General features: G+C 47.8%; 1 protein-coding gene and 1 pseudogene across 3 annotated transcripts; one reads left to right on the plus strand and one right to left on the minus strand.

The window, feature by feature from the left end:
• The first annotated feature begins 371 nt into the window (after positions 1-371).
• Positions 372-38,670, plus strand: LOC129020766 (C-type lectin domain family 4 member M-like). Of its 3 annotated transcripts, none has more exons than XR_008495898.2 (8): positions 16,876-17,106; positions 25,615-25,716; positions 26,059-26,190; positions 26,295-26,335; positions 26,536-26,626; positions 26,929-27,363; positions 27,474-27,584; positions 38,262-38,670. XR_008495898.2 is itself a non-coding variant. In XM_054465547.1 (5 exons), the coding sequence occupies exons 1-5, from the start codon at positions 372-374 to the stop codon at positions 3,480-3,482; spliced, it is 540 nt and encodes a 179-aa protein (XP_054321522.1). In that variant the 3' UTR covers positions 3,483-3,602. The 3 variants fall into 3 exon arrangements, 1 of the variants encoding a protein (XP_054321522.1); XR_010124970.1 differs by lacking the exon at positions 38,262-38,670 and adding an exon at positions 28,203-28,668; XM_054465547.1 differs by lacking the exons at positions 16,876-17,106; positions 25,615-25,716; positions 26,059-26,190; ... (3 more) ...; positions 27,474-27,584; positions 38,262-38,670 and adding exons at positions 372-417; positions 498-581; positions 2,253-2,336; positions 2,709-3,002; positions 3,451-3,602.
• Positions 38,671-55,656: 16,986 nt separating this feature from the next.
• On the minus strand, positions 55,657-58,938 carry LOC129020332 (exosome complex component RRP40-like; annotated as a pseudogene).
• Between the last annotated feature and the right edge of the window lie 12,146 nt (positions 58,939-71,084).

Consider the following 71,084-nt stretch of genomic DNA (forward strand, 5'->3'; position numbering starts at 1 on the left):
TGGTGGTTCCAGGAAATAGGGGGTACTGCCTGCCCACCCCTACCCTACGTGGGGAGGCATAACAAAGTCGCTTTCCATTAGAATGAATTGGATTTTATTAAAAGCATCCCATCGCTCAGCCATGTCATGAGTGGAGGAGTCCTTCTCCCTGTCAACCCTAGACCATCCCCCAACACCTCCCTGAAATTCCTGCAAGGTCAGGCCGATCTCAGGCTCTGACTCCTTTCACTAGCCTTTCTGGTGATGTGACCTTACCCAGCTTCCTGTTTGTCTTCCTGAGGGACAGTAGATTTAGGGAGTGAGGATCAGAGGGTGGAAAATAAAAGCTGTGGTCCCCAGGAGTCCTGAACATCTGGGGACAGCGGGAAAACATGAGTGACTCCAAGGAACCAAGGGTGCAGCAGCTGGACCTCCTAGGTAAGGCTGAGTTGGAACTCTGGGATCCTGGGTAAGGGGAAGGGATGGCCCAGGCTCTGAGCTGATGTCTGTCAATTCAGAAGAAGATCCAACAACCAGTGGCATCAGACTTTTTCCAAGAGACTTTCAATTCCAGCAGATACATGGCCACAAGAGCTCTACAGGTAGGCAAGAGTTAGGGGGCAGATAGTGGAAGACAAAGCCTCCCAGACCCCTGGGTCCTGGGGAAGTAGGTGTTGGGGTCTGGAATCCTGGGTCCTGGGGAAGGAAGTTCTGAGACCTGGGTTCCTGGGTCCTGAAGAGGAGGGGGCAGGGATCTGAACTCCTCACACCTGGGGAAGTGGGGGTTGGGGCTTGGGTTCCTGGGGCCTGGGGAGGTGGGAAAGGGGGCCTGGACTCCTGGGACCTAGAGAGGTGGGGATTGGAAGCTGGACAGCTGGGTCCATGGGAGGTAGGGACTGGAGCCTGGACTCCTGGAACCAGAGGAGGTGGGAGAAGGGGCCTGGATTCCTGGGTCCTGGGGCAGGTAGGAGCTGGGACCGGATTACTGGGTCCTGGGGAAGGTGAGAACTGGGGCCTGAATTCGTGGGTCCTGGGGAGGTGGAAGCAGGTATCTGGGTTCCTGGGACCTGGGGAGGTGGGAACTTGGGCCTGGGTTCCTCCTGGGACATGGGGATGTGGAGGCTGGGGCCTGGATTCCTGAGTCCTGGTGTTGCAGGATAATTTAGGAATCACAGAGATCGAGGGGTTGAGGAAGATTTATTATTATTATTATTTAGGTGCACCAGCCCAGTCAGATTAATATCCAAAAAGACTGAGCCCCAAACAAAGAGTCAAGTTGCCTTTTAAGCATTTCATGGCGTAGGGGGAGATCTGTGCAGGGGGAAGCATATTACAGAAGCGAGAAACAAAGATAGTTATTCAATTGAGACATGGATTACATCATTTCTTACTTTTCAAGGAAAAACATGTTTTACAACTTGAGTTTATCTGCCTAGTGACCTTGCAGCTGCACAGCTAGAGAAACAGGGTCTTCACAATGCCTGGGAAAGGGAGAGATAAGGCTTACTAGCCACAGACAGAAAAACAGGCAGTTAATTCTTTTTTATTTTATTTATTTAGTTAGTTTTTATTTTTATTTATTTTATTTTTTTTTTTTGAGACGGAGTCTTGCTCTGTCGCCCAGGCTGGAGTGCAGTGGCGCCATCTTGGCTCACTGCAAGATCTGCCTCTCAGGTTCATGCCATTCTCTTGCCTCACCCTCCCGAGTAGCTGGGACTACAGGTGCCCGCCACCACGCCCGGCTAATTTTTTGTATTTTTAGTAGAGATAGGGTTTCACTGTGTTAGCCAGGATGGTCTTGATCTCCTGACCTTGTGATTCGTCCGCTTCAGCCTCCCAAAGTGCTGGGATTGCAAGTGTGAGCCACCATGCCCGGCCAAACAGGCAGTTAATTTTTAAAGGATTCCACCTCTTTCTCTTCCTCAGGGGGAATTCGGTTTTCTTACATACAACTGAGTTTTTGCTTACAAGTTCTTTAATTGCTTTTAATTCCTGTTCCACTGGGGAGGTGGAAGCAGGTACCTGGGTTCCTGGGACCTGGGGAGGTGGGGGCTGGGACCTAAACTCCTGGGACTTGGGGAGGGAGAGGCTGGGGATGGGGTTCCTGGGTCCTGGGGAGGTTAGAGCTAGGGCCTGGATTCCCAGGTGTTGGAGTGGAGGGGGCTGGGGCTGGGGTTCCTGGGTCCTGGGGTGCTGAGGGATTTAGGCCAGGCTCTCCCTGGGCCAGGCTCAGGTGGGGACACTGGCAGGCTGACGCATGTATCCTCTCTCAGGGTGTCTTGGCCATGGTGCCCTGGTGCTGCAACTCCTCTCCTTCACGCTCTTGGCTGGGGTCCTGGTGGCCATCCTTGTCCAAGGTCAGGGGCAGGTTCTGAGGGTCTGGGGTCCCCAGGCCTGGCCTTTTGGCTATGAACAGAGCCTGGAGTGGCCAGGTCTGGGAGGGAGGTGGGACTGAGAGCCAAGATGTTGTCCCTGGGGGTTTGTAGAGGCCTCTCCCACAGCTCCTCCCCACTCTAGGGCAGGACAGGAGAGGGACGAGGAGGAGGAGGGGAAGAACCTGGCTCTCCTTGGCCTTCTGTGCTGCCTTCTCCAGGGGTCAGTTTTCCTCATCTTCAAAGGGGATTAACCGAGACCTTGGCTCTCACAAATGATGTGCCTACGGGGCTCAGTTCAGGGCTTGGCACACAGTAGGTGTTTAATAATTGCAGTTCCTTTTCTTCTTGACCCAGTGTACAAGGTCCCCAGCTCCCTAAGTCAGGAACAATCCGAGCAAGACACAATCTACCAGAATCTGACCCAGATTAAAGCTGCAGTGGGTGAGCTCTCAGAGAAATCCAAGCTGCAGGAGATCTACCAAGAGCTGACCCAGCTGAAGGCTGCAGTGGGTGAGTTGCCAGAGAAATCCAAGCTGCAGGAGATCTACCAGGAGCTGACCCAGCTGAAGGCTGCACTTGGTGAATTGCCAGACCAGTCCAAGCAGCAGCAAATCTATCAAGAACTGACCGATTTGAAGACTGCATTTGGTGAGTTCCTGTACATTGGGGGTCCTCGGGCCTGAGATGGTCTCTGTGTGATGTGACTTTACTTGAGTTACCAACACTGGCTGAGCCTCAGTTTCCTCCCCTGTGAAATGAGAACAAAGGGTAACTGCGATCATTGCACTTGGTGTTCACAGTGGGCCAGGCACACAGTAGGCACTCAGTTCAACCAATCCGCTGCCTTCTGTTCTGAGCTCTAAAGCTGCTACTTCTCCCAGTCTGGAGGAGATGGAGCCAGGACTCCTGGGTTCTCCTGGGGATCAGGGAGAGTCTTGGGAAGTAGGGAGAGGAATGGTCTCTCCCCATTCCAAACCATCCACCCGACATGGACAGTCAAGGAAGGGCTCTGATTTTCAAGGGCTTGAAGGCTGGGCAGATACGGGAATATGGACAACCTAATCTGAGCCCAGCCCTGATCAGCCTCCCCCAACAGAACGCCTGTGCTGCCACTGTCCCAAGGACTAGACATTCTTCCAAGGAAACTGTTACTTCATGTCTAACTCCCAGAGGAACTGGCACGACTCTGTCACCGCCTGCCAGGAAGTGAGGGCCCAGCTCGTCATAATCAAAAGTGCTGAGGAGCAGGTACACCTGGTGGGGTCCTCATCCTGGCCTGGGGCATGGCTTCTGGCCAACTAGGGAGGAGGTGCTCAGAGAGGATTTTGCAGAAGAGGGGCTTTGCTCTATTAGGAAAGATAAGAAGAGAAGGATATGAATGAAGGGGTCCCAGGTACCCTTCAAGCAAATACAAACCAGATCTGAACACATGTGAATATTTTGGGGGAAACGTCAAATGTAAGCAAACCACCGTGGCGTGCTGCAAGTGTTTAACAACCAGCTCTCCGGAGGGAAAATTCCTGATGTGTTGTGTTTGCCAATTCCCCCGGTGTAAATATTCCCACCGCGGCTGATTTCAAGCTGTCGATGTGCTGTCACTCAGTGCGGAGCTGAAAGGAGATGTGCTGGGCCAGCAGTTAGTAATGGGTCCAGTCTGGCTCCAGTACATGAAACCCGGTCAGGAGTAAATTCCTGTGGACATGCACAGCACATGCAAAATAGATAAACATGCAGCATTCACAGGAGCGTGTGAGGAGAGGCCAGCTGTGCATGCATGCCTGCATGTCAGGACACACATGCCATGGGGATACAGATGTGAGAGGGGCTCAGACATGAGGAGGCTCAGGACCTGGTATATCAGAAAACTGCAGGTTAACTTGAAAGCAGAACTTTCTGCCAAGAGACGGGGAGGTGGAACCTGGAAAATGGGAAGCAGAGCTCCCTCCTGACTCCTCCTCTACCCTCCAGAACTTCCTACAGCTGCAGACTTTGAGGAGTAACCGCTTCTCCTGGATGGGACTTTCAGACCTAAATCAGGAAGGCACGTGGCAATGGGTGGATGGCTCACCTCTGTCACCCAGGTAGATTCTGGGAGAAAGGGACACTGTATCCAATGGGGCTGGGTTCCTGCAACTCTGACTTGAGCTTTCCCTGGGGGTCCCCCCCAACCTCCCTGACCCCATAGGACTAAGAGTCTGGGGTTTTCACTGAATTGAGGAAGGTGGTCTTCATACCCACCTCCAGACAGGATGAAAGGTGCCTAGAATTCCACCAGCAGAGCTGCAGGAGGAGCTTGCCCTGTGGGTGGGTGTGTTAAAATACAGTGTATTAATAGGAAGTCTGAAGTCTAGTAAGGCCACCAGCTCAGGAGACAATTGCCATTTACACAAAGTGAGTAGCTTATCCTACCCACAGGTTCCTAGAGGGTGCACATTTCACAGCAGGGGGCCACCTGGGGAAGCACCAGGGTCTGTCATGAGGGAAAGTCTTGGAGGGGACTGTGAGCCAGAGCCTTTATTACGGTTTGTATGGGAAGAAAAGGGCAAGGCCAGGCAAGCAGGCTTAAGATGGGCAGATATGAAGCATTCTGTGGGCTCTGGGGCATAGAGGCTGCCTAGCTGCCTGACACCTGGCCTTGGGGTGATTAGGGCAGAAGGATAGTGGCTTGGAGTGCAAAAGCCCGATAAGGCAGGTGGTTGGCAGTACAGACCCCAGACTGGTTGGTTTTAAAATCACACTCTCGGCCAGGCGCGGTGGCTCATGCCTATAATTCCGGCACTTTGGGAGGTCAAGGAGGGTGGATCACGAGGTCAAGAGATCAAAATTATGCTGGCCAACACGGTGAAACCCCGTCTCTACTACAAATACAAAAATTAGCTGGGTGTGGTGGCGTGCACCTGTAGTCCCAGCTACTCAGAAGCCTGAGGCAGGAGAATCACTTGAGCCCAGGAGGCGGAGGTTGCAGTGAGCCAAGATCATGCCACTGCACTCCAGCCTGGCAACAGAGCGAGACTCTGTCTCAAAAAAAAAAAAAAGAGAAAAGAAAGAAAGAAAATCACAGCCTCAGTAGGAGTCCTCCCAAGGCTGGGGTGCAGCAAGAGAGGCAGGAACTGAAGGCAACATGACTCAGGCATATTATGAGGTGTGGAGAGCAATGCATGTCCAGCATACACACGTAGGGCAGATGTTAAAGCATCAATATTACAGAAGGTAGGAATGTGGCTCATCTACTGGGCAGCGCAGAGGCTCACATTCTGCATGGGATTTGCAGCTTCCAGCGGTACTGGAACAGTGGAGAACCCAACAATAGCGGGAATGAAGACTGTGCGGAATTTAGTGGCAGTGGCTGGAACGACAATCGATGTAACGTTGACAATTACTGGATCTGCAAAAAGCCCGCAGCCTGCTTCAGAGATGAATAGTTGTTTCCCTGCTAGCCTCAGCCTCCATTGTAGTGTAGCAGAACTTCACCCACTTGTAAGCCAGGGTTCCTTCTCTCCATCCTTGGACCTTCACAAATGCCCTGAGACGGTTCTCTGTTCGATTTTTCGTCCCCTATGAACCTGGGTCTTATTCTGTCCTTCTGATGCCTCCAAGTTTCCCTGGTGTAGAGCTTGTGTTCCTGGCCCATCCTTGGAGCTTTATAAGTGACCTGGGTGGGATGCATTTAGGGGGCGGGCTTGGTATGTTGTATGAATCCACTCTCTGTTCCTTTTGGAGATTAGACTATTTGGATTGCCATGTGTATCTGCCCTGTCCCCTGGGGCTTTATCTCATCCATGAAAACTACCATCTGCTCAACTTCCAGCTACACCCCGTGCACCCTTTTGGCTGGGGACTTGCTGGTTGAAGGAGCTCATCTTGCAGGCTGGAAGCACCAGGGAATTAATTCCTGCAGTCAACCAATGGCACCCAGAGAGGGCATGGAGGCGCCATACAACCTTTTCCATCCCCACATCTTTCTTTGTCCTATACATGTCTTCCATTTGGCTGTTTCTGAGTTGTAGCCTTTATAATAAATGGTAAATGTTGTAACTGCAGATCCAGCCTCATCTGATTCAACTTTGTGTAATAAAATGGCGAGTTGCTTTTCAGTTGCCACAGGCCCCCAGGTTGCAAGTTATGTATGCTGGTCATGCCCAGATGAACCAAGCAGGCAACCATGGGCAGAACCTATGTGCTTAGACTAAGGAAGGGGGACTGAGTTAAGAAGTGAACACCACATGGCATGATCCATGATCCAATCAGATTGCGTCCTGGCATCACTCCCCGACATGATCCAATTAGGCCAAGCCTCCCACATCACCTCATTCCATGATCCAATCAGGTTACACCTCACTACCCTCTGTGTATAAAATCTTCCTCAGCCTCCAGCTCAGAGAGACAGGTTTGAACCAGATTCCTGTCTCCTTGCTTGGCTGTCTTGCATAAACTTTTCTCTCTATAAAAACCTGGTGTTGGGCCAGGCATGGTAGCTCATGCCTGTAATGCCAGCACTTTGGGAGGCCGAGGCAGGTGGATCACCTGAGGTCAGGAGTTTGAGACCAGCCTGGCCAACATGGTGAAACCCCATCTCTACTAAAAATACAAAAAATTAGCTGGGCATGGTGGGCAGTGCCTGTAAGCCCAGCTACTTTGGAGGCTGAGGCAGGAGAATCACTTGAACCTGGGAGGCGGAGGTTGCAGTGAGCCAAGACCGCACCACTGCACCACTTCAGCCAAGGTGACAGAGCAAAACTCCGTCTCAAAAACAACAACAACAATGACACACACACACAAAAAAACCCCACACAGACTTCACCTCCCTTCTACCGCGTTGACATCAAGGACATTCCTTAATAAACAGCTTGCATGCTAAATCCCATCTCACTTAGAGTCGACCTACAACTGGCAGGAGAAATGTGAGGCTTGTTTTTCTTGTTTTTTTTTGTTTGTTTGTTTTTGCTTTTCGAGACGGAGTTTTGCCCTTGTTACCCAGGCTGGAGTGCAATGGCACGATCTCAGCTCACTGCAACCTTCACCTCCCAGGTTCAAGCCATTCTGCCTCAGCCTCCCAAATAGCTGGAATTACAGGCATGTGCCACCACGCCCAGGTAATTTTTTTTTTTTTGTATTTTTAGTCGAGACAGGGTTTCACCATGTTGACCAGGCTGGTCTCGAACTCCTGACCTCAGGTGATCCACCTGCCTCGGCCTCCCAAAGTGCTGGGATTACAGGCTTGAGCCACCGCACCTGGCTGCGGCTTATTTGATATCAGTGGTCCGCAACTTATTTGGCACCAGGGACCAGTTTCATGGAAGACAATTTTTCCACGGACCAGGGGCGGGGGATCATTTCAGGATGATTCAAGCACATTACATTTATTGTATACTTTATTTGTATTATTATTGCATTGTAATATATAATGACATAATTATACAGCTCACCATCATGTAGAATCAGTGGGAGCCCTGAGCTTGTTTTCTTGCAAATAGATGGTCCCATCTGGGGGTGATGAGAGACAGCGACAGATCACCAGGCATTAGATTCTCATAAAGAGTGTGCAAGCTAGATCCCTCACGTGTACAGTGCACAATAGGGTTCCCACTCCTATGAGAATCTAATGCCACCACTGATCCAACAGGAGGCAGCGTTCAGGCAGTAATGCAAGCAATGGGGAGTGGCTGTAAATACAGATGAAGCTTCACTCACTCGCCCTCTGTTCACCTCCTGCTGTGCAGCCTGGTTCCTAAGATGCCACCGACTAGTACTGGTGGCCCAGGGGACAGGGACCCCCATTCTACATCATCTCCCAGAGGCTCCTGGAGAAACTGAGCCCCAGTTGCCTACATGGGTCATAAGCTCATCCATGCCTGTAATTGGCTTCCTTCCTTTTCCTACCTGCCTCTCTTCACTTTCCCCCTTGTCTTCTGGTACTTCTTGGAATCTCCCCCCAGATAAACAACTTGTATCAAAATCCTTGTCACAGGCTTTGTCCCTGGTGAAACTCAAGCCAAACTTATAGTATGTTTTGACAACTGTCAGTCATGGTTCTTCTCCATCAAAATGTTCTCAGAGATTCTTGTGCAATTTCTTTTTTTAGATGATTTTTACATGACTGTAGCTTTGAGGGTCTTACTTTACTTTTTGAATAAGTCATGTGTGCACCTGGAACCAAAACCCAACAATCTCTACAGTGATAATGAAAGCTGGCTCCTGGCCAGGCGCGGTGGCTCACACCTGTAATCCCAGCACCTTGGGAGGCCGAGGTGGGTAAATCACCTGAGGTCAGGAGTTCGAGACCATCCTGGCCAACATGGTGAAACCCCGTCTCTACTAAAAATACAAAAATTTGCTGGGCGTGGTGGCGCATGCCTGTAATCCCAGCTACTCAGGTGGCTGAGGCAGGAGAATCGCTTGAGCCTGGGAGGCGGAGGTTGCAGTGAGGTGAGATCACACCATTGCACTCCAGCCTGGGCGACAAGAGGGAAACTTGGTCTCAAAAAAAAAAAGAAAAGAAAGAAAGCTGGCTCCCTCCCCATTCTCTGATCTGAAGAAGTTACTCTTCCTAGCTGCAACCTCTTTCTCATATTCCAGATAATCCACTTGTCAAATTTGTTTTAAAATCTGTTTGGCAATCCTTCAAAAGAATTTTGAAAATCTATCTGTGAGTAGGTGGAGCACAGAGGATTTTTAGGGCAGGGAAACTACTGTATGATACTGCAACATCATTACACATTTGTTCAAATCACAGAGTGTACAACACCAAGAGTAAGCCCTGATGTAAATTGCAGACTCTGCGTGACAATGATTTGTCAGTGCAGGCTCATCCATTGTAACAAATGCACCACTCACTCTGTCGAAGGATGTTGCATAAAGGTTGTTAATAGTGGTACAAGCAAGTTGCTCAGATATCACCTTGTGTTGGTGCTGTCCAAAGCTCAGCCCTACCCAACAAAACCTTATGTGTTGGTATTTAATTTTAGGGGGCAATTGGCAGAAATGTCTATCAAGGCGAATGTGAATGTTTTGGGAAAACGTCAAATGTAAGCAAACCACCGTGGCGTGCTGCAAATGTTTAACAACCAGCTCTCAGGAGGGAAAGTATCAGTACTTTCAGCAAACTTAAAGGCCAGAAGAGAGTGGGATGATATATTCAGAGTGCTGAAAGAAGGAAACTGTCAGGCAAATGATACTGCTGTAATCCTTTGCAGTGAGTCACTAAGTCCAGCCCCACTCAAAGGGGTATAAAAATGTGTGAACATATGTTAAAACCACCATGCTAATTAGTAAGTATTTGAGGGGGAGGTGATACTTTGAGGTTATGGATCTGCTGTAACTCGGCTCTTGCCTCATCAGAGGAAAGAATTCATCCAAGAAGAATAAGACAGAAAGTGAGACTGAGGCAAGTTTTAGCAAAGGAGTGAAAGTTTGTTAAAAAGTTTTACAGCAGGAACAACAGGAAGTAAAGTATACTTGGAAGAGGGCCAACCAGGCAACTTGAGAGATTGAGGTGCTCAGTGCGACCTTTGATTTGGGGTTTAATATGTTGGCATGCTCTGGAGTTTCGCATCTCTTCTCTTCTGATTCTTTCTTGTTGAGATGGAGTTTTGTTCTTGTCGCCCAGGCTGGAGAGCAATGGCACAGTCTCGGCTCACTGCAGCCTCTGCCTCCTGGGTTCAATCAATTCTCCTGCCTCAGCCTCCTGAGTAGCTGGGATTACAGGCACCTGCCACCAATGCCCAGCTAATTTTTTTGTATTTTTAGTAGAGACGGGGTTTCACCATGTTGGCCAGGCTGGTCTCAAACTCCTGACCTCAGGCGATCCACCCTCCTCGGCCTCCCAAAGTGCTGGGATTATAGGCGTGAGCCACCGCGCCTGGCCTCCCCTGATTCTTTCATTGGGGTGGGCTGTCTGCGTGCGCAGTAGCCTGCCAGCACTTGCGGGGGGCGACATGAACAGTGTATTTACTGAAGTTGTGCACGTGCTTATTAGAGGTGTTTTTCCCTTGCCAGTCGAGTGGTCCTAGAGGAAGGTCATATACCAGATAAACTCCACCCACCAGGCACGGTGGCTCACACCTGTAATCCCAACACTTTGGGAGGCCAAGGTGGGTGGATCACTGAGGTCAGGAGTTCAAGACCAGCCTGGCCAGCATGGCAAACCCCCGTCTCTACCAAAAATACAAAAATTAGTGGGGCATGGTGACACGCGCCTGTAGTCCTGGCTACTTGGGAGGCTGAGGTGTGAGAATCGCTTGAACCCAGGAGGCAGAGGTTGCAGTGAACTGAGATTGTACCACTGCACTCCAGCCTGGGAAACAGAGCGAGACTCTGTCTAAAAACAAACAAACAAACAAACAAAACTTCTACGGATTGCCTCTTGGTGCGCATGCTGACTTGCCCAACTCCTGAGATCTTATTGGGAAGCTGCCAATCACCAGCTCCAGGTGTTTTCTGTCTATTGGGAGCCTGCCTTTCCCTAGGAGCAGCGGCAACCAATTATTTCAGAGAAACGGTTTAACAACCACCTGATCATCACCTTGTAGCAGGGGGGCGTCTCCCACCAGGCTCACATCGGCCTACCTACCTATTCCCTACTCTAAATGGGGAGACTGGGCCAGGCGCGGTGGCTCATGCCTGTAATCCCAACACTTTGGGAGGCCGAGATGGGTGGATCACGAGGTCAGAAGATCGAGACCATCCTGGCTAACACGTGAAACCCCATCTCTACTAAAAATACAAAAAATTAGCCAGGCATGGTGGTGGGTGCCTGTAATTGTAGCTACTTGGGAGGCGGAGGCAGGAGAATTACTTGAACCCAGGAGGCAGAGGTTGCAGCAAGAAGATATTACGCAAGTGTACTCCAGCCTGGGCGACAGTGTGAGACTCCATCTCAAAAAAAAAAAAAAGTCCGGGCGTGGTGGCTCACACCTGTAATCCCAGCACTTTAGGAGGCCTAGGCAGACGGATCACGAGACCAGGAGATCAAGACCATCATGGCTAACACGGTGAAACCCCGTTTCTACTAAAAATACAAAAAATTAGCTGGGCGTGGTAGCGGGTGCCTGTAGTCCCAGCTACTCTGGAGGCTGAGGCAAGAGAATGGTGTGAACCCAGGAGGCGGAGCTTGCAGTGAGCCGAGATCGCGCCACTGCACTCCAGCCTGGGTGACAGCAAGACTCCGTCTCCAAAAAAAAAAAAAAATGGGGAAGGGCTGAGCTTTGGAGAGTGCCAAGACATGGTGATAGCTGAGATTCTTTGTGGCCCTCGAAGAAATAGTTTTCTTCCGCTTGGGAGCAACGTCAACCCTGTTGAGGCAAGGAAGAGAGTATGAAAACACAAAAAGGGAGATTCTGTAGTAGAGAAACCTGGCAGATACCACCTTAACCAAGGCTAGCAGTGTCAATAAAAGGCATGTTCACGTGGATATCATACACACACCCCCACAGGATGTGACTAGAAAGGCACCTAGCCTTTGTGATATTCTTTTTTTTTTTTTTTTTAGATGGAGTCTTACTCTGTCACCCAGGCTGGAGTGCAGTGGCTGGATCTCAGCTCACTGCAACCTCCACCACCCAGGTTCAAGCGATTCTCTGGCCTCAGCCTCCCAAGCAGCTGGGATTACAGGTGTGCACCACCACACCCAGGTAATTTTTGTATTTTTAGTACAGATGGGGTTTCACCATGTCGGCCAGGCTGGTCTCAAACTCCTGACCTCAGGAGATCTGCCCACCTCGGCCTCCCAAAGTGCTGGGATTACAGGCATGAGCCACTGCACCTGGCCTGTGATATTCGTAACTCCAAACTAACAACCTTGCTCTAACCATTGGACAACACTAGAAAAATCCAAATCAAGGACCATTCAATACATGCTTGATGAATGCTCTTCAAATGTGTCAATATCGTGAAAGACAAGAAACCTGTCAGCATTTGCAGGAGATACAGGAGAAGCGATGACTGATACGAGCTGAATTGTGTCTCCCAACAACTTCATACATTGAAGTCCTAACCCCCAGTACCTCAAAATGTACTTGTATTTGGAAATAGGGTCTTTGTAGAGATGACTAAGTTAAAATGAGGTCATGAGAGTGGATTCTCACCCAATATGACTGGTATCCTTTTTTTTTTTTTTTTTTGAGACAGGGTCTTGCTCTGGCGCCCAGACTAGAGTGTGGTGGCACAATCTCAGCTCGCTGCAACTTCCGCCTCCAGAGTTCAAGCGATTTTCCTGCCTCAGCCTCCCAAGTAGCTGGGATTACAGGCGTTGCACCACCATGCCCAGCTAATTTTTGCATTTTTTAGTACCTGTTGATCTCAATCTCCTGACCTCAAGTGACCCTGCCGCCTCGGCCTTCTCAAGTACTGGGATTACAGGCATGAGGCACTGCGCCTGGCCTATGATGAGTGTCCTTCTAAAACGGGGAAATATGGACACAGACACATACAGAGGGAAGACAGCTGAAGACACCGGGAAGAGGGAACAAGACATAAACCAAGAAGAGACACCTGCAGTGGATCCTTCCCCCACAGCCCAGAAGGAAGCAACTCTGCTGACACGTTGATCCTGGACTTCCAGCCTCTAGAACTGGGACAGAATGGATTTCTGTTATTTAAGCTCCCCTCTCCCCAGCCAGTGGTGCTCAGTCACTGCCACCAGGCAAACTCCATCAGTGCCTGAATGCAGTGTGGGATCCTGGATGGGATCTTGCCACAGAAAAAGGATACCCATGGAAAAACTAGTGAAATCCGAATGAGGTCTGTAGTTTCTAGTTCAGAGTATTGCACCAATATTAATTTCTTCATTTTGACATACGTGCAATGGTAATGCAAGATGTTAACATTGGCCGGTTGCAGTGGCTCACGCCCGTAATCCCAGCACTTTGGGAGGCCAAGGTAGGTGGATCATCTGAGGTCAGGAGTTCGAGACCAGCCTGGTCAATACGGTGACACCCCATCTCTACTAAAAATACAAACATTAGCTGGGCATGGTGGCACCTGCCTATAATCCCAGCTACTCAGGAGGCTGAGGCAGGAGAATCGCTTGAACCCAGGAGGCGGATGTTGCAGTGAGCCCAGATCGCATCACTGCACTCTAGCCTGGGCAACAGAGCAAGACTCTGCTTCAAAAAAAAAAAAAAAAAAAAAGATGTTCACATTAAAGGAAGGTGGGCAAAAGATATAGAGAAGGCTCTGTACTATCTTTGCAACTTATCTGTAATCTAAAATGATTGCAAAGTAAAAAGTTTGAAAAAAGACTCAATAAACCTATTTAGGATTCCACTCTTTAGGATTCCACTTATATGAGCTACCCAGAGAAATTTATAATGAAAGAAAGTAGAGGCCGGGCGTAGTGGCTCATGCCTATAATCCCAGCACTTTGGGAAGCCAAAGTGGGTGGATCACGAGGTCAGGAGTTCGAGACCATCCTGGCCAACGTGGTGAAATCCCGTCTCTACTAAAAATACAAAACTTAGCTGGGCGTGGTGGCAGGCACCTGTAATCCCAGCAACTCGGGAGGCTGAGGCAGGAGAATTGTTTGAACCCAGGAGGTGGAGGTTGCAGTGAGCCGAGTTCGTGCCATTGCACTCCAGCCTGGGTGACAGGACGAGACTCCATCTCAAAAAACAAAAAAAGAAAGAAAGAAAAGAAAAGAAAAAGAAAAAGAAAGCAGAATGATGATTACCAGGGACTGGGGAGAAAAAGGAATAGAGACTTAGTGTTTCACAGGGACAGTGTTTTAGTTTGGAAAGTTGAAAAATCTTGGAGATGGATGGTGGTGATGGTTATACAACAATGTGAATGAGCTTAAGCCCACTGAACTGTCACTGAACTGACCACTTACAAATGGTCAATGTTATGTTATATATCGTTTGCCACAATTTTTAAAAAGCCCTATCAAAAAATCTATTTAGGATTTTTATTGGGATGAGCATTTGTTTTACTCTAGGATTTTTTTTTTTTTTTTTGAGACAGAATTTCATTCTTGTTGCCCCCAGGCTGGAGTGCTATGGCACGATCTTGGCTCACCACAACCTCTGCCTCCCTTGTACTTTTAATAGAGATGGGGTTTCTCCATGTTGGTCAGGCTGGTCTCAAACTCCCGACCTTAGGTGATCCCTGCCTGCCTTGGCCTCCCAAAGTGCTGGGATTACAGGTGTGAGCCACTGTGCCTGGCCTACTCTAGGATTTTTAGGATGTAGGAAACCCCTTCAATGATTAGGAGAGACAAGAGGTGGAAATAAAAGTTGTATTACTTAGGGGTCCTGGGAAGGGAGGGCATGGCACTTCCAGAGGCCACACACACACATATATACACACACACACAGGTCAGGGAGAGCTTTTGCAGGGAGACAGAGGGGAAGCAACCAGTGTGACAATGCCGTGATTAGGTCCAGGGTGTTATCCATACAGGTTTCCCTCAGGGAGTTTTAATTGGTAGGTTTCATGGAAGCAGGCGTGAGTCTCAGGAGGTCAGGCTGTGATTGACAGGTGGTCACTGCACCATATCTGCAGTCAGTGTAAGATGTGGATGGGTGGTGTGGGGGCCTGCAGAGCCAATCAATAGGCTGTGTCCAGCTGCCCCATAGGCAGGTGGTCATTGGGGGGAAGTTGGATAAAGCAGATCTGGATCAACCACATTGAGGAACTAGGAGCAGGTGGGGAACTGGAAACTGTGTCAAGGCTGACTGAGCCCTGTTTTTGGAAGGAGAGTCAAACATATTCAGAAAGAGGCTGATGCAACACAAATTAGAGGAATTCACTACAGCATTCGATTTATAAATTCATTTTGGAAGAAATAGGCTTTCTGAAATACTGTGTTTTGGGGGGAAACTCATCCAGTGTCTTTCTTTATTCAGATCTTAGTTAAGCATAAGAGCTTTACCCATATTCTTCTTATGACTATTCGTTAATGTTTAAAAGCTTTTCCTGCCCTGTGAAGAGGGTTTGTTTTCTCCTGCGTTTGCAAATACTTGTTACTTCAACCAAACAAAGCTGCTCCTTTTATAGAGAAATCTTGCTGTGAGCTCTAATTACTCCAGAAGTTAAGCCTCTAGAACTTCCTAGATACGTGATTATGGCTTCAAACTACAGTCAACTTTGACTCTTGCTTTCAATATTTATAGGTCTTATTTATTTATTTATTTATTTATTTATTTATTTATTTATTTATTTCTCTGTCTCCCTCTTTTTTTTTTTTTTTTTTTTTGAGACAGAGTCTCGCTCTGTCGCCCAGGCTGAAGTACAGTGGCGCGATCAAGACTCACTGCAACCTCCGCCTCCCCGGTTCATGCCATTCTCCTGCCTCAGCCTCCCAAGTAGCTGGGACTACAGGTGCCCACCACCATGCCCGGCTAATTATTTTTGTATTTTTAGTAGAGACGGGGTTTCACCATGTTAGCCAGGATGGTCTCGATCTCCTGACCTCGTGATCTGCCCACCTCAGCCTCCCAAAGTGCTGGGATTACAGGCGTGAGCCACCGCAACCAGCCTTTTTTTTTTTTTTCTTTTGAGACAAGGTCTCGCTCTGTTGCCCAGGCTGGAGTGCAGTGGCACAGTCATGGCTCACTGCAGCCCCAAACCCCCAGGCTCAAGTCCTCCCACTTCAGCCTCCCAAGTAGCTGGAACGACAGATGTGCACCACCACACCCAGCTAATTTTTGTATTTTTTGTAGAAACGGGGTCTCCCTATGTTGTGGAGGCTGGTCTTGAACTCCTGGGCTCAAGCAGTCCCCCCACCTTGACCTTCCAAAGTGCTGGGATTCACAGACGTGAGCCACTGTGCCTGGGCTTCTTTTTATTTTCTTACTGCATTGGGAAAACAGCAAGAGGGCCATCTTTATTTTGTTCTTGACTTTACCAAATGCAGTTCTCATATTTAATTATTAAGGAGTTTCTGTAGGATTGTGGAAATTGCCCCTTATCCCACCAGTATCAGGCAGCTAGGGGCTGTTGTAAACAAGTACCATGAACTGGGAGGCTCCAAACAATGCTAATTTATTATCTCACAGTCCTGGAGGCCAGAAGTCTGAAATCAAGGTGTCAGCAGGGCCATGTTCCATCTGGACCATGTAGGGGAGAATCCTTCCCTGCCTCTCCCTAGATTCTGGTGATTGCCTGTTGGGAGCCGAAAAGGCCAAAGGGATCGTGACCAACTCAGCATTCCACCGGAGGCTGATGATCAAACAGCAAACTGTTTACCATGAACGCAGGATGTGGGCAAACTCACGACTGTGCCTACTGCCAGAAGGTTTGCTGAGGGCAATCACTCCCTGACACCACGCTCACTAGGGTTATCTACGGGACATCTAGAGCCTATTGCTCGAAGAATGCAGTCTTGCAAGCCTGCTGTAAATCAAGCCTCTGACTGACAACCACTCCCCGTCCCCATCTTCTTTATCCAATAAAATGCAAAGGGGTCTAAAGCTCAAGGTACTTGCTCACTAGAAGCAAGGAGCCCCCCGACCCTTTCTTCCAAATATACTCTTTTTTCTTTATCTTTATTCCCATAGTCGTCATCCTTTGTTCAGTCCAACAGGGATAGAATCTCTGGCAAAGTGGCGACCCAGAACAGGGACTTGAGGACGTTGCAAAGTGGCATCGGAACACAGGGACCTGAGGATGTGAACGAAGACGGTCGGCTGGAGCAGAGGAACCGAAAATGACAAGATGAATGGGGATCCCGGGACGAGTCTGCCAGCAGCGGATATAGGGTCAGTGCCCTAAAGGGGTACTGATCAGTGCCCTAAAGAGGTACTCGGAGCGATATAAGGTCAGTGCTCTAAAGAAGTACTGGGAACGGGAAGTTTTCTGAATCAGGGTAAGATGGGGCAGAATTTGTCTGTTGAAGAAAAACATTATGTGCAGTTGCTTAAAGTTCTGTTGAGACGGTCTGGAGCTCAGGTTAATTCGCAGACACTAACCAACCTCCTGCAGAAGCCACAAATGGTTATTAACGCATCACCCATGGTTTCCACAGGCAGGCACTCTTGATGTGGAAAATTGGGACAGAGCAGGAGAAGGATTAAAACAGGCTCATCAAAAAGGTCTTAAAGTTGATTCTTCTGTTTTCTCTACTTGGAGTCTAATTCGTACTGTACTTCTGCCATTATCTCCTTATTATTCTGCGGGACAGCAGGCTGAGTCTAAAAATCTGAAAGAATCTGTTGTCCCACCCACAGCTTCAATTGAAAATAAAAAACAGGAGAGGGAGGATAAAAATTGGCCTATATCGCCTCCTCCAATTGCAGAAACATCTGTGCCGCCTCCTTCGGTAGCAGAAATAGAGACCCCAATACAAAGAATTTTACCCTCTGCTGCCATAGCTGGAGAGCCCTTAGGACCTTGTGCTTTTCCTATTTCCGTAAGGCCCAATTCAAATAATCCACAGCAGTTTATTCATGAACACACCCCACTAGAGTTTAAGTTGTTGAAGGAATTAAAAACCAGTGTAGTTCATAATAGGGTACAGAGCCCATTCACTTTAGGATTGCCAGAATCTGCATTTGGTGCTATGCACCTTCTACCCTTTGATGTAAAACACTTGGCTCGAACTTGCTTGACTGCTAGTGCATATCTGACATGGAATTTAAATGGGCAAGAAGTGTGTACAGACCAGGCTAGACAGAATCGTGCTGCTGGACACGGAGACATTGCAGAGGATACGCTATTGGGTAATGGCCCTTATTCAGACCTGGAACATCAAATGGAACTAAACGCGCCTAGGCCACGATTCCTGAAGAGGGAGTCCCAGTACAATCCTTTTTACCTATCATGCAAGGGTCACAGGAGCCCTGTGCGCAGTTTCGTGCAAGATTACAAGAGGCAGTGAAGCGTCAGATTCCTCGTGCCACTGCTACAGAAGAGCTAACCTTAACTTTAGCTTTTGAGAATGCAAACGCAGATTGTAAACGTGCACTGGCACCCGTGAGGTGTACTAAAAACTTGGGAAATTTTCTCAGAGATTGTCAGGATGTAGGAACTGAGCTTCATCGCTCTGCAATGTTAGCGGAAGCAATGGCTGATTTAGTAGCTGACAAATCTAAAAGGAGCCAAGGATTAAGCCCTAAAGTGGGAAAATGTTATAATTGTGGAAAAACTGGACATTTTAAAAAAGAACGCCGCCAGATCTCGGGACAGAAAAGACCTTATAATGCAGTACCCCCCTCAGTGGAAAAAACGCCAGGACTTTTATTTACTTTTATTTACCCAATAAAATGTGAAGGGCTCTGAAGCTCAGGGCCCTTGTTCACTAGAAGCAAGGAGCCCCCTGACCCCTTCTTCCAAATACACTTTTGTCTTTATCTTTATTCCCGCATTTGTCATCCTTTGTTCAGTCCAACAGCGATTGAGGTCGGTGACAGTTGCCGACAACCTTTGGCATTCCTTGGCTTGTAGGCCCTTTGCTTGACTCTCTGCCTCTTTTGTCACATAGTTTTCTTCCCTCTTGCCCTTTTACATCATCTTCTCTCTGTACCTTTCTCCTCTTCATATAAGGACATAGTGATACTGGATTAGGGGCCACTCTCATGACCTTACCATAATGTAGTCACATCAGCAAAGACCCTATTTCTTGGCCGGGAACAGTGGCTCACATCTGTAATCCCAGCACTTTGGGAGGCTGAGGCAGGTGGATCACCCGAGGTCAGGAGTTTGAGACCAGCCTGGCCAACATGGAGAAAACCTGTCTCTACTAAAAATACAAAATTAGCTGGGCATGGTGGTACACGCCTGTAATCCCAGCTACTCAAGAGGCTGAGGTAGCAGAATCACTTGAACCCAGGAGGCAGAGGTTGCAGTGAGCCAAGGTCTCACCACTGCACTCCAGCCTGGGCAACAGAGTGAGACTCCATTTCAAAAAAAAAAAAAAAAAAAAGACCCTATTTCCCAATTTTAAAGGTCTCATTCACAGATACCAGAGGTTAGGCATTCAGCGTGTCTTTTAGTGACACTAAACCCACTAAACCCACTAAACCACGGTCATCTTTATTTGTTCTTCATTTTACCTAAAATGTTTCTCATATTTTAGTATTATGTAAGATATTTCCGTAGGATCCTGGAAATTACCACTTCTCAAATTAAGAAAGCTTTATTCTGTTCTTTCTTTACTAAGCATTTATTTTTTGTGCCTGTCTTCATTTTTAAATGAATAATGGGTGTTGAATAGATATATCTCATAAATATAATGTAGAGAGGACAAAAACAAGTTACGGAAAAATATAGACCATGTGGTAACATTCCTGTAAAGTTTTCAGATGTGCAAAACAAACCAACATAGGTCAGGCATGGCAGCTCATGCCTGTAATCCCAACACTTTGGGAGGCTGAGGTGGGTGGATCACCTGAAGTCAGGAGTTCAAGACCAGCCTGACCAATATGGTGAAACTCCGTCTCTACTAAAAATACAAAAATTAGCCAGGTGTGGGGGCGTGTGCCTGTGGTCCCAGCCATTCAGGAGGCTGAGACAGAAGAATTGCTTGAACCTGGGAGGCGGAGGTTGCAATGAGCCGAGATCGTACCACTGCACTCCAGCCTGAGTGACAGAGTGAGACTTCTTCTCAAAAAAAAAAAAAATCCAAAATATTGTCCTTGGGTACATGCATAACTATTTTAAATAGGATAAACACCAAGTTTGGGAGGTCGGTTACCTTGGGGAGGGGAATAGGAGCAGGGTGGGGTACAAGGGACCTGACCTCCACTCTATTCGTTATGATTTGTTACGTGATGATGCTTTACTTTTAAGGTGATCTGAAATACGTGAAGATGTCAAAACTTGAAAAAGCCAAGTGAAAGGCATAGCGTTTATATTTGTTTCTACATACCTCTTTGCATGCTTCATAATAAAAAAGCAAAGCCAAAATTCACAGCGACAACCAATGTGCCACATGCCCTTTGCAGTGGGCTGGCTTCCCTGGTTACAGCAACCTTCTCATCTCTGCAGAGAATGGAAACCAGAGTGGTCATGGCCTTGGAGCTGAATCCTGTGAATTTCACCTTCTTCCCACATTCGCCCAAACCTCTTGTCCCTGCTCTTCAGGTCCTTGTATGATGTGACCCCAGCTGACACCCTAGCCCCAGATGACTGCCCCTGAATTAGTCTCAGCTTCTCCAACCTGTTCCCTTATCCTCTATTCTTGCGTCTGTTGATACCGTATTGAGAATGTTCTTTAATATTATTTATCTCCTCTGGAATAATTCTGACTCCTTCTTCAAGCATCACCTCCTCCAAGAAGCCCTCTCAGATCCTCCAGGCTCAGCCAGTGTCTCCAGTGGTCCTCACAGTCTCCTGTACTTCCCAGGCTCATCATATTGTTTTCAAATTCCCTGGTTACATGTTCCCCACCTGCCTGAGAAACAGGCCTCCCTTCCTTGTCCTGGGCCAGGGATAGAGGTGGAGGTCTGCTGCCTCCTTCTAGGACCTCTCTTCCCCTCTCAGTTACCCTGCAGCGAGGTCTGGGCACAGGACATTGATGGGCAGCCTTCTGGCTTCCTCACTAAGCTGGACAGTTCCGCCTGGCTCGCCAAGGCAGCTTCAGCCACAGGTGTATCCCGCAGAGCCCCTATCTCCCCAATAAGGTCTGACGAAACACTGCCATCTAAATCCTTTCCCCAGAACACATTCCGATGGTTGCCCTGGACAGAGATTGTGCAATCCTTGCAGTTTTTCTGATTTCCTCCCATTGAGCACCTGTCCCTGAAAGCCTCAGAATGAAGAGGGTGTGCCTTCCAAAAAGTTCTGCCCTATGGTTAAGCCTGCTGCTAAGTCAGCTTTCAGTGCCTGTTGACATGGCTCCATTTCTGATGATGAAAGCAAGATGAGTCAGATGGTTTGGGAACAAGGGAACTTCTAGAAAGAAGAGTCTAGGAAGCTAAGTTTTGTTAACCCTTCAGCATCTCCTAAGCATTGCTAACTTTTAATGTTTCACTCTTCCTCCTCCCTCTGTACCATAGACATCCATTCTGATGTGTTTGATACATGCCCTTGCATTAGTTTTTTAAGGAAAATACGCTTACATTTGCCTTTCTTATTGCTATAAATTTATGGGATACAGGTTCAATTTTATTGCAAGCATAGATTTCATAATAGTGAAGTCATATCCTTAATGTTTATACGTACTTGGAGTGTGAGTGTGTGTGTGTGTGTAATTGAATCAAATCATTTCTGCTTCTCCCAGCTCTAGGCTACTGAGAATCTGGACTGCTGCTGCCTGTACAATGAGTTTATTACGATTTGTTTCATGTGTGTACTCACCACATTTTACTTACTCTTTGCCTGCTCGGGGGCTTGTAGGTTACGCCCAGCTCTGCTACTGTAAAAAACACTGTGCTGAACATCCTTGTAAATGCCCTTGGAGAAACCTTCTCTAAAAAGTATCTCTTTTTAAAATATCAGAGGGTGTATGCCACCTGCATTTCACTACATACTTCCAGACTGTTTTCCAAATTACTGAACTAATTTATACTTCCACTAGCAGTGAGCAACGGTTCCCACTTCCTCACATCTTCACCAACACTTAATACTATGCACCTTTTTAATGGTTGCTATTTTAATTGGTATAAGGTGGTACCTCATTATTTTTTCTACAATTAAGTAGACATTAAGCTTCCCTGAAATATGTGCTCAATCTTTGGCTTCTTCTATGAATTGCCTTTTCATTCCTCTGGCCCATTTTTCTGTTGATTTTTGTGTGTGGGTGTTTCTTTGTTTGTTTTGTTTTGTTTTTTGTTTTGTTTCTTGAGACAGAGTCTTGCTCTGTCACTCAGGCTGGAGTGCAGTGGCACAATCTCAGCTCACTGCAACCTCCTCCTCCCAAGTTCAAGCGATTCTCCAGCCTCAGTCTCCTGAGTAGCTGGGATTACAAGTGTGTCCCACCACACTTGACTAATTTTTGTATTTTTAGTAGAGATGAGGTTCCACCATGTTGGCCAGGCTGATCCTGAACTCCTGACTTCAAGTGATCCACCCACACCAGCCTCCCAAAGTGCTGGGATTACAGGCATGAGCCACCATGCTCAGCTGTCTTTTCTTTTTTTTTTTTTTTTTTTTTTTAATTTGCAGAAGTATTTTTGCATATTCCTGAATAAATTGCTTTTTTTATTTTATAAGCAGCAATTATCTCCCCCCGTCTGCTACTCACCTGTTAATTCTATCTACTATGTCCTTGGTTTAACAGAGATTCTTAATTTTGATATAGTCAAATATATCTTTTCTTCTCCTTTGCTATGGGATCAACTTCAAGAAGTTTTTCTCAAATCTAGGCCACAAAGCCAAGTGCCTACTTTTTCTTCAATTAGCCTAACAGTTTTGTCTTTTATCATTAGCTCTGAGATGCTGATGAATTCCAGAATTGCATATGTTGTAAAGGAGGAGTTTTTCCTCCATATACTGAACTAGTTTTCCCAAAATCTTGTTCTACATAATCCAATTGTATTATATTCTTTCCATTTAATCTAGTTGCCTCCTTCTAAACCAACACCACACTATTTTTTAAATTAATGTTTTATCAAAATATGATTTACAATCTGGTAGGGCGAGTCTTCCTATATTAACTTTTTTCCCTAAAGTGGCTTATAATTCATAAAAAATTTATTCCTCCACATAAATTTTAGGATAAATTTGTTAAGGTCCTCAAAGAAATTGAGCTGGAATTTATATTTAGTTTGTAGTTAATTTGTAGATTAAATTGTGAAGGATTGGTACCTTTATGGATCTTTTTTGTTTTTGTTTTTGTTTGTTTACTTTGAGATGGAGTCTCACTCTGTCACCCAGGCTGGAGTGCAGTGGCACAATCTCGGCTCACTGCAATCAACCTCCGCCTCCCAGTTCAAGCAATTCTCCTGCCTCAACCTTCAGAGTAGCTGAGATTACAGGCGCCCACCACACCTGGCTAATTTGTATTTTTAGTAGAGATGGGGTTTCACCATGTTGGCCAGGCTGGTCTCGAACTCCTGACCTCAGTTGATCCACCTGCCTCAGCCTCCCAAAGTGCTGGGATTACAGGCGTGGGCTGCTGCGCCTGGCTGGCCCTTTTATGTTAATTCTTCTGACCTCTGGAAACATTAGCTATCTTTATCTAAATCCTTTTTATAGTACTCTCTAATTGAATTTAAATTTTTTTCTCTGCAAATGTCTTGTGCATTTTTTTTTTAATTTTATTTTACAGAGTCTTCCTCTGTTACGCAAGCTAGAGTGCAGTGGCACTATCATAGCTCACTACAGCCTGGAGCTCGAACTCCTGGGCTCAAGTTATTCTCCCACCTCAGTCTTCAGAGTAGCTGGGACTACAGGCGCATGCCACTACATTTGACTAATTTTTGTATTTTTTGTAGAGAGGAGGGCCTCACCATGTTGCCCAGGCTGGTCTTGAACTCTTGGGCTCAAGCAATCTACCCGCCTCGGCCTCCCAAAAAGCCAGGATTACAGGCATGAGCCACCGCACTTGGCCTCTGGTGCATTCTTTATTGATTCTTAGATACACAATAATTTGAGTTGCTATTTTAGAGGCTTTATTTTTCATTAACTTTCTAGTTTGTTGTTTCTATTAATTTTAGTAATATAATCACTATGTGCAATGCTCTTTGTAGTTGCAATCTTTACATTTATTCTTCTATGTAGGTGATAATGTTTTTTTTTTTTTGAGGCAGAGTCTCGCTCTGTCGCCCAGGCTGGAGTGCAGTGGCGCGATCTCAGCTCACTGCAAGCTCTGCCTCCCGGGTTCACGCCATTCTCCTGCCTCAGCCTCCCGTGTAGCTGGGACTACAGGAGCCCGCCACGACGCCCGGCTAATTTTCTTTGTATTTTTAGTAGAGACGGGGTTTCACCGTGTTAGCCAGAATGGTCTGGATCTCCTGACCTCGTGATCCGCCCGTCTTGGCCTCCCAAAGTGCTGGGATTATAGGCATGAGCCACCGCGCCCGGCTGGTGATAATAATATTTTAAAATATCTGGCACATGGCAGGTATTCAATGTTTGTTGAAAGAATGCATGAGCATTGAGAGTTTTTAATGAACCTGAGATGGTTCTGGGTAGACATGCGTAACTTCATTGTTTCTCGGTGTTTCTTTGAGAGAAGCCCCCTCACTGTACTCTTTTCAGGGTTGGTAAAAGAAAACTGGGGCTTCTAGGCTGGCCGCGGTGGCTCACACCTGTAATCCCAGCACTTTGGGAGGTCAAGGAAGGCGGATCACCTGAGGTCAGGAATTCGAGACCAGCCTGTCCAACACGGTGAAACCCCATCTCTACTAAAAATACAAAAATTAGCCAAGCGTGGTGGCACGCACCTGTAATCCCAGCTACTCGGGAGGCTGAGGCAGGAGAATCGCTTGAACTTGGGAGGCGAAGGTTGCAGTGAGCCGAGATTGCATCACTGCACTCCAGACAACAGAGGGAGACTCTGTCTCAAAAGAAAAAAAGAAAAAGAAAGTTGAGGCTTCCTGAAGCTACACACTGCACACCCCCATCCGCCACCCACCGAGTGGTAGAGTCCTGCAGCTCAGCAGACCACCTCCTCAACAAAACCTCTGTTTGCTCTCTTCTGGCACAGAGGAACAGAATCAAGGTCAGGTTCAGACCCAGCCTCTGAGAAGGGACCTGAACTGGCCTTGGGGGCTTTCTCAGGAGCCAGCAGGGGTTACAATTTGGTCGGCTTCAGTGTGTCCCTCTCAGGCGGAAACCCAGTCCCAGGCCCATAAGAGAGGGGTCCAAGCTCCAAAGAGAAGCCTCCAGCACCAGCCTGGGGATGGAGCTGCAGCCACGAGGCCCGGGAGGCTGGAACTACCTCTCCCTGAGCCCAGCTCAGCCCAGAAAGGGCCCAACCCTGTGATTGGTCCTTGGATCCCTGTTGCCAGGAATCCAGGCCAAGAAAATGAGAAGGAGGGAAGAGAGTGCGTAGGTCCAGTGAGGAAGAGAGTGAAATTTGTTATCTCTGCCCAGGACGGGGTGCCTGCACCGCCATAGACACCACCAGGTACAGCAAGTGGGGCGGCAGCTCCGAGGAGGTCCCCGGAGGTATGAGCAAGGAGACTGCCTCATCTCTGCCCCAGTGTCTGGGTTTGATGGGGGAGGGAAGGAAGAGCCAAGATGGGCCGGAGTCGTGGGTGCAAGAGAGACACCACAGGCCACAGAGCCAGTTGGACCAGGGTCCAATTCCAACTCTGCCACTTGGAAGCTGTGTGACCATAGGCAAGTTACTTAACCTCTCTGAAACTCAGTTTCCTGGGAGGAACCCAGGCCTCCAGGACTCAGTCCTGGGGGACCCAGCATGCCGTCTTTGTTCTGCCAGGGCACTGGGGACGCTGGGTGCACTGGAGCCCGAGACCCCTCTCATGGCTGTCCTGGTCGCCAGTCCTGTGGGCTGTGATTCTGAGTATCCTGTTGTCCAAGGGTGAGTGACCCTCAGTGGGGAGGGGTTGCGTCCGGCCCCCCTGGGGACACAAAAACCCCCATTGCATGGCGCACCAACTGCGCCCTGGCGTCCTGCTCGCGTCTGAGCGTGAGCAGAGTGTGTGTACATCTTTGGGCCGTTTGCAGTCACGCGTGTGCACATGGTGTGCACGTATGTGTGCGAGTCCCCGCGCGTTTGTTTCCCGTCGGCGTGTGTACACATCTTGTGCGCTATATGCCTGCCCGCCCGCTCAGTGGTCCCAAGTCGGGGGACCCCGCACCCCCCGGGCAAGGGAAGGATTTCCGAGACCCTGGAGTTGCCTGCAGGAGCCTCTCTCCGCAGCCTCCACGGAGAACGCGGCTCTGCTCGGCTGCCAGGACCTGCTGAGGACAAACGGTGTGTGCAGAACCAGGCGCCTGGGCCCCCGGGGCGTGCGCGGCGGGAGCGTCTGAGACCCGGGAGATGGAGTCTCGAGTGCGTGGGGGCCCTGTAGTCCCTGAGGCTGGCCCCGGGGTGGGGCAGGGAGTCCCCTGAGTCCTCCCAAGTGACCCGGCGTTTTGGGATGGGGGTCGTTCCAGCCTCGAAGCAGACGGCGGCGCTGGGTGCCCTGAAGGAGGAGGTGGGAGCCTGCCACAGCTGCTGCGAGGGGGCGCGGCCGAGGCTATGGGCGCAAGGGTGGGGTCTTGTGGCCGGGATGGGAGGGGGGCCGGGGGCGAGGCCTGGGGCGGCTGGGGCGAGGCGGGCTGGTCTCCGAAGTCCCGCCCCATCCTCGCCGCCCTCGCCCCTCTCACCCCGCGGCTCCCACGCTCGGGGACGCAGGCGCTGCTGCAGACCACGAGCGCGGAGCTTGGGGAGGCGCAGGCAAAGCTGATGTAGCAGGAGAGCGCCCTGCGGGAACTGCGTGAGCGTGGTGAGGGCCCGACGCGACCCCAGCCCTGAGCCCTGGCCGCGTCCCCCGACCCCGACCCCGTCCTGAGTGCTGACCCCTGACACTGATCATGCACCCCGTCCTGACCCTGACACTGCACTCTGACCTTGACTGCCACTCCTAGCGCCGGCCACACCCAGACCCTGCCCAGTTGTAACCGTCCTTGACCCTGTGCCATCCTGGTGGCTGGCATCAAGGGTACAATGACCACGGACAGGGGTCCTGACCTTTAGCTAGTCCTGACCTTGAGCCCAACCAAAATCCCCATTCCCTTGACCCCGCAGTGACCCATGGCTTGGCTGAAGCCGGCAGGGACCGCGAGGACGTCAGCACTGAGCTGTACCGGGCGCTGGAGGCCGTGAGGCTGCAGAACAGTGAGGGTGAGGGGGGATAGGAGGGGGGGCGGTGTAAATGGACCCTGCCCGTGTGCGTCGCCGGACCCCCTCTTTGACCTTGGCCTGGTCCTGTGGCTCCACCCCTGAGCCCGTGGGGCCAAACCCCTACCCCCTGCGTCCTCTTGGTGCGCTCTCCCTGAAAGCACTCGACCTCTCTGACCCTCGCCACCCTGCGGGTTCCTGTGAGCCGTGCCCCACGTCGTGGCTGCCCTTCGGGGACTCCTGCTACTATTTCTCTGTGCCGAAGACCACGTGGGCAGAGGCGCATGACCACTGCGCCGATGCCAGCGCACATCTGGTGATGTAGGGAGCCTGGAGGAGCAGGTGCGCAGGAGGAGGTGGCGTTCACCCGAGGGGGCGTGGCCGGGCGGTGGGGCGGCGCGGGAGGGGGCAGGCGCGGGAGGGGGCAGGCTCAGGTGTCTCCTCCTTTCTAGGACTTCCTGAGACACTAGTGCCCTTGAATACTGGATCGGCCGCAGGGCCGTGCAACACCTGCGCAAGGTTCAGGGCTACTCGTGGGTGGACGGAGTCCCACTCAGCTTCAGGTAGGGGAAGGGCTCCTGGTGAAACCTGGGGGCCACAGGTTAGACTCTAGAGGACATGTTTTGAGGCCTAGGTGGGCGGATCACTTGAGGTCAGGAGTTCAAGACCAGCATGGGAAACGTGGCGAAACCCCGTCTCTACTAAAAATACAAAAAATTAGCCGGGCGTGGTGGCACACGCCTGTAATCCCAGCTAACCCAGGAGGCTGAGGCACGAGAATCGCTTGAACCCAGGAGGCAGAGGTTGCAGTGAGCCGAGGTTGCACCACTGCACTCCAGCCTGGGAGACAGAGTGAGACGCCGTCTCAAAAAAAAAAAAAAAAAGACATGCTTTGGCCAGATCTCAGGGACCCCTTGGTTGGGGCTCCATGCTTAGGGATGGGCAGGCCGGACCCTAGGAAGTGTCCTTGGGTTAAATTCTGGGCGTTAGTAAGTTATATCCCAGGTGTATGCTCAGGTTAGACACTTGGGGTGTCTAGTGTAGACCCAAGCAATAAACAGGCTAGAGCCTGGGAAGGAAGTGGGGGCCCCGGGTCCATCCTCAGCCTAGATTCCCAGCAACATCCCCCACCATTCAACCGCTGCAGCCACTGGTTACAGGGGGAACCCAATGAATCTTAGGGGTGCGAGGCCTGTGTCATGATTCTGGGCATGGGGCTGTGGATCGACCCACCACGTGATGAGAAAGCTGGCGGGATCTGTGAGAAGAGGCACGGTGCTGACCCTGCCCGTTGCCCCAGAGCCATGCCCAGTGCCCAAAGGGGTGCTGTGCTGGGCTCCTGGAACCCACTGCCAAGGATTTTCTTTTCCCCATCCACCACTGCTGAGAACCAATCAGCCAGGCCCAGCCCTGTCCAGTGCCTGCGCTCTGGGACCTCTGCTCTGACCTCATGCAGACCTAACCTAACCTTCACTGGCTCCAAAATCTCCACTTCTGGACCCCAGTGGTCTGACCCCACCTCTCCCCCTAGCCAAGGTCAGGCAACTGAGCAATGGAGCTATTTGCTTTTCCTGCATTTTCCCGCAAAGGGGAAAATGGTACTTCCTGCAAAGCTCTCTTTGCAGCCTGGGGGAGCATCAATAAAGGTTTGAGAAATGGATCCAGACTCCTGGCTCTGGTGAGCTCTTATTTATTTATTTATTTATTTATTTATTTATTTATTTAGAGATGGAGTCTCACTCTGTCACCCAGGCTGGAGTGCAGTGGCACAATCTCAGCTCACTGCAACCTCCACCTCCCAGGTTCAAGGGATTCTCATGCCTCAGCCTCCCAAGCACCTGGGATTACAGGCGTGTGTCACCATGCCTGGCTAACTTTTAATTTTTTAGTAGAGACAGGATTTCACCATGTTGCCCAGGCTGGTCTCGAACTCCTGGACTCAAGTGATCCATCTGCCTCAGCCTCCCAAGTAGCTGGGATTAGAGGCATGCACGACCCCACCTGGCTCATTTTTGTATTTTTTATAGAGATGGGGTTTCGCCATGTTCCCCATGCTGGTCTCAAACTCCTGGGCTCAATTGATCCACCTACCTCAGCCTCCCAAAGTGCTGGGATTACAGGTGTGAATCACCACGCCTGGCCCTCTGGTGAGCTCTTCTAAGCTTCATCCCAGAAGCCCTGGTATGAACCTCGTGAGTGACCCCTGACCTCTCTAAGTGACCTCATAGTCCTATGATGCTTCCAAACCCAGTGGGTAACCTGCACTAGGCCAGGAGGGCTTGAAGGTAGGGGCAGTTGCCCACTCAGCACTGTTAAAATTCCCAGCCCCCTGGCACAGAGTTTGGTTCAGAGGGTGCTGGGGACACAGGAATGGGTCAAACCCAGTCCTTATTCCCAGGACCTCCACATTCTGGTCTAGCTGGGCACAGGAACAATGTGATCCGTGATTTAACAGATGAATGCATGGAGCGGGTAGCTGATGGGTATGGGGGAGCCACTTTTTGTTGGGGTCCAGCCTCAACACTACCCATAGGTACCCAAAGTCCAGTGGTGACGAAGGAATGAGAAAAGACAAATTAAGATTTTAGGCCGGGCACAGTGGCTTATGCCTGTAATCCTGGCACTTTGGGAGGCCAAGGTGGGTGGATCACGAGGTCAGGAGATTGAGACCATCCTGGCTAAAACGGTGAAACCCTGTCTCTACTAAAAATACAAAAAATTCGCCGGGCATGGTGGCAGGCGCCTGTAGTCCCAGCTACTCGGGAGGCTGAGGCAGGAGAATGGCGTGAACCCGGGAGGCGGAGCTTGCAGTGAGCCGAGATTGTGCCACTGCACTCCAGCCTGGGCGACAGAGTGAGACTCCGTCTCAAAAAAAAAAAAAAAAAAAAAGATTTTAAAGCTGGTCCAGGGGGCCAGTTGCCAGAGTGAAGGCTGCAAATCTCCCAGAGCTCTGGTTGCCTGATAATTTATTGAGAACAATCTTTTGATCTAAGAAGCGGCTGGTACGGGATGAAATCGTGAAGGAGGGGGAGCGAACGTCATTGGAAAGATCTACAGCAGTCGCAGTTATATGAATTTCCTTTAAGCTAAAAGTATATGTCTAACTACGAAGATAATCTTTAACTTATCAGGCTGCAGCTGGTGGGGACTGGTTTTACAAGGAGCCAGGATGTCTGGTCACGTTCCAATGCTTCAAGGGAGTTTTTCAGCCCAGAGCATTCTGTGTAAAGCCGCAGAGCAGGTCATGCTCTCTGGCCTGGGAACTTAATGGCTTGGGGAGATGATTCTCCTCAAGGGCCCCCTGCTGTGGGGACCAGCCCCACAGGGTCGGTGGGTTTTTCTCCCCGTGTGTGGAGATGAGAGATTGTAAAAATAAGGACACAAGACAAAGAGAAAAAAGACAGCTGGGCCCAGGGGACCACTACCACCAAGACACGGAGACCGGTAGTGGCCCCAAATGCTAGGCTGTGCTATTATTTATTGGATACAAGACAAGGTGGCAGGGTGAGCCATCTCCAGTGATAGGTAACATCACGCGAGTCATGTGTCCACTGGACAGGTGGCCCTTCCCTGTTTGGCAGCCGAGGTGGAGGGAGGGAGAGAGGGAGAGAGAGAGAGGAGACAGCTTATGCCATTATTTCTGCATATCAGAGACTTTTGGTACTTTCACTAATTTTGCCACTGCTATCTAGAAGGCAGAGCCAGCTGTACAGGATGGAACATGGAAGCGGACCAGGAGTGTGACCACTGAAGCACAGCATCACAGGGAGATGGTTAGGCCTCCGGATAACTGCAGGCAGGCCTGACTGATGTCAGACCCTCCACAAGAGGTGGTGGAGTAGAGGCTTCTCTAAACTCCCCCTGGGGAAGGGAGACTCCCTTTCCCGGTCTGCTCAGTAGCAGGTGCTTTTTCCTTGGCATTGATGCTGCCAGTAGACCACGGTCTGCTTTGCAACGGGGCATCTTCCCAGATGCTGGCATTACTGCTAGACCAAGGAGCCCTCTGGTAGCCCTGTCTGGGCATAACAGAGGGTTCACGCTCTTGTCTTCTGGTCACTTCTCGCCATGTCCCTTCAGCTCCTATCTCTGTATGGCCTGGTTTTTCCTAGGTTATGATTGCAGAGTGAAGATTATTATAATATTGGAATAAAGAGTAATTACTACAAACTAATGATTAGTGATACTTATATACATATCTATGATCTGTATCTAGTATAACTCTTGATATTTTATATATTTTATTACACTGGAACAGCTCGTGCCCTCGGTCTCTTGCCTCGGCACCTGGGTGGCTTGCCGCCCACACCCTACAGTTTTCCATAGGTGTCCTACACAGGGACGACTGACTAAACTGGCACCCCATAAACCTTTCCACCAGCACTTGTCCCTCCCCCCCTTTTTTTTAATTAATAACCACCATTGCTGTCATGACTTGCTTGTGGTGTCTGGCTTCTCTCCCAAGGCATCTTCCTCATCTGTAGACTAAAAATAAACAGCATAGACAAACACAAATTAAAGCAAAGTTTGCAGCAGTTGATCTTCCAACGGTTTTAATCCATTTCAGAGGATTCAGGTCAGAGAGCCCATCAACGGTTCCATTAGAGACATCAACACCAGGTAAGAGAGTTAAGTGGGCTTGAGATGCCTCAAAAACTTGTTCCTTTAGTTTTACTATATCCAGTGTTAAATTTTCCTTTTTTTCTCTTTTTTTGGGACAGAGTCTCTCTCTGTCGCCCAGGCTGCAGTGCAGTGGAGCGATCTCGGCTCACTGCAAGCTCCGCCTCCTGGGTTCATGCCATTCTCCTGCCTCAGCCTCCCGACTAGCTGGGACTACAGCCGCCCGCCACCACACCTGGCTAATTTTTTGTATTTTTAGTAGAGACGGGATTTCACTGTGTTAGCCAGGATGGTCTCGATCTCCTGACCTAGTGATCCACCCGCCTCGGCCTCCCAAAGTGCTGGGATTACAGGCATGAGCCACCTTTCCCTCTAAATGGTGTTTAACCTTATCCCAATGAGGCACAGAGGCATTATAAGACTGAGGAGTAATGCAAAAATCAGAAGTATTCCAATCACCCTGCATTTGTATTCTGTCCTCCAAGTTCATAGTTCGATCCCCCATCCATAGTACTGTTTGATGAAGATCGTTAATTTGATTAGCTATTTTTTTTATCAATTTGCGTCTGCATATTCCAAAGCTTGGAAGAATTCTTTTGCTACTGGTTAACATAATCAGCAGTTTGAACAGACGAATGTAAAGCAACACCTGCAGCTGCAGCCGTGGTGATAACAGCAATAATGCCCACGATTATTGCTATAAGAGTAAAAATAAATCTCTTTGTTCTGTTTAACATTCCCTTTAGAATTTCAGTTACTATGTGTATAGAAGGGGAGGCTTCCCAAGGTCTATTAAGGGAAACAGGAATCCAAACTCCCTCTTGGGCTCTGACAAGCAAGATACTATTATTCTCATCAATTGTAGAATCAATGCAAGTGAAAAGATGACAGTCAAGACATGATATAGTTTGAGAATCAGGTAGAATATTGATTTGTCCTACTACCAACATAAAAGGAGGTTTAACACAACCCTGTAATGGGGCTGTCCGATTGGAGGTCAAAGCTACAATAAATTGAAGTTTTTTACTACGGGTTTATTTTTATTTATTTATTTATTTATTTTTGAGACAGAGTCTCACTCCGTCGCCCAGGCTGGAGTGCAGTGGCGCCATCTCAGCTCACTGCAAGCTCCACCTCCCGGGTTCCTGCCATTCTCCTGCCTCAGCCTCCCGAGTAGCTGGGACTACAGGCGCCCACCACCATGCCCGGCTAATTTTTTTTTTTTTGTATATTTAGAAGAGACGGGGTTTCACCATGTCAGCCAGGATGGTCTCGATTCTCCTGACCTCGTGATCCACCCACCTTGGCCTCCCAAAGTGCTGGGATTACAGGCGTGAGCCACCGTGCCCGGCCGGGTTTATGTTTTATATTCTCCTTTCCAAATCTGTACTGGGTTTGGACCATCATTAATTTCCACAGTTCTGGGTGTTCTGGGCCTATTATTGGATCAATCATTTTAGGGCGTGGAGGAGCCATACTGCTGCCTTCCCAGAAGATAGGAAAGTCGCCTTTTATTCTATACTTTTGGGTAGGTGCCTCTTCGTAATAGTCAACTGGGAAGCCGCGCTCTTGACATCCCTTGGGCCGTCCAGTACAGTTTACTGCAAATCGCCCCTTAGGGGTCCAGTCAATGACGATTCCATAGGAATTATTTTACATTACCACAGCACTATTTGCAATGCAATCTTCCCAGGCCAGCTCCTCAGCTTTCTTAGACCATACTGTCAATTGTTCTGGGCATTTTTTCTTTCTTGGTCTAAATTGATTAGTAAATTAGCTATACGATAGGAATTTCCTGAGGATATGACTTTAGTTTCAGATTGAAAGCTCCTTCCACTGACTATATGAATAGAGGCCTCTGATCCATTATGTGCAGGGATATAAACCATCCAGCTTTGTTTGTCATAATCTAAACATCCTGCTGCAGGCCCCAGACATACAGGAGGAAAGCGATAACCAATGGATGCATTTATTAACATTCCTTTCTCCTCTGGATAAATAGGACTTCTTGGTCCAGGCATCCAAAACCCTATCATTAATATAAACCTCAACCGGGGGTTCCAACCAAGTGACAGGCCTAATTAAAGGCAGGAGTGGGACATATGCCCAATAGGTATAATTTTGTGCTGCTGTAGCCCCACGGAGACTTACCACCATAGCAATTACCGCAATTATAGCCACCATCCTGAGTGAATCCCAACATCTCCCCCTTTTTTGTTTTCTGTGTTAGGGTTTTCTGGTTGCAGGGCGTAGATATATGCAGCCAGAGGTTTGTCAGGCGAGGAGGTCACTGCTCTTATTCCAGCTTTGCATCCTAGGGTTAGTAAATAACAGAAGACAAACCTGAGTATAATTAGCAACATTTTTTTTCCAGTCAAAGAGTGACCTGTAGTGTTACTTGGCATCTTAGTTTACTATATGTTATTAATGAGGAACCCCACTGGGGGTATGTTAATTTATTTTAGCCAAGCAGGTATGTTATTAGAAGCTGAGAAAGGGGGGGTTTTAAAGTAACAGGGAAGAAGAAAGGTGGATTTAAGATATGAGCTTAATAGAGTGTAGTAGGTATAGGTAATGGGCAAAGTGAGAGAATTAAAAATGAATGAATTATTTGGCTTAGTCTTCTGCTTCTTCAGCACAATGTCTGGGGCCTGTGTTGTTTGTGGAAGCCGCATTTTTGAGGCCACAGTTCCTGTAGGGTCTTTCTTAGGCTGGCTTGAATTTTTTCTTCTTTCCACCCTTTGGTGAGGACGTAGTCTTCAGGCTGGTACTGGAAATTCTAGGGGTGGTGCCTGTGCTAAGAGACTTTTTACAATCTTTAAAGAGCAGGTTAGTGTTTTAAGAAAAACTTGTGCTTTATTTTAATGTTTAGTTTATAGAAAAACTGGATGATACCTTTTTAACTTTAGCAAATATGTTTACACACAATTTTTTATAATTATCATTTTAAAACTTGCTTAGACCTTCAAAGCAAAAATTATACAACGTTTGTTGCATAAATTCCTTTTTATAACATTTTTCATGACTTTCACAGACAATCTTCAACATGCCTTAACGTTCTTTTTTTTTTTCTTTTTGAGACGGAGTCTTGCTCTGTCACCCAGATTGGAGTGCAGTGGCACGATCTCGACTCACTGCAAACTCCGCCTCCTGGGTTCACGCCATTCTCCTGCCTCAGCCTCCCGAGTAGCTGGGACTACAAGCGCCCACCACCACACCCAGCTAATTTTTTGTATTTTCAGTAGAGACGGGGTTTCACCATGTTAGCCAGGATGGTCTCGATCTCCTGACTTCGTGATCCTCCCATCTCGGCCTCCCAAAGTGCTGGGATTACAGGCGTGAGCCACTGCACCCAGCCAACATGCCTTAACTTTCTATGTTTTATAACTTTCCTTAGTAAAGGTACATTTTTATAACTTTCTTAATATTTCCTTTCCCTTCTTCCTACTTCATTTCTTTCCTTAGTCTTTCTTTTTGCATCTTTCTCTGATTTCTGTCTCTTCTAGTCTCTCTCTTTTTTCTATTTCTCTTTCTAATGTACAATAATTAGATGAGTGTTGGTAACAATGGATATATGTACATATCTTAGTTTCCAAAATTTAGGGATGTTTTTAACATCTGTTTACCACAACTGATTAGGTTCCAATCCTCTAGGATACACACCTGTTGAAGGAGGGGACGTGCCTGTGAGCTGGTAATCTGGCCATTGTAGGATAATTTGCTTAGCCAGCCTCTGTGTAAGTTGAAATGTTTAGATAAGTTTCTCCAATTTTGGTGGAAAATTTGATGTGACTGGGTGGCTTGGCCAAGCAGTGATGTCATAACCTGAAGGTCTGCTTGATATTGCCACAAGCCAATGGGCCAGGCAGAGATCTGTGGGCTCAAATGTGTGTAATAAAAATAGGATGTGTGCCTTGGTCTAGCAATTGCTGAAGTTGAAGAAAAAGAGGCACACAGAGTGGGCTCCAGAGCGAACTTAAGGCTCTAAAAGTTATTTAATAAATAAACAGAATAGCCTCAGCTCCCTGAATGCTAGTAAATTTAGATCGAGTGATTGGATTACATGGTCTCCACCAGACTGCCGCTTTTCCATGTTTACCAGACCCATCAGTAAAAACAGTCACAGCTCCCGCTGGGCGCGGTGGCTCATGCCTGTAATCCCAGCACTTTGGGAGACCGAGGTGGGCAGATCACGAGGTCAGGAGATCGAGACCACGGTGAAACCCCGTCTCTACTAAAAATACAAAAAAATTAACAGGGCATGGTGGCGGGCGCCTGTAGGCCCAGCTACTCGGGAGGCTGAGGCAGGAGAATGGCGTGAACCCGGGAGGCGGAGCTTGCAGTGAGTCGAGATCGCGCCACTGCACTCCAGCCTGGGCGACAGAGCGAGACTCCGTCTCAAAAAAAAAAAAACAGTCACAGCTCCTTCCAAAAGGGCATCACGAGTAATTTTCGGAGGAACCCATGTAGTTAATTTTAAGAACTGGAAAGTTTTATTTTTAGGAAAATGATTATCAATACATCCAACAAATTCTGCTAAATAAACTTGCCATGTAACTGAATTAATGAATGCCTGTTTAACCTGATTTTTATTTATTGGAATTATAATCTTATTAGGTTCAGTGCCACAAAGTTCAACAATTCACATACGAGCCTGTCCAATTAAAATTGCCATCTGATCTAAATATACTGTAAGTGTTTTATGGTATTATGTGGCAAAAAGGACTATTCAACTAAATCATTATTTTGAACAATAACCCCCGTTGGGGAGTGTGAAGTAGGGAAAACAATGAATTGTAAAGGCAAGTCTGAGTCAATCCTACTGACCTGGGCTTGCAGAATTTTTTCTTTAATTACTCTTTTTTTTTTTTTTTGAGACGGAGTCTCGCTCTGTCACCCAGGCTGGATGCTGGAGTGCAGTGGGCCGATCTCAGCTCACTGCAAGCTCCGCCTCCCGGGTTCACGCCATTCTCCTGCCTCAGCCTCTCCGAGTAGCTGGGATTACAGGCGCCCGCCACCACGCCCGGCTAATTTTTTATATTTTTAGTACAGATGGGGTTTCACCGTGGTGTCGATCTCCTGACCTTGTGATCCGCCCGCCTCAGCCTCCCAAAGTGCTGGGATTACAAGCGTGAGCCACCGCGCCCGGCCCTTCAATTACTCTTAACTCGTTCATGGCCTCGGGTGTTAGTTCTCTTTTACTGTGTAAATTGGAGTCTCCCCTCAATATTGAGAAGAGATTAGACATAGCATAAGTAGGAATTCCTAAGGTGGGCCGAATCCAATTAATATCGCCTAACAATTTTTGAAAATCATTTATGGTTTTTCTTGTTTTTGTTTTTGAGACGGAATCTTGCTCTGTCCCCCAGGCTGGAGTGCAGTGGCGCGATCTCGGCTCACTGAAAGCTCCGCCTCCCAGGTTCACGCCATTCTCCTGCCTCAGCCTCCCGAGTAGCTGGGACTACAGGCGCCCGCCACCACGCCCGGCTAATTTTTTGTATGTTTAGTAGAGACGGGGTTTCACCGTGTTAGCCAGGATGGTCTCTATCTCCTGACCTTGTGATCCGCCCACCTCGGCCTCCCAAAGTGCTGGGATTACAGGCGTGAGCCACTGCGCCCGGCCCATTTAAGGTTTTTAAAGAATCTTTTCTAATTTGAACCTTTTGAGGCTTAATGCTCTATCCTGTACTTGCATTCCCAAATACTGAAAGGAGTGATTGTTTGAATTTTGTCAGATGCTTTAAGCAATCCAGCGTTTGTAATTGCCTTTTGCAAAGATGAATAACATTGAATAAGTTGGTCTCTATTTTTTGCTGCACAAATCTGGAAATTGATCTCTAACAGGCTGGATAGTTCTGCCTACAAAAGTCTGACAAATTGTGGGACTGTTTAACATACCCCGAGGTAAAACCTTCCAATGATATCTGGCTGCAAGTTCTTTATTATTAACGGCAGGGATGGTAAAGCCAAATTTTTCGAAATCTGCCTCTGCTAAAGGAATTGTAAAAAAAAAAAAAAAAAAAAAAAAGCAGTCTTTTAAATCTATAATAACAAGCGGCCAGTCTTCAGGGATTATAATGGGGGATGGGAGCCCTGGTTGTAAAGCTCCCATTGGTTGAATTACAGCGTTGATCCCTAGTAAGTCGGTCAGCATGCGCCATCTGCCGGACTTTTTCTTAATTACAAACACTGGGGAATTCCAAGGAGAAAAAGTGGGTGAAACATGTCCTTTTTCTAGTAATTCTTTAACTATTTCATGAAGCGCCCCCAATTTTTCCTTAGGGAGCGGCCACTGTTCGACCCAGACAGGGCGCTGGGTCATCCATTTTTAAGGGAAATTGCTCCTTCACCGTAATGAACGGCAGGGCGAGCCTGAATTTTACCGTAATTAACTGGTGGCTGAGCCTGAATCATCCCTTTACCGTAATTAACGGCAGGTTGTGCAACAATGGGCGCGGCGAACAGCGTCTCAGGCTCCCATGCCCGCAATTCACAAGGCTTAGGCGGGGGTGGCCATTCCGGAGCGTCCCCTGAGGGTGCGGTAGGTTGGACTGTCTCTTTCACATGTGTTTGGTTAGCATATATAACCTCCTGATTCTCCCCCTTTTTTAAACTGGAGCTAGATGGTGCATTCTCCTGATCGTCAAACTCGTCTCCTTCATTTCCAAATGCTGATTCCTCCTCAGTGTGGAAAGGCTCACGTGCTGTTTTCACTGCCGCCCGCACAGACGAAGCGGAGAAAGGAATTTCTTGACCCTCTTTTTGTGCATGTTTGAAGTCTGCCTCTATTTTTTCCCAATCTTTCAAATCCATGGACCTGTGTTCCGGGAACCAAAGAGAATATTGTTCTATTAGCTGAAACAGAGACATAAGATTTTGGGTGCTCACATTTATACCACTGGCGTAATAACTGCCGCACCAAACTCAAATAATTCTTATGTCTACTCTCAGCCTTACCCGTAATTTCCTGTTGTTACCCTGGAATTCTCCGACCGCCCCGCTTACCTGCAGAGCTTAAAAGTCTTTTCGTTGGCCGGCGCGGTGGCTCACGCCTGTAATCCCAGCACTTTGGGAGGCCGAGGCGGGCGGATCAGAAGGTCAGGAGATCAAGACCATCATAGCTAACACGGTGAAACCCCGTCTCTACTAAAAATGCAAAAAATTAGCCGGGCGTGGTGGCGGGCGCCTGTAGTCCCAGCTACTCGGGAGGCTGAGGCAGGAGAATGGCGTGAACCCGGGAGGCAGAGCTTGCAGTGAGCCGAGATCGCGCCACTGCACTCCAGCCTGGACGACAGAGCGAGATTCTGTCTCAAAAAAAATAAAATAATAAAAATAAAAAAACAGCTTTTCATCCTTGGGAGTTCTCCATCTGTCGGTCCTTCGTTTTTGACGCTCCAGCATTCCTTCACCGGGTTGTTTCGGGGATACCACCTTGGGCGCCAGATGTTGGGGTCCAGCCTCAACACTACCCATGGGTACCCGAAGTCCGGTGGTGACAAAGGAATGAGAAAAGGCAAGTTAAGATTGTAAAGCAGGTCCAGGGGGCCAGTTGCTACAGTGAAGGCTGCAAAACGCCCAGAGTTCTGGTTGCCTGACAATTTATTGAGTACAATCTTTTGATCTAAGAAGCAGCTGGGATGAAACGGTGAAGGAGGGGGAGCGAATGTCATTGGAAAGATCTACAGCAGTAGCAGTTATATGAATTTCCTTTAAGCTAAAAGCATATGTCTAACTGCTAAGACAATCTTTAACTTACCGGGCTGCAGCTGGTGGGGGCCGGTTTTACAAGGAGCCAGGATGTCTGGTCACATTCCAACGCTTCAAGGGAGTGTTTCAGCCCAGCGCATTCTGTGTAAAGCCGCAGAGCAGGTCATGCTCTCTGGCCTGGGAACTTAATGGCTTGGGGAGATGATTCTCCTAAGGGGCCCCCTACAGTTTCCCATAGGTGTCCTACACAGGGGTGACTGATTAAATTGGCACCCCATAAACCTTTCCACCAGCACTTTTGTTTCAGGCTCCTGGCTTGGTGAGCTCTTCTTTTTTGCTTTGCGTTATTAATTAATTAATGTATTTATTTATTTATTCATTTATTTATTTATTTTTGAGACACAGTCTCACTGTCTCCCAGGCTGGAGTGCAGTGGCGTGATCTCAGCTCACTGCAAGCTCCACCTCCCAGGTTCAGGCCATTCTCCTGCCTCAGCCTCCAGAGCAGCTGGGACTATAGGCATCCACTAGCACGCCCAGCTAATTTTTTGTATTTTTAGTAGAGACGGGGTTTCACCGTATTAACCAGGATGGTCTCGATCTCCTGACCTCGTGATCCACCCACCTCGGCCTCTGAAAGTGCTGGGATTACAGGTGTGAGCCACCGTGCCCGGTCTTATTTATTTGTTTTTTAGATGGAGTCTCACTCTGTCACCCAGGCTGCAGTGCAGTTGCACAATCTCAGCTCACTGCAACCTCCATCTCCCAGGTTCAAGGGATTCTCGTGCCTCAGCCTCCCTAGTAGCTGGGATTACAGGCGTGTGTCACCATGCCCGGCTAGTTTTGTATTAAAAATAGGCAGGATTAAAAAGTAGGCAGGGTTGATCCAACCATTGTCTACATGATTGAACCCCACCTTCAGCCCCTTCCCCTTCCTGGAGGTCAGGTGGCTAAAAATTCCAACCTTGGTGGTTGGTGTTTCTGGCATGACCAGCCCCCATCCTGAGTCACCTCCTTGGTATAAGCTCAGTTATGGTCCAGGGCCTCCATGAATAATAAAGACACTTCTTTTTTTTTTCATTTCCATAGGTTTGGGGGAACATGTGGTGTTTGGTTACATGATTAAGTTCTTTAGTGGTGATTCGTGAGAGTTTGGTGCACCCATCTCCCAAGCAGTATACACTACACCCAATTTGTAGTATTCTATCCCTCAGCTTTCCACCCTTTCCCCTTGAGCCCCCAAAATCCACTGTGTCATTCTTATGCCTTTGCATCCTCATAGCTTAGCTCCCACTTATGAGTGAGAGTATACAATGTTCGGTTTTCCATTCCTGAGTTCCTTCACTTAGAATAATGGTCTCCAATCCCATCCAGGTTGCTGCAAATCCCATTAATTCATTTCTTTTCATGGCTGAGTAGTATTCCATTGTATATATATACCACAGTTTCTTCACCCGTTAGTTGATTGATGGAAATTTAGGTTTGTTCCACATTTTTGCACTTGCAAATTGTGCTGCTATAAACGTGTGAACAAGTATCTTTTTTGTATCACGACTTCTTTTCCTCTGAGTAGATACCCAGTAGTGGGATTGCTGGCTTAAATGGTAGTTTTACTTTTGGGTCTTTAAGGAATCTCCACACTGTTTTCCATAGTGGTTGTACTAGTTTACATTGCCACCAGCAGTGTAAGTGTTTCCTGTTCACCACATCCACACCAACATCTATTATTTTTTGAGTCTTTGATTATGGCCATTCTTGTAGGAGTAAGGTGGTATCACATTGTGGTTTTGATTTGCATCTCTCTGATCATTAGTGCTGTTGAGCATTTTTCCATATGTTTGTTGGCCGTTAAGACACTTCTATTACTCGGCAAATTCCAAGAGTTTAGACGCCCTCTGCCAGGAACCAGAGGTAGTGACTAGACAGATTATTTAGCACACAATATCTTTCTATCTTAAAATCACAATCATATCTGCAAAGTCTCTTTTTGCCATATAAGGTGACATTCATAGGCTCCAGGGATTAGGACTTGGATATCTTTTTTTTTTTTTTTTTTTTTTGAGAAGGAGTTTCACTTGTTGCCCAGGCTGGAGTGCAATGGCATGATCTCAACTCACTGCAACCTCCACCTCCCAGGTTCAAGTGATTCTCCTGTCTCAGCCTCCTGAGTAGCTGGGATTACAGACATGCACCACCACACCTGGCTAACTTTGTATTTTTAGTAGAGACAGAGTTTCACCATGTTGGTCAGGCCGGTCTCGAACTCCCGACCTCAGGTGATCTGCCCGCCTCAGCCTCCCAAAGTGCTGGGATTACACGCGTAAGCCACCATGCCTGGCCAGGACTTGGATATCTTTGCAGGCCATCATGCATCCTAGCTCAAGGAGTAACTAGCTGAGAAAGACTCCCAGGTGGGGGATGGAAGTCGAAATGCTTACCTGGTGGCCTAACCGTTTGCTGAGCTGGGTTAAGTGGCAGTTTGCAAAATCCACAGACAGATCTAGTCTAACTTACTGATGATCAAGTGGAGACCTCTGACTCACTGAACAGCAACAGAGACGAACTAACAGGATTGACTTCCAGGCTGACTGACAAGCTCAACAGCAGAGCCTCTTACAGGTTGTAGTGACAAATGTACAATGGAAGCACAGGTGGACACAAGAAGCCCAGGAGTCTCTTCCTGGGGGTGGAGCTGAGTAAGTACTGGCTATGGCTGGGGCAGAAGGAAGAGGCCCCCAGGTTAAGCTGGAACTTCCCCGGGATCCTGTCCATGGCTCACGCATGCCCTCGAGCCCCTGGTACTCCAGGCTTAGATGCTGGGGCAGCAGGGCTGGAGGGAACCTCAGGGCAGGAGCCCAGAGAGCTAAATAACTGGATTCAAAGGGTCCATCCTCCCGTCACCATTGGCCTCAGGCATACCTGTTCAATGCACAGGTCCTGCCTCCCAGTCTCCTGGCTCCAACTGGCCAGTGTTAAAGCAGGTCCATAAAGACCCCAAATAAGAGTCAGGACCAAATTGTCCTCCCTGGCCCCTTGGCCCCAGCCCACCCACCTGCCCCACTCCCCAACACACAAGAGTCAACCTTCTTGGGAAGAAAGGAATCCCTGGAGCCTATCCCTCATCCTAGAACAGATATTCAGTCAGCTTTTATGGTCCTGGAATATCGGTCTTGTTAGAAAGACTATTCTAAAGGCCAACAGGTGGCCGAGTGTGATGGCTCATGCCTGTAATCCCAACACTTTGGAAAGCTAAAGTCAGTGGATCACTTGAGCCCAGGGGCTCAAGCCCAGCCTGGGCAACATAGTGAGACCCTGTCACTATAAAAATAATTTTTTTTGAGGTGGAGTCTCGCTCTGTCGCCCAGGCTAGAGTGCAATGGCATGATCTCAGCTTACTGCAACCTCTGCCTCCTGGGTTCAAGCGATTCTCCTGCCTCAGCCTCTTAAGTAGCTGGGATTACAGGCATAAGCCACCACACTCGGCTAATTTCTGTATTTTTAGTAGAGACAGGGTTTTGCCATGTTGGCCAGGCTGGTCTCGAACCCCTGACCTCAGGTGATCCACCCCCCTCCGCCCCCTAAAAGTGCTGGGATTACAGGTGTAAGCCACCCCGCCCAGCCAAAAATAATTTTAAAATAAATGAGCTGGCCAGGCAAGGTGGCTCACTCCAGTAATCCCGGCATTTTGGGAGGCCGAGGTGGGAGGATCACTTGAGGCCAGGAGTTCAAGACCAGCCTAGCCAACATGGTGAAACCCCATCTCTACTAAAAATCCAAAAAAAAAAAAAAATAGGTGGATGTGGTGGCACATACCTGTAATCCTGGTGACTTGGGAGGCTGAGGCATGAGAACTGCTTGAACCCTGAGAGGCAGAAGCTGCAGTGAGCCAAGATTGCGCCACTGCACTCCAGCCTGGGCGACAGAGCAAGACTCTGTCTCAAAAACTAAATAAATTAAAAATGAGCTGGGCATGGTGGTACATGCCTATAGTCCTATCTGTTCAGGAGGCTGAGGCAGGAGGGTCACTTGAGCCCAGGAGTTAAAGCTTGCAGTAAGCTATGACCACGACACTGCAGTCCAGCTGGGTGACAGAAAAGGACTTTGTCTCTATTTAAAAAACAAAACAAAAGGCCAGGCATGGTGGCTCACACCTGTAATCCCAGCACCTTGGGAGGTCTCGGCAGGTGGATTGCCTGAGCCCAGGAGTTTGAGACCAGCCTGGGCAACATGGCGAAACCTGTCTCTGCCTAAAGTACAAAAAATTAACTGGGTGTGGTGGCACACACCTGTGGTCCCATCTACTCAGGAGGCTGAGGTGAGAGGCTTGAGCTTGGAGGGCAGAGGTTTCAAGTGAGCTGAGGTCATGCCACTGCACTCCAGCCTGGGTGACAGAGCAAGACTCTGTCTCAAAAAAAAAAAAAAAAAAGGCTGACAGGTGATACAGAAAGTGGCCTGTCCCTGGGGAAGCCCTGTGTCATTTCCTGAGAGCCTGATAGGACAGAGCCCAGACCTAGGCTAAGCTCAGTCATCTCATAAGTACATATAAGCATATACTCATAAGTATAGATAGGTATATTCTCAAGAAAGACCCTGTTTCCTGGAGTACATGTAAGTATATACTCATAAGTATAGATAAGTATATTCTCAAGAAAGACCCTCTTTCTTGGAGTTCCCAAGACCTCTGAGAGAGCCTCTGTGAGACCTGAAATATACCTGTAATTCACCTGGAAAAGATGTCCACATGCTAATCCCCCCAAACTGTGAATATGTTACATCTTACATGGCCAAAGGGATTTTGCAAATGTGATTAAGAGTGTTCTCATGCTGCTAATAAAGACATACATGAGACTGGGTAATTTACAAAGAAAAGAGGTTTAGGCTAGGTGCAGTGGCTCACGCCTGTAATCCTAGCACTTTGGGAGGCCAAGGCAGGCAGATCACCTGAGGCCAGGAGTTCGAGACTAGCCTGGCCAACATGACAAAACCCCATCTCTACTAAAAATACAAAAAGTAGCCAGGTGTGGATGGCGGCGGGAAGTGCCTGTAATCCCAGCTACTTGGGAGGCTGAGGCAGGAGAATCGCTTGAACCTGGGGGGCGAAAGTTGTAATGAGCCAAGATCACACCACTGCACTCCAGCCTGAGTGACAGAGCAAGACTCTGTCTCAAAAAAAAAAAAAAAAAAAAAAAAAAAAAAAAAAAAAAAAGGAAAGAAAAGAGGTTTAATGATGGCTGGGGAGGCCTCACAACCATAGCAGAAGATGAAAGAAGAACAGAGGGATGTCTTACATGGGCGGCAGGCAAAGAGAGCTTGTGCAGGGGAACTCCCATTTATAAAACCATCAGATCTCATGAGATTTATTCACTATCAAGAGAACAGCATGGGAAAGACCTGCCCCCATGATTCAATTACCTCCCACCAGCTCCCTCCCACAACACGTGGGAATTATAGGAGCTACAATTCAAGATGAGATTTGGGTGGGGTCACAGTCAACCATATCAAAAGGCTGGTGGTGGGGAGATTTTCCTGGATAATCCCAATGGGCCTGATGTAACGGCAAAGGTCCTGAAAAGTGGGTGAGGGTGGCAGGAGGAAATCAGAATGTCAGAGTGATGTGATGTGTGAAGGACTTGACCCACCATCGATGGCTTTAAAGACAAAGAAAGGAATCATGAGCCAAGGACATCAGTGACCGTCTCAGTCTATTTGGGCTGCTATAACAAAATATCATAGGCTGGGTGGCTTATAAACAATGGGAATTTATTGCTCACGGTTCTGGAGGCTAGGAAGTCCAAGATCAAGGCGCTGGCAGATTCGGTGTCTGGTGAGTGGTGCCTGCTTCCTGGTTCATGGATGATGCCTTCTAACTGTGTTCTCACTTGATGGAAGGGGCAAGGCAGCTCTCTAGGTCTCTCTTATAAGGGCATTAATCATTTCTCAAAGGCCCCACCTCCTAACAGCATAAGTGGGGAGTAGGTTGCAATGTATGAATTCTGGATGGACACAAACATTCAGACAATAGCAGTAGCTTCTAGAAGTTAGAAAAGGCAAGGAAACGAGGCCAGGCACAGTGACTCACGCCTGTAATCCCAGCACTTTGGGAGGCCGAGGCGGGCAGATCACGAGGTCAGGAGATTGAGACCATCCTGGCTAACACAGTGAAACTCCGTCTCTACTAAAAATACAAAAAAAAAATTAGCCTGGGAGGCCGAGGCAGGTGGATCACAAGGTCAGGAGATCGAGAGTATCCTGGCTAACACGGTGAAACCCTGCCTCTACTAAAAATACAAAAAAAATTAGCCAGGCGTGGTGGCGGGCACCTGTAGTCCCAGCTACTCGGGAGGCTGAGGCAGGAGAATGGCGTGAACCCGGGAGGCGGAGCTTGCAGTGAGCCAAGATCATGCCACTGCACTCCGGCCTGGGCAACAGGGCAAGACTCTGTCTCAAAAAAAAAAAAAAAGAAAGAAAGAAAAGAAAGAAATAAAGTCTCCTCCAAAAGGTCTGCCACCTATACCCAAGTGGATCTCCCACACTCTGCTCAACCATTCCACCAGCATGGGTCACTCTAGTCACGTCAACCACTTCTCCGCCACAAACATACAAACAATACTAATTTATCAATGTATTCCTTTAACATACATTGATGGAGAACAAAAACCTACCACGAGCCAGGTGCTGTTCTTGACACTGAGGATACAGCAGTGAAGAAAACATGTTCCATCTCCTCCCTTTGATCAGCCTGCCCCTAGTTGTTTTGTAAACAACTTTATTTACAAATAATCATTTATTAGTTTATGCTTCTAATATCAACACTTTGAGAAGTCAAGGGGAGAAGATCGCTTGAGGCCAGGAATTTGAGACTAGCTTGGGCAACATAGCAAGATCCTATCTCTACAAAAAAATTTAAAAATTGGCCGGGCGCGATGGCTCACATCTGTAATTCCAGCACTTTGGGAGGCCAAGGCGGGTGGATCACTTGAGGTCAGGAGTTTGAAACCAGCCTGGCCAAAGTGGTGAAACCCTGTCTCTACTAAAAATACAAAAATTAGCCAGGTGTAGTGACAGGTGCCTGTAATCCCAGCTACTTGGGAGGCTGAAGCAGGAGAATCGCTTGAGCCTGGGAGGTGGAGGCTGCAGTGAGCTGAGACTGCACCACTGCACTCCAGCCTGGGCAACAGAGTGAGACTCTGTCTCAAAAAAAAAAAAAAAATCACCCAGGTGTGGTGGCATGCACCTTTACTCCTAGCTACTCAGGAGCTGAGGCAGAAGGATTGCTGGAGCCCAGGAGCTTGAGGCTGCAGTGAGCCATGATTGCACCACTGCACTCCAGCTTGGGTGACAGAGCAAGACCTATAATAATAGTAATAATTTATTTACAAAAACAAATAGTTTTTGGTTTTGATTTTTTTTTCGAGACGGTGTCTCACTCTGTCACCCATGCTGGAGTGCAATGGTGTGATCTTGGCTCACTGCAACCTCTGCCTCCCAGGTTCAAGTGATTCTCCTGCCTCAGACTCCTGAATAGCTGGGATTACAGGCACACCCCACCACACCTGGCTAATTTTTGTAGTTTTAGTAGAGACAGGGTTTCACCATGTTGGTCAGGCTGGTCTCGAACTCCTGACCTCAGGTGATCCACCTGTCTCAGCCTCCCAAAGTGCTGGGATTACAGGCGTGAGCCACTGTGCCCGGCCTGTTAAATGACTTTTCTAAACTACTTCTGTAAAGTCTATATTCTCTGTAGTCTCTGCTCAGTTAGCTTCATGGTTAGCTAATGGTTGGACAGAGATTTCCTTGAATGTCTGGAATCGGCAGTCTGCCAGTCTTTGCCAAGGAGCTCTGTGTACTTATTAGGGACACACCTTCAACACTCACCCAGGACATTTACAACTGTGCCTTTAGCTCTCACTTCCTGCTTACACAGAGTCTCGAAGTCAGCCAGCGGTGTGAGCTTAGGGCTGTCTCAGGTCTTTCCTAAGCATGTGGCCTTCCATATCCCCAGAAATATGTCAGAATTTTTCAAAAGTCCCTCCAGACATCTAATGCCTTCATTTTTCCTTCTAAGATTTTTTTTTTTTTTTTTGAGACAGAGTCTCGCTCTGTGGCTCAGGCTGGAGTGCAGTGGCGCTATCTCGGCTCACTGCCAGCTCCGCCTCCCGGGTTCACACCATTCTCCTAGCTGGGACTACAGGCACCCGCCACCACACCCGGCTAATTTTTTGTATTTTTAGTAGAGACGGGGTTTCACCATGTTAGCCAGGATGGTCTTGATCTCCTGACCTCAGGTGATCCGCCCGCCTCGACCTCCCAAAGTGCTGGGATTACAGGCGTGAGCCACCACGCCTGGCCCTTTTCCTTCTAAGATTTTTAGTTAGGCTATTATTTCCCCAACTGTTAAGTATTGCCACAGGCAGCTGTGATGTTAAAACATTTAACAAGTAGCCCCTGGGGAGAAATGTTTAGCATCGGGCAAGTTCAAGTGAGGTCAGGTCTTTCAGAGCAGGGTCTTCCAGAGTACCAATAAATAGGTCAATAAATGACTCTTCTTGGCTGGGCGCGGCGGCTCACGCTTGTAATCCCAGCACTTTGGGAGGCCGAGGTGGGTGGATCACTTGAGGTCAGGAGTTTGAGACTAGCCTGGTCAACATGGTGAAACCCTGTCTCTGCTGAAAACACAAAAATGAGTCAGGCATGGTGGCAGGCACCTGCAATCCCAGCTACTCCGGAGGCTGAGGCAGGAGAATCACTTGAACTCAGGAGGAGGAAGTTGCAGTGAGCCGAGATCACACCACTGCACTCCAGCCTGGGCGACAGAGCGAGACTCTGTCTCAAACACACACACACACACACACACACACACACCCCTCTTCTTGAATGATCTTGAATGAGGTTTTGAAGGAGCCGCACCTCTGTTCTTTTCCATATGGTATCAAGATTGTGGGCTGTTATTTTTCAAGGCTACCCTCTGAGCTGGAGAGGCAGGAATAAGACTAGAGTGAGTTAAAATTCTACAGAGCTTGCTGTTTTTTTATGTGCTTTTTTTTTTTTAAATTAAATGCTCTGCAAATTACTGTAAGCTTTTGGTTAATTTCCAGAGTTGTGAAAATGTTGATTCTGTCAAATTTTACTGGTTTTTTTCATTGCTTTTGTAGAAAGGCAAATTTTACTCTGCCATTTTGCTGACATTCTTTTTTTTCCCCTTCGATGCTTAAATTATCTTTAATTTGGCCAGTGAAAGCTTTTCTCTCTGGCTTCTGGGTCCTTTTGACATATTCCTATTGGTTTTTTGCTGATCGTTTTTTCTTCCTTTCTGGCCTAACTAGATGTTCTAGGCTTTTTCTCCCCCCAACCCCTGCCTCAGACTCCCAAGTAGCTAGGACTACAGGAGCACACCACCACGCCTGGCTAATTTTTAAATTTTTTGTAGAAATGGGTCTTGCTATGTTGCCCAGGCTGCTCTCATTTGTCCAAAAAGCCCTGGGCTAGGTGGAGATTGGCAGTTAGAAATGATCTGGGTGTTAAGTGTGCCCATTGTTACTGAGGTATGTGGCTCCCAGGTCCTCTTAGTAGATAAATGGGAACACACACACACACACACACACACACACACACAAACTTATTTCTATATTTATCTTTATATTTTGAAAACCATGAATTCACATCAGTACCTCCAATTCAATAGGGTTTATTCTTGGTTTTTTTGTATCTTTTCTTTTTTTTTTCTTGAGACAGAGTCTGGCTTTGTCACCCAGGCTGGAGTGCAGTGGCGCAATCTTTGGCACAGTCTCAGCTCACTGCAGCCTCGACCTGCTGGGCTTGAGCGATTCTCCTGCCTCAGGCTCCTGAGCAGCTGGGACCACAGGCTCGCGCCACCACGCCCAGCTAATTTTTTATCTGTAGAGACAAGGGCTCACTATGTTTCCTGGGCTGGTCTGGAACTCCTGGACTCGAGCGATCCTCCCGCCTTGGCCTCCCAACGTGCTGAGATTACAGTGGCCGGGTGCAGCGGCTCACGCCTGTAATCCCAGCACATTGGGAGGCCGAGGCAGGTGGATCACCCGAGGTCAGGAGTTCGAGACCAGCCTGGCCAACATGGCGAAATCTCGTCTCTACTAAAAATACAAAAATTAGCCGGGCGTGGTGGCGGGAGCCTGTAATCCCAGCTACTTGGGAGGCTGAGGCAGGAGAATCGCTTGAACCTGGGAGGTGGAGTTTGCAGTGAGCCGAGATCGTGCCACTGCACCCAGCCTTGGTGACAGAGCAAGATTCTGTCTCAAAACAAAACAAACAAACAGAAAAACAAAGTGCTGGGATCACAGGCATAAGCCACCACACCCAGCCTCTGCATTTCATGAGCATTTATTTTGTGCTACTTGTTTTTTGGATATGACCTCAAAGAATCCGGTAACACAGCTGCCCTCATTCTCATTTTACCTATGAGCATAGGGGCTCAGAGATGAGTCACCTTCCCACAGCCCATCAGCTAATAAACACTGGAGTTGGGTTTGAGACTGTGAAAGCAATGAGGACCACATCATTTTCACTCCCCTTCGTGGCCCCAACTCAAACCAACCCAAAACCCAAAAAAGAAGATGTGGAGATTGTGTTACCTTTCATAACTGGGAAGCGGGGGTGAGTGGAGGGGGCTGGATTCTTCAGGATCTGCCTTTCTTTTTTTTTTTTTTTTTGAGACGGAGTATTGCTCTGTCGCCCAGGCTGGAGTGCAGTGGCGTGATCTCGGCTCACTGCAACCTCCGCCTCCCAGGTTCACGCCATTCTCCTGCCTCAGCCTCCCGAGTAGCTGGGGCTACAGGCACCCGCCACCACACCCAGCTAATTTTAGGATCTGCGTTTCTTTATCTGTCTATGATCTGTTTGCTCCAGAATGTAACCTTCTAGACCAAAGGTTGGCAAACATTTGAAAAGGGCCAAATAGTAAATATTTCTGGGCCTCGAGGGCTCTCTGCTACAACTCTGCTGTTCTAGCACAAATGCATCACAGACAATACATAAATGCATGGGCATAAAACAATTTGCTAGCCGGGCACAGTGGCTCACGCCTATAATCCCAGCACTTTGGGAGGCCAAAGCAGATTAGGGTTTTCCAAGGCTGCGGGGAAGCAGAAATGTGGAGTGACTGCTTAGTAAGTATGGGGGGCAGGGCATGGTGGCTCACGCCTGTAATCCCAGTACCTTGGGAGGCCAAGGGAGGAGGATTACTTGAGGCCAGGAGTTTGAGACCAGCCTAGGCAACATAGCGAGGCCCCATCTCTACAAAACATTTAAAAATTAGCTGAGCATGCTGGCACATGGCCGTGGTCCCAGCTACTCAGGAGGCTGAGGTGGGAAGATTGCTTGAGCCCAGGAGGCTGAGACTGCACTCAGCCATGATTGTGCCACCGCAGTCACCCTGGGTGACAGAAGAAGACCCTCTCTCAACAAAAACAAAAATAAATAGGCCGGGCGCAGTGGCTCACGCCTGTAATCCCAGCACTTTGGGACGCCGAGGCGGGCGGATCACGAGGTCAGGAGATCGAGACCTTCCTGGCTAACACGGTGAAACCCCGCCTCTACCAAAAATACAAAAAATTAGCCAGGTGTGGTGGCGGGCACCTGTAGTCCCAGCTACTTGGGAGGCTGAGGCAGGAGAATGGTGTGAACCCAGGAGGCGGAGCTTGCAGTGAGCCAAGATTGCGCCACTGCCCTCCAGCCTGGGTGACAGAGAGAGACTCCGTCTCTAAATAAATAAATACATAAATACATAAATACGTAAATACATAAATAAAGAAATAACTATGGGGTGTCCTTTTGGGGAGATGAGAATGTTCTGGAACTAGATAGTAGTGATGGTTGCACAACATTGTAAATGTACTAAATGTCACTGAATTGTATACTTTAAATGATATGCTTTAAATGGTAAAGTTTATGCTATGTGTATTTTACTACAATAGAGGAAATGAAGGGAATCCTTCAGGATGAAATGAAAGAACACTAGAGAGTAACTCAAATCCACACGAAAGGCCAGGCGTGATGACTCTTGCCTGTAATCCCAGCACTTTGAGAGGCCGAGGCGGGCGGATCACCTGAGGTCAGGAGTTTGAGACCAGCCTGGCTAAACATGATGAAACTCCGTCTCTACCAAAAAATACAAAAGTTAGCTGGGTGTGGTGTTGTGTGCCTATAGTCCCAGCTACTTGGGAAGCTGAGGTAGGAGAATCACTTGAACCCAGGCAGCCGAGGTTGACGTGAGCTGAGATCGCACCACTGCCCTCTAGTCTGGGTGACAAAGTGAGACCGTGTCTCAAAAAAAAAAAAAAACCACATGAAGAAATGAAGAACCCCCTCTCACCACTGGCATTTTCTGCAGCTGCCTCCCACATAAATTCCTTTTGCCCTCAAATTTGGGTCTGCTTAATGTGTAGCGGTTAAGCATGGACTCAGGGCAACTTGCCTAGATTCGAATCCCAGCCCTACCACTTACAAGCTTTGTGACCACAGTCAATTGTTGACCTCTCTGTCTCAATTTTCTCCTCTGTAGAACAGGATAATAACTGTGCTTTTCTCGTAGTGTTATTGTGAAGACTGTTAGTGTCCACCTCACCCACCCAGTCAAAGAACACCAGAATCACATACGTGGTTGAACAAATGTCTTTTCTTTTCTTTTTCTTTGAGACAGAGTCTCGCTCTGTTGCCCAGGCTGGAGGGCAATGGTGCAATCTTGGCTCACTGCAAACTCCACCCCCCAGGTTCAAGCAATTCTCCTGCCTCAGCCTCCCAAGTAGCTGGGATTACAGGCACATGCCACCATGCCCGGCTAATTTTTGTATTTTTAGTAAAAACAGGGTTTCACCATGTTGGCCAGGCTGGTCTTGAACTCCTGACCCCAAGTGATCTGCCTGCCTCAGCCTCCCAAAGTGCTGGAATTACAGGCATGAGCCACCATGCCCAGCCAGTTGAAAAAATTTCATTGTATTACTTGTCACAGCAAAGGAGAATACACACCACGGGTAGCTGTTACTGAAACACCAGTTCAGTCGGCTGCTTGCCACACAGAAAGCCAATCACTCAGACACTAGTATTGCCCATGAAGAAGGCTTTAATTAGGTGCTGCAACCGAGGAGATGGGAGATCAGTCTCAGATCCATCTCCCTGACTGATTAAAATTAGGGGTTTAGGCTGGGCGTGGTGACTCACGCCTGTAATCCCAGCACTTTGAGAGGCCAAGGCAGGCGGATCACCTGAGGTCGGGAGTTCGAGACCAGCCTGACCAACATGGAGAAACCCCATCTCTACTAAAAATACAAAATTAGCCAGGGGTGGTGGCACATGCCTGTAATCCTAACTACTCAGGAGGCTGAGGCAGGAGAATCGCTTGAACCCGGGAGGCAGAGGTTGCAGTGAGCTGATACCGCACCATTGCACTCCAGCCTGGGCAACAAGAGCAAAACTCCGTCTCAAAAATAAATTAGTTAATTAAAAATTAGGGGTTTATATAGCAGGGAAGAAATGTAACAATGTGTGAGAAAACAACAGGTAGGTAGGGGTAAGGAAGAGAAGTTGGTCAACAGGAAGCAGATGGTCAATTAGGCAATCATGATGGGTGAGGGATCTGACATCTCATTGTCCAGGTGTGATCTGCTAAGTTTCAGCTCCTTGGTACTATCTGGGAGGCCTGATGGTTGGTTTCCTGGGAAAGGAACTCAGATAAGACAAATGTAACTTTCTCAAGTCAATTCTATGTTTATTGAAAGAAACCATTAATATAAGTTCTATGGGACAATGGGGCTAGTTTCATAACCATGTGGTATCTCAGTAGGAGAGTGTAATAAAGGACTTATTATATGATTGGGGCTTGTGTTAAGTTCTTTAGGGGAGGATTCTAGGTTGGATGCTATCAGGAAGAGGGGGTAATCTTATGACTAGGCATTCTAATAAGTCTTTTAATTAATTAATTTATTTTTTTTTGAGACAGAGTCTTGCTCTGTTGCCAAGGATGGAGTTCAGTGAGGCAATCTCAGCTCATTGCAACCTCTGCCCCCCAAGTAGCTGGGATTACAGGCTCCTGCCACCATGGCCAGGTAATTTTTTGTATTTTTGTAGAGACAGGGTTTCACCATGTTGGCCAGGCTGGTCTCAAACTCCTGACCTTAAGTGATCCACCCAGCTCGGCCTTCTGAAGTGCTGGGATTACATGCATGAGCCACTGAAGAACTAATAAATCTTATATGCAAGGAGTAAAGACTAGACTGAGGCTAAAGCCATGATTGATAAAAGAGAGTGCTATGAGCTGAGTGTTTAATTACCTCTGAAATTGGTATGTTGAAATCCTAACCCCTAGAATGATATCAGGAGGTGGTAATTTGGGGTTAGTAATTAGGTCATGAGGTCAGAGCCTTCATTAGTGCCCTCATAAAAGAAACCCTAGAAAGCTTCCTTCACCCTTTCCACCATGTGAGAACACAGCAAGAAGGCACCATCTATGAATCAGAAAGCAGGCTCTTGCCAGCCACCAAACGTACAAGCACCTTGATAGCTGGAAGTGCTGGGCAAAGTTCTAGCAATGCCATGATCAGCTGGAAGATCAGACCAGCTCCTAGAACACCATGGTCACCTAGCAAGGCCAGGGCAGCTCCTAGCAACACCAAAGCCAGCTGTGAGCTTCAGGCCTGCTCTTGACCACTCTTCTCCTCTCAGGATTAAACTAGCTATGTTACGTAGAGCATGTAGAATAATGTCTGATAAATCTTTTTTTGAGACTTGCTCTTTCTAGCCTCCAGAAGTGTGAGCAATAAATTTCTACTGTTTATAATCCACCCAGCCTATGATGTTCTATTAGAGCAGCCCCAACAGACTAAGAGAGAAAGGTTGTTCCAATTAGACAGAATACAGGAATGTTTGGTTATGTGTGGTTTGGACAGTACTCACATTTTGTCTATGTTCAGACATGCTTACAGAGTGATCTCGCTTTTGTCTTGCTCTGTACACATTTACAGTTACAAACATTTTTGCTTGATGTTGATGTTCTGTGAAATTGTTTCAAGAGGATAACATCATAACCTAGGTGGAAGTGCTGGGTAAAGTTCTAGCAATGCCATGATCAGCTGGAGGACCAGACCAGCTCCTAGAACACTGTGGCCACCTAGGAAGGCCAGGGCAGTGACTAGCAACACCAAAGCCAGCTGTGAGCTTCAGGCCTGCTCTTGACCACTCTTCTCCTCTCAGGATTAAACTAGCTATGTTATGTAGAGCATGTAGAACAATGTATGATAAATCTTTTTTCGAGATGGAGTCTCACTCACTCTATCACCCAGGCTGGTTGCTCACTGTAACCTCTGACTCCTGGGTTCAAGCAATTCTCCTGCCTTAGCCTCCCCAGTAGCTAGGATTACAGGTGTGCATCACCATGCCCAGCTAGTTTTGGTATTTTTTATTTTTTTAATGTTTTAGCAAACTTTCTTGTACAGAACAAAAAAAATACATCATGATTTTGCATGATTTTCTCTCCCACAAAAGCACGGGTGAAAACCAGTAACTTACCTATAAAAATATTTTGTTTAGAACTCTAATAAGATAATATGCACATTCATACCTTGTCTTCTGAGTATTTAAATGGGGAAAGGTTCACCTGAAAAAAGTTTTCCCCAGGAAACCCATAGTTTCTTGGCTCAACTGACCCATTAAAAAAGTCCACCTAGGGCCAGGTGCGGTGGCTCACACCTGTAATTCCAGCACTTTGGGAGGCCAAGGTAGGCAGATCACGAGGTCAAGAGATTAAGACCATCCTGGCCAACATGGTGAAACCCCGTCTCTACCAAAAATACAAAAATTAGCTGGGCGTGGTGGCGTGCACCTGTAGCCCCAGCTAATCAGGAGGCTGAGGCAGAAGAATTGCTTGAACCCAGGAAGTGGAGATTGTAGTGAGCCAACATTATGCCACTGCACTCCAGCCTGGTGACAGAGCAAGACTGTCTCAAAAAAAAAAAAAAAGATCCACCTAGGCCGGGCTCAGTGGCTCATGCCTGTAATCCCAACACTTTGGAAGACCAAGGCAGGTGGATCACCTGAGGTCAGGAGTTCAAGACCAGCCTGGCCAACATGGTGAAACCCCATCTCTACTAAAAATGCAAAATTTAGCCAGGCATGGTGGCACGTGCCTGTAATCCCAGCTACTCAGGAGGCAGAGACAGGAGGATTGCTTGAACCCGGAGGCAGAGGTTGCAGTGAGCCGAGATCAAACCATTGTACTTCAGCCTGTGTGACAAGAGCAAAACTCTGTCTCAAAAAAAAAAAAAAAAAAAAAAGTCCACCTGTATCAACTTTCTGCCAGTCTGGAGAAGATTTGTTTTCTTTGATCTGACATCCTGTGTTCACAAGCTTCTAAAGTGTTTGCCAAAATTAAAGTTTGATGGATGGTTTTTGTTTTGACCCATATTCTTCCATTCATTCCGAATACTATCTCCAGGGAATAGAGTTTTCCCACTTCCTGTATGATTCCACAACCTGGAGCTAATAGCTTTCTAATTAAGCCCAAAGTCACTTTAAAAAGCAGACCATCAGGGCCAGGCACGGTGGCTCACGCCTGTAATCCCAGCACTTTGGGAGGCAGAGGCAGGCAGATCATCTGAGGTCGGGAGTTCGAGACCAGCCTGACCAACATGGAGAAACCCCGTCTCTACTAAAAATACAAAATTAGCTGAGTGCAGTGGTGCATGCCTGTAATCCCAGTTACTCAGGAGGCTGAGGCAAGATAATTGCTTGAATCTGGGAGGCAGAGGTTGTGGTGAGCCGAGATTGCACCATTGCACTCCAGCCTGGGCAACAAGAGCAAAACTTCGTCTCAAAAAAAAAAAAAGGCAGACCATCCTGTCCAATGATACCCATTCCATTGGCTCGTCCTCAGCTGTCAATACACACCATCTCTAGTTCCATGTCTTTATTAGCAACCACAAAGTGGCCATAGATGAGATCTCCAACCTGCACATATGGTCTGTTTCTTTTAGTTGCACCTTCAAACGCCAAGTAAAACAAAGAAGCTGGCTCACTCCCTCCAACATCAGCTCTGAATCTATCTCCAGATTTAGCCGTCACTATGCCAATCACATGGTCTCCTTTCACTCGAACATAATTGTTCCTAGGGCTGCAGCAGTTTCAGCCTGGTGGTGTCTCAGCTTTCCCAGTCCTAGTTCTTGTATTTTTCAGTAGAGACAGGGTTTCACCATTTTGGCCAGTATGGTCTCGAACTCCTGACTTCAAGTGGTCTGTCCACCTCAACCTCCCAAAGTGCTGGGATTACAGGCATGAGCCACCGGGCCCAGCCTGATAAATCTTAAGTGCTGTAATTACTGAGTATCCATCATTCAAATAGGCAATTCGTACCTATTACTACTGCACTGTATTAAAACTCATAGTAACATGGCCAGGCATGGTGGCTCACACCTGTAATCCCAGCACTTTGGGAGGCCAAAACAGGTGGACCCACCTGAGGTCAGGAGTTCAAGGCCCTCCTGGCCAACATGGTGAGACCCCGTCTCTACTAAAAATACAAAAATTAGCCAGGCATGGTGGTGTGTGCCTGTAATCCCAGCTACTCTGGAGGCTGAGGCCGGAGAATCGCTTGAACCTGGGAGGCAGATGTTGCCGTGAACTGAGATCGCACCACTGTACTCCAGTGTGGGTGACAGGGCGGGACTCTGTCTCAATAAATAAATAAATAACAATAAATAAATAAAACTCACAATAACAGTGTGAGGCAGTGTAGTTGTCTCATTTCACAGCTGAGGAAACTGAGATTCCCAAAAAGTGAGGCTCAAGGTATCAGCGTTATATATGGGTTCAGATAGAGTCTTTTGGCACTGGGTGAGGCTCAAGGTATCAGCGTTGTATATGGGTTCAGATAGAGTCTTTTGGCACTGGAGTTTACTATATAGTTTCTGCCCACCCGCTACATGACTCTCCTCTGTGTCAAGTGCTTCATCTCTCACCCCACTTTTCAGGAAGGGTGTGTCCCCATCCTGTTCCTTATTCTTATTCCTGGCTTGGGGAGATGCGGTTCTGAGGAGAGGCTGCAATGCATGGGGTTATAAAAACCCACAGTCCAGAGAGGGGATGGAAAGAGAAGTGAGTAGAGAGGAGAAGATGGAGGAAGTGTGTGAGCCCAAGGGGCCAGGCAACCCTGGTGAGGCTGCCCCATCCCTTCCGTGGGATGTTAGTAGTGAAACAGAAAAGGTTCCCTTGTCCCCCTTGCAGGGCGTGTGACGGGGGGTGTGGCTCACATCTTCCGTGCCCCGCTGCTCAAACCTCCAGGGGAGCTTGCAGACAGGCAGGTTGTGGGGCTCCAACCCCACGGCAGTGTCTAGGGGTGAATGCTTACAGCTCATGAGGCCCCCGTGGGCATGTGTTACAGTGTGCTCTTTCAGTTTTGCCATCCGCAGGTGGCTGATGTTCATCAGCTCAATTAGACGCTCTGTCTTATTGCAAGGACAGACAACTTTCTCTCTCCCGGGGTTCTTGCCTTAGTGTACTGGAAAAATTGGATCACGTGTGATCCAACTGGGTGATCCGATCGGAGGGTGGGTGCAAGTTTTTTATGGAGTGGCGGTAGCCCTCAGCGAGGTGCTTTTCTGTTTCACTGTCAACATCCCACAGAAGGGGTGGGGCAGCCTCACCAGGGTTGCCTGGCCCCTTGGGCTCACACACTTCCTCCATCTTCTGAACCCATATACAGCGCTGGGAGTGGAGGCTGTAGTCCCAGCTAGTTGGGAGGCTGAGGTGGGAGGATCACTTGAGCCCAAGACTTTGAGGCTGAAGTGAGCTATGATCACACCATTGCACTCCAGCCTGGGTGACAAAGTGAGACCTCGGTCTCTACAAAAGGAAAGAAATAAAAGAAAAAGGGCTATCTAGCAAAGACGTGGAATCAACCCATCAATGATAGACTGGATAAAGAAAATGTGGTACATATATACAATGGAGTACTAGGCAGCCACAAAAAAGAACAAGATCATGTCCTTTGCAGGGACATGGATAAAGCTGGAGGCCATTATCCTTAGCAAACTGACGCAGGAACAGAAAACCAAATACCGCATGTTCTCACTTATAAGTGGGAGTTAAATGATGAGAACACATGGACACATAATGGGGAACGACACACACTGGGGCCTATTGTAGGGTGGAGAGTGGGAGGAGGGAGAGGATCAGGGAAAGTAACTAATAATCTGTACATGATATATGTTCACCTATATAACAAATCTGCACATCCCGCACATATACCCCTGAACTTAAAGTTTTAAAAAATCCCATCATTATTCTTTAAAAAAAAAGAAAGAAAAAAGGTTTCACTTCTGCCTTCACCTGCTCCCTCTAACCCTCTGATGGCTGCCCCACCTGCCACCCCTTTCCTGAAATGACCAAGGAGAGTAACTACCGTTCCATTGTGAAAGCCAACAAGACTTGTTTCTATCTTGTTTCCACTCATTAATGGGGTGGCCACTCCCTCCCTCCTCCTTGAAACTCCTCTCTCCCAAGACTTCCCTGATGACCTCACCTCCTGGTTCTCCTCCCGTCTGCCTGACCGCTCCTCCTCCATCTCCTTCATGGGCTCCTCTTCTGCCTGACCTCAAAATGTGCCTGTCATTTACAAGTCTTTACTATCCAAATTTACTCCTGCTACTGGGAAGGCAAGAAAGAAAGACAGTCACAGTTGGACTGTCTTTCAAGTTTCTCCAGAGCTGGAGCCAGTGAGGCTACACTGGGTAGCAAAGTCAGAGGAAGGAGCCAAGGCAGGAACTAAGTGAGAAACCAAGTTCCAATCAGCCAAGAGTGAAAGTCCAAACTGGTTGTAGAAACTAAATGGCCGTGGCTGGGTGCAGCAGCTCACGCCTGTAATCCCAGCACTTTGGGAGGCCAAGGCGGGTGGATCTCTTGAGTTTAGGGGTTTGAGACCAGCCTGGGGAACGTGGTGAAACCTCATCTCTACTAAAAATACAAAAATTAGCTAGGCATGGTGGTGCATGCCTGTAGTTCCAGCTACTCAGTAGGCTGAGGTGGAAGGATGGCTTGAGCCTGGGAGGTGGAGGTTGCAGCAAGCTAAGATTGTGCCACTGTACTCGAGCCTGTGTGACACGATGAGGCCCTGTCTCAAAAAAAAAAAGAAAAAAGAAAGAAACTAAATGGCCACAAGGTAGGGTATGGAGACAACCAGGGTGAGCCCATAAAACTATCTGGGCCTGGTGCCTTTCTTCTTACTAGATCTCTAATTACCTTCTTTTCAGCTGTTTTCAAATTGCCAAAGCATCCACAAAGTTGCCAGATCTAGTCAGCCCACAAGCTGACCACAGATGGGCTCCTATAATATCTAGTCTGTTCAGGTTTCCTATTTCAGATTATTTGTATCACTCTGTGATTAATTTCCAAATTATTACTATGTTTCTTCCAATTCCGCCTCCCCCCACCCCACACCTAATGGTTATTGATTGCCCCAAACAAATTGCCACAAATGGCCCAGCTTAAACAACATATGTTTATTATTTTATAGTTTTTATGGGTCAGGAATCTGGGCATGACTTGCCTGGATCCTTTGCCTAGGGTCTCTCATAAGACTGCGATCAAGGAGATGGCCAGGATTAAGGTTTCATCTGAAGGCTCAACTGGGGAAGGATTCACTTCTTAGCTCACTCATGTGACTGTTGGCAGAATCAGTTCCTTTTGTGCTGTTGGGCAAATTATCTCAGTTCCTAGCTGGCTGTTGGCCAGAGGACACCCTCAGCTTATTGCCACATGGGTTTCTCCAACATAGCAACTTGCTTCATCAAAGCCATCAAGGGGAAAAGTCTGCTAGCAAGATAGAAGTCAGAATATTTTGGAATACAATCTCAGAAGTGACAGTTTCTCAATGATGAAGTATTCTATTGGTTAGAAGCAAGATAATCACCAGTACGGGATCACAGAAGGCCATGAATACTAGGAGGTGGGGACCATTTCAGAAGCTACACCCCACTGGAATATAAATATATAAGTTCTATTAGAGCAGGAACACTTTGGTTCATGTTAACCATCACTTCTCCAGTGTTTTAATGAGTGAATGGAGGCTGGGCATGGTGGCTCATACCTGTAATCCCAGCACTTTGGGAGGCTGAGGCAGGTGGATCACCTGAGGTCAGGAGTTCAAGACCAGCCTGGGCAACATGGTGAAACCCTGTCTCTATTAAAAATACAAAAATTAGCCAGACATGGTGGCATGCACCTGTAATCCCAGCTACTCAGGAGGCTGAGACACAAGAATCACTTGAACCTAGGAGGTAGAGGTTGCAGTGAGCTGAGATCATGCCATTACACTCCAGCCTGGGTGACAGAGTGAGACTCCATCTCAAAAAACAAACTGAAAAAAGAGTGAATGGCATATAGCAGGTGATAAATTAATATTGGTAAAATGAAAGATTCAATGGAGTAAGCTATGTGGTCTTAGAGTGGAATAGCTAGAGATTGCTTCAATTCAACAATTTTTTATTACGTTCAGGAATTCTATTCACAGAATAGTCAAGGAGCAGGGGATGGATGTAATTGTCATGACAGATAAAACCAGGGGTGATAAATTGTGGGGTGAACACAGACATAGAAGAATCACTGGATAAATCTGCTGCCTTGCATCACTGTGTAGGGGTCCTGGATGTGGTCAGCCAATATTAGGCTTAGTGAGTATGCTTGAAGGCATACACCTACAAGGATGTATCAGTTAGCTATTGCTGCATAACAAAATGCTCCCAAAATTAATGGCTTGGGCTAATAATTTATTTGGTACATGATTGTGTGGTTCACCAATTTGGGTCAGATTCAGCTGAAAAGTTCTGCTGGGTATAGCTGGGCTCATTTATGCATCTGTGGTCAGCTGATGGATTGACTAAATCTGGCTACTCTTGAATGCTTTGGCAACTTGAAAATGTAGCTGAAAATACTTTGACAAAGCTCTTCTTGAGAGGCAAACTCACTATCCCTTCCCCTTGAATCTGAGCAGGCTTGGATTGCTTCAACCAATAGAGTAGAGCAGAAGTGATATTATATAACCTCCAAGGCTAGATCATAAAACATCATGCAAGCTTCTGTCTTGTTTGCAGGAAGATTCACTTCCAGAGCCTTGAGACAACATGTAAAAAGTTGAACTACCCTGAGACTGCAGTGATGGAGATGTTATGTGGAGGAGTTGTTATATGGACAGTCCCTGAAGCTACAGGGGGAGAGGGAGAGAGAGAGAGAGAGAGAGAGAGAGAGATCGATCCCCCAAGAGACTTCAATCATTTGAGTCATCCCAGCCCAGGAACCAGACATGTGAATGAAGAAGCTACCAGATAATCCCAGCCACCAGATACCAGCTCCCAGCCACTGTAGGCACTCCTCCACTCTTCAAGTCTCCCCACCTTAAGCCCTAGATGTCATGGATCAGAGACAAACCATCCCCACTATGCCCTGTCCAAACTTCAGACCCACAAAAACCATGAGCATATTAAAAATGATTGCTGTTTTATGCCACTAAGTTCTCGGATGGTTTCTTACACAGCAATAGAAAACTGGAACAGAGCTGGGTGCAGTGGCTCATGACTGTAATCCCAGCACTTTGGGAGGCTGAGACAGGTGGACCACCTGAGGTCAGGAGTTCAAGACCAGCCTGGCCAACATGGTGAAACCCCGTCTCTACTAAAAAAAATACAAAAAATTAGCCAGGCATGGTGGCGTGAACCTATAATCCCAGCTACTTGGGAGGCTGAGGCAGGAGAATTGCTTGAACCCAGGAGGCAGAGATGGCATTGAGCCAAGACCACACCATTGCACTCTAGCCTGGGCAATGAGAGAGAAGCTGCATCTCAAAAAAAAAAGAAAAAAAGAAAGGAAACTGGAACAGATAACCTCACTCATAGCTGGAGGTTGGTCGGCTGACAGTTTAGGCCATGAGGGTGACTGAGCCATGTGCCTGTCATCTTTCAGGCTACCTCTGGCTTGTTCACATGATGGTTAAGTGTGGCAAGATCAGTGCAAAATGACAAAGTAGGCAGTTCCAAGCCCGCGTTCCCCACAGAAACATCAAAAAACAAGCAGCAACTGTCAGATACAACTTTGTCAGAACTCTGGGAAACAGTCAAAGGTTTACGGTAGTCCAGTGAACGCTGAATCAAGAAGAAAGACAACTTCAAAACGATCAAAAGCTTTTGATATTTCGACTTGCCTTTGCCCCACTTGCCACGGCCCTCCCTTGTGTGACAGCAGTAGTGGGAAGAGGGAAGCCCACACTCCCAGCCCACACTCCCAGCGTGAGACTCTTGTTCCTCCTTCCAGAGGGAGCAGAGCAGACTTTATTTGCAGATGATAGTGTATGTCCGCTCTAAGCTGTCTGGGAGCTACCTGAAGGACAAGGTGCTCATCTCTGTTTTTCCTGCCTCGGAACTCAGGCTGGAAAAGTGGTGGCACTGCTCAAAAACACTGCAAGCCAAACTAACAAACCATAGATGTCTGTTCTAAAGATTACAATCGAAACACACAATAGACGGCCTAAGGCTCAGGAGCAAAAGCTGGGGAGAGTTTCCTCGGGAAATTAGAAGCACCTGTATGCATAGGGGGATTTATAAATACAGAGTTATGCCCACGGCAAGAAGCATGCTCAGAAAAGACCCGAGAAGACCCTAAGTTATGCTCAGCTGATCCCTAGGCTCAGTGCAAGCCAGGTTAAATGTTGAAAGAGTGCTCCAGCACAGGGCCAATCTGCAAAGACTGAGCGAGGGAAAGATTTTTTGTTTGGTTGGTTTGCTTGCTTTTTTAGCTCCTGGTGTTCAAGAAAATCTGTCAAAACACTAGCTGAACACAAGCTAAGGAACAGAGACTTCAGTGACCACATGCGACAAGTAATATAGTCTTTGCAAGAATAGTTTTGGAAAGTCATTAAGCCAAAACTACTACAGTTTTTAACAATAAAACAAACAACAAACCAGCAAACCCTGGGACAGTGGAAGAATCTGACATCCAAATTTATCACATTACAAATATTCAAATGTCCAGTTTTTAGCAAGAAAAATCACAAGGTATAGGGAGAAACAGGAAATTATGGCCCATTCAAAGGGGAAAAAAATAGCAAATCGACAGGAATTATTCCTGAGAAAGTCCAGATCTGAGACTTACTAGACAAAGACTTTAAAACAATTGTCTTAAATATGCTCAAAGAGCTAAGGGAAAACACGGACAAAAATCTAAAGGAAACCAGGAAAACAATGTATGAATAAAATGAGACTGTCAATAAAGAAATGGCCGGGCGTGGTGGCTCACGCCTATAATCCCAGCACTTTAGGAGGCTGAGTTGGGCAGATCACTTGAGGTCAGGAGTTCGAGACCAGCATGGCCAACGTGGTGAAACCTCATCTCTACTGAAAATATAAAAATTAGCCGGTCATTGTGGCAGGCACCTGTAATCCCAGCTACTCAGGAGGCTGAGAGGGGAGAATCACTTGAACACAAGAGGCCGAGGCTGCAGTGAGCTGAGATTGCACTACTGCACTCCAGCCTGAGTGACAGAGTGAGACCCTGTCTCAAAAAAAAAGAAAAAGAAAAAAAAAGTATGAAGGCCCGAAGACAGTGTGATGACATATTTAAATTGCTGAAAGAAAAAAAATCAACCAAGAATTCAGCATCTTTCAAAACTGTCTTTGAGGCCAGGCACATTGGCTCACACCTGTAATCCCAGCACTTTGGGAGGCCAAGGCGGGTGGATGACCTGAGGTCAGGAGTTCAAGACCAACCTGACCAACGTGGAGAAACCCCATCTCTACTAAAAATACAAAAACTAGCTGGGCATGGTGGCACACGCCTGTAATCCCAGCTACTCGAGAGGCTGAGGCAGGAGAATCACGTGAACCCAGGAGGCAAAGTTTGCAGTGAGCCAAGAACTCGCCACTAAACTCCAGCCTGGGCAACAGAGTGAGATTCTGTCTCAAAAAAAAAAAGAGATTGGCAGAATAATTTTTTTATTATTATTATTTTTCTTTTGAGACGAGTTTCCCTCTTTTTGCCCAGGCTGAAGTGCAATGGCGTGATCTCGGCTCACTGCAACCTCCGCCTCCCGGGTTCAAGCGATTCTCCTGCCTCAGCCTCACAAGTAGCTGGGATTACAGGCGCCTGCCACCATGCCTGGATAATTTTTTGTATTTTTAGTAGAGACGGGGTTTCACCATGTTGGCCAGGATGGTCTTGATCTCTTGACCTCGTGATCTGCCCACCTCGGCCTCCCAAAGTGCTGGGATTACAGGAATGAGCCACCGCACGCAGCCTAGATTGGCAGAATAATTTTTTAAAACATGATCTGTCTTTTTTTTTTTTTTCGAGACGGAGTTTCACTCTTATTGCCCAGGCTGGAGTGCAATGGAGCGATCTCGGCTCACTGTAACATCTGCCTCCTGGGTTCAAGAGATTCTCCTGCCTCAGCCTCCCGAGTACCTGGGATTACAGGCACCCCCCACCATGCCCAGCTAATTTTTTATATTTTTAGTAGAGACGGGGTTTCATCATGTTGGTCAGGGTGGTCTCGAACTCCTGACCTCAGGTGATCCGCCTGCCTCAGCCTCCCAAAGTGCCGGGATTACAGGCATGAGTCACCACGCCTGGCCTAAACATGATCTATGTCTTGTCTACAAGAGACTCACTTTAGATGCAAAGATACAAACAGATTGAAAGTGAAATGATGAAAAAGATATTCCATGTGGCCAGGATTTATATACAAATTTAAATATATATATATTTAATTTAATATATATATATATAATTTAAATATATATATATTTAATTTAATATATATATAATTTAAATATATATATATTTAATTTAATATATATATATATAATTTAAATATATATTTAAATTAGCGAGGCATGGTGGTGCACACCTATGATCCCAGCTACTCGGGAGGCTGAAGTGAGAGGATTGCTTGAGCCCAGGAGGACAAGGCTGCAGTGAGCCATGATTGCATCACTGCACTTCAGGCTAGGTAACAGAGCAAGGCTCTATCTCAAAAAAAAAAAAAAGAAAGGAAAGAAGGAAGGAAGGAAGGAAGGGAGGGAGGGAGGGAGGGAAAGAGAGAAAGAGGGAGGCAGAGAAAGAGAGAGAAAAAGAGAAAGAGACAGAGAAAGAGAGAGAAAAGGGAAAGGAAGGGGAGGGGAGGGGGTGGAGGGAGAGGAGGGGGGTGGAGGGGTGGAGGGGGGTGGAGGGGTGGAGGGGGGTGGAGGGCGGGAGGGGAGGGGAGGAAAAGAGAGAAAAGACAACACACCAAAACTTATGAGATGCAGCAAAAACAGCACTGAGGCTGAGGCAAGAGAATCACTTAAACCCCGGAGGCAGAGGTTGCAGAGAGCCAAGATTGCACCACTGCACTCCAGCCTGGGCAACAAGAGTGAAACTCCATCCGAAAAAAAAAAAAAAAAGAAAGCCTTCCAACAAAGAAAAGCCCACGACCAGATGGTGAATTCTACCAAACATTTAAGGAATTAACACTAATCCTTCTCAAACTGTTCCAAAAAACTGAAGAGAAGGAACACTTCCAAACTCATCCTATGAGGCCAGCATTATCCTGTTACCAAAGCCAGATACAGACACACACACACACACACACACGCACACACACAAACCTACAGATCAATATCCCTGATGAATATTAATGCAAAAATCCTCAACAAAACAGTAGCAAGGGCTGGGCGCGGTGACTCAAGCCTGTAATCCCAGCACTTTGGGAGCCACGTGCAGGACTATTGCCTGACCCCAAGAGTTCCAGACCAGGCTGGGCAACACGGCAAGACCCCCATCTCTAAAAATAAAATAAAGGACAGGAGCGGTGGCTCACGCCTGTAATCTCAAAACTTGGGGAGGCTGAGGCAGGCGGATCACTTGATGTCAGGAGTTCAAGACCAGCCTGAACAACATGGTGAAACCTCGTCTCTACTAAAAATACAAAACTTAGCCAGGCCTGGTGGCACGTGCCTGTAATCCAAGCTACTCGGGAGGCTGAGGCAGGAGAATTGCTTGAAGCTGGGAGGTGAAGGTTGCAGTGAGCCAAGATCGCCCCACTACACTCCAGCCTGGGAAACAGAGTGAGACTCTATCTCAAAAAATAAGTTAAAAATAAAATTACAAAAAAAAAAAGAAGACTTTTTTTTTCTTTGGACTACAGGCGTGTGCCACCACGCACGGCTAATTTTTTGTATTTTTAGTAGAGATGGGGTTTCACCGTGTTAGCCAGGATAGTCTCGATCTCCTGATCTCATGATCCGCCCACCTCAGCCTCCCAAAGTCCTGGGATTACAGGCATGAGCCATCATGCCCAGCCTTTCTTTCTTTCTTTTCTTTTTTTTTTTTTTTAGACAGTCTCACTCTCACCCAGGCTGGAGTGCAGTAGCATGATCATGGCTTGCCAGAGCCTCAAACTCCTGGGCTCATGCAATCCTCCCACCTCAGCCTCCTGAGTAGCTGAGACCACAGGTGCACATTCAGAAGACTACTTCAACATAGTAAGGACTGTATATGGGGACCGGGTGCGAAGGCTTACCCCTGTAATCCCAGCACTTTGGGAGGCTGAGGCGGGCAGATCACCTGAGATCAGGAGTTCGAGACTAGCCTGACCAACATGGAGAAACCCCGTTCTACTAAAAATACAAAATTAGCTGGGCGTGGTGGCAGGCGCCTGTAATCCCAGCTACTCAGGAGACTGAGGCAGGACCCAGGAGGAGAGGTTGCAGTGAGCCGAGATCGTGCCATTGCACTCCAGCCTGGGCAACAAGAGCGAAACTCCGTCTCAAAAAAGAAAGAAAAAAAAAAAAAGCAAAACAGTCTTTAATAAAAAAGTCAGGCCAGGTATGGTGTAATCCGCCTGTAATCCCAGCAGTTTGGGAGGCTGAGGCGGGCAGATCACCTGAGGTCAGGAGCTCGAGACCAGCCTGGGTAACATGGTGAAACCCTGTCTCTATTAAAAATACAAAAATTTTGCTGGGCACGGTGGCTCACGCCTGTAATCCCAGCACTTTGGGAGGCCGAGGCGGGTGGATCACGTGGTCAAGAGATGGAGACCATCCTGGCCAACATGATGAAACCCCGTCTCTACTAAAAATACAGAAATTAGCTGGGCGTGGTGGTGGTGCACACCTGTAGTCCCAAATACTCGGGAGGCTGAGGCAGGAGAATCACTTGAACCCGGGAAGTGGAGGTTGCAATGAGTGGAGATCACGTCACTGCACTCCAGCCTAGTGACAGAACAAGACTCTGTCTCAGAAAAAAAAAAAAAAAAAATTAGCTGGGTGTGGTGGTGGGCGCCTGTAAACCCAGCTGCTCAGGAGTCTGAAGCAGGAGGATCTCCTGAGCCTGGGAGATCGAGGCTGCAGTGAGCTGTAATAGCACCACTGCACTCCAGCCTGGGTGACAAAACGAGACACTTTTTTTCCGAGAAAAAGAAAAGTATTGGAGAAGATGTGAAGAAACTGGAACTCCCGTTAATTGCTGGTAGAAATGTAAAAGGGTGTGGCTACTGCAGAAAACAGGCTGGTTGTTCCTCAAAAAGCTAAACACAGGGCCGGGCACAGTGGCTCATACCTGTAATCCCAGCACTTTGGGAGGACAAGGCAATGGATCACCCGAGGTCAGGAGTTCTAGACCAGCATGGCCAACATGGTGAAACCCCATCTCTACTAAAAATACAAAAATTAGCCGGGCATGATGGCAGGCGCCTGTAATCCCAGCTACTCAGGAGGCGAAGGCAGGAGAATCGCTTGAACCCAGGAGGCAGAGGTTGCAGTGAGCTGAGATTGTGCCATCGCACTCCAGCCTGGGGGACAAGAATGAGACTTCATCTCAAAAAAAAAAAAAAACCTAAACATAGAATTATCATATGATCCAGCAATTCCACTTTAGATATCTACCCAAAAGAACTGAAAACAGGCCAGGCGTAGTGGCTCACGCCTGTAATCCCAGCACTTTGCAGGGCCGAGGCAGGCGGATCACGAGGTCAGGAGATCGAGATCATCCTGGCTAACACAGTGAAACCCCATCTCTACTAAAAATACAAAAAGTTAGCCGGGCGTGGTGGCGGGCGCCTGTAGTCCCAGCTACTCGGGAGGCTGAGGCAGGAGAATGGCGTGAACCCGGATGGTGGAGCTTGCAGTGAGCCAAGATTGCGCCACTGCGCTCTAGCCTGGGCGATGAGCGAGACTCCGTCTCAAGAAAAAAAAAAAAAAGAACTGAAAACAGAAACGCAAACAGATATCTGTGTGTGCCCAGGTTCATAGAGGCATTCTTCACAATAACGAATGGCGGAAACAACTGCACATATCCATCTACAGATGAATGAATGAACCAAACATGGTTTATACACATGATAGAATATTATTCAGCTATAAGAAGGAGGGAAATTCTGGCCGGGCGCGGTGGCTCACGCCTGTAATCCCAGCACTTTGGAAGGCCGAGACGGGCGGACCACAAGGTCAGGAGATCGAGACCATCCTGGCTAACACGGTGAAACCCTGTCTCTACTGAAAATACAAAAAACTAACTGGGTGTGGTGGCAGGTGCCTGTAGTCCCAGCTACTCGGGAGGGTGAGGCAGGAGAATGGAGTGAACACAGGAGGCGGAGCTTGCAGTGAGCTGAGATCATACCACTGCACCTAGCACGGGTGACAGAGAGAGACTCCGTCTCAAAAACAAAAAAAACAAAAACAAAAACAAAATAAGAAGGAGGGAAATTCTGACATGTGCTACAACATGGATGAACCTTGAAGACAATATGTTCAGTGAAATAAGCCAGGGCCGGGCGTAGTGGCTCATGCCTGTAATCCCAGCTACTCGGGAGGCTGAGGCAGGAGAGTCGCTTGAACCCAGGAGGAGGAGGTTGCAGAGAGCTGAGATCACGACACTGCACTCCAGCCTGCACAGCAGATTCCATCTCAAAAAGAAAAAAAAAAAGTTGGCCAGGAGCAGTGGCTCACGCCTGTAATCCCAGCACTTTGGGAGGCCGAGGTGGGTGGATCACCTGAGGTCGAGAGTTCAAGACTAGCCTGACCAATATGATGAAACCCGATCTCTACTAAAAATACAAGAATTAGCCAGGTGTGGTGGCATGCGCCTGTAATCCCAGCTACTCTGGAGGCTGAGACATGAGAATCGCTTGAACCCGGGAGGCGGAAGTTGCAGTGAGCCAAGATGCGCCATTGCACTCCAGCCTGGGCAACAATAATGAAACTCCATCTCAAAAAAAAAAAAAAAAAAGTTTAACTCAGAAAAAAAAAATTAATCGTAAAATTTGTTATTAATCTGGCTAAACCCTGGCAGAAAAGTCTTTTAAAAAACCTCCATGCGCAAAGTTTGATTCCAAAGAAATGACACTCATCCTAAGAAAACTTCACAATGGTAAAATCAACATTTCCTAAAAACTGTATGAAAACAGCCTGATTTGTGCATCAAATGTTTACTGTAAGAAACACCCCGAAAAATGTTCCTGATAAAAATGACGTCTATCGAATAAAAACAAAAATCAAAAAACTTTGGAAACAGTTTCACTGCACTGTATAGAAAAGGGATCCAGGAATTTGACTGGCTTAATGCAGTGTTTGATGGAAAAGTCTTTTCCAACAGAAATGTGTTGGATTTATTTTTTTCCCACTGTGCTTATAAAAATGGAATCAAAGTGTCCTGGGAATAAAACCATTTTTTGTGTGAAAATGGTAGTGCAAAGAGGGGGTCAAATGTTCTGTTCATTTGCCTTAGGCTTGGTTTTATTCCCCAGACACCAGCTGTTGAGTGTCTCCTAGGCATGGTCCCAGAAAAATAACGGGTCATGACCTCTTCCTGGGGAGGTCCTGGACCCCACCTTGGCCTGAACCTCCACAGACCACTCTGTCTCCCACATTCCTGCTAGTATTCTAGGACGAGAGACCCCAGGACTTTTCTTTTCTTTCCCTTTCTTTCTTTTCTTTCCTTCCTTCCGTCCTTTCTTGCTTGCAGAGTCTCGCTCCGTCACCCAGGCAGGAGTGTAGTGGTATGATCTCTGCTTACCGCAACCTCTGCCTCCCGGGTTCAAGTGATTCCCGAGCTTCAGCCTCCTGAGTAGCTGGGATTATAGGCGTGCGCCATCACACTTGGCTAATTTTTGTTTTTGTTTTTGTTTTCGTTTTTTTGAGATGGAGTCTCGCTCTGTCACCCTGGCTGGAGTACAGTGGCGCAGTCTCGGCTCACTGCAAGCTCCACCTCCCGGGTTCACGCCATTCTCCTGCCTCAGCCTCCCGAGTAGCTGGGACTACAGGCGCCCGCCACCATGCCCGGCTAATTTTTTGTATTTTTAGTAGAGACAGGGTTTCACCGTGTTAGCCAGGATGGTCTCGATCTCCTGACCTCGTGATCCACCTGCCTCCGCCTCCCAAAGTGCTGGGATTACAGGCGTGAGCCACCACACCCAGCAATTTTTGTATTTTTAGTAGAGACAGGGTTTTGCCATATTGGCCAAGCTGGTCTCGAACTCCTGGCCTCAAGTGCTCCTGCCTGCCTTGGCCTCCCAAAGTGCCAGGATTAGAGGTGCAGGCCATTACCTGTCCCCAACCCCCTCCCCAGGATTTTTCTGTTCCTCAGAAGCTCCAGCTAGGCCGGGCGCGGTGGCTCACGCCTGTAATCCCAGCACTTTGGGAGGCCAAGGCGGCCGGATCACGAGGTCAGGAGATCGAGACCATCCTGGCTAACACAGTG

This window comes from Pongo pygmaeus, chromosome 20 (assembly GCF_028885625.2).
Source record: "Pongo pygmaeus isolate AG05252 chromosome 20, NHGRI_mPonPyg2-v2.0_pri, whole genome shotgun sequence".
Taxonomy (NCBI): Eukaryota; Metazoa; Chordata; class Mammalia; order Primates; family Hominidae; genus Pongo; species Pongo pygmaeus.

Coding starts and splice junctions, on each gene's coding strand:
- LOC129020766 (XM_054465547.1), top strand. CDS start 372: ATGAGTGACTCCAAGGAACCAAGGGTGCAGCAGCTGGACCTCCTAG. Junction 2,337..2,708: donor GGTGGCCATCCTTGTCCAAG/GTCAGGGGCAGG, acceptor TTCTTGACCCAG/TGTACAAGGTCCCCAGCTCC. Junction 3,003..3,450: donor CGATTTGAAGACTGCATTTG/GTGAGTTCCTGT, acceptor CTCCCCCAACAG/AACGCCTGTGCTGCCACTGT.